At 40.4% G+C, this 72089-nt stretch overlaps 1 long non-coding RNA gene across 1 annotated transcript; it reads right to left on the reverse strand.

The window, feature by feature from the left end:
- Nucleotides 1–14656: 14656 nt before the first annotated feature.
- On the reverse strand, nucleotides 14657–59121 carry LOC127138978 (uncharacterized). Its single transcript, XR_007809436.1, has 4 exons — nucleotides 58969–59121; nucleotides 58636–58699; nucleotides 58263–58407; nucleotides 14657–15556 (listed from the first exon to the last, which is right to left on the reverse strand). It is a non-coding gene; the product is annotated as an uncharacterized LOC127138978 (long non-coding RNA).
- Nucleotides 59122–72089: the final 12968 nt, after the last annotated feature.

Raw genomic sequence — 72089 nt, forward strand, 5'->3', positions numbered from 1 at the left:
GGAGTTTCCTCTGGCTGATGTGGAAAATCCACGGAGTAGCTACTGGCACATGGCAGATGAAAGTGATGTCAATAAACACATACAAAGCGGTTAAGCAAAACTGTCTATCCTGCTGCTGCTACTTGCTGTTTCTCCTGGGCTATAATTTGTGCATTTAAAATGTTAATATCTAACAAAAAACACCACTTGGCAGTTGCAGGGGAACCTATTTAAAGTGTTTTCCATTCTGTAAAATGTTCCTTTTTTCCATTTTGGTGGCAGAGTACCCCTAACTCAGGAAATATTCAAACTCATAGGCCAACCCACCATTCACAGCTAGCTGGTGGCAGTGGCTCATAGATTGAGTAGGTTTTACCTGTCTGTAAAGTTCTGCAGAGCTTTTCAGCCTCTTTTAGCTCATTGCCTTGGTTTCATTTATTGCAAAGTTTAGTGTTATCGGCTCTCAACCTCATTTCCAGGAGGATAAATCTCTACAGTAGAGCTAGATGCTGAAGACAGAGGAGCATTTAGCAGCTGAGAGTTTGTGAAAACCCAACCAAAGGCCAAAGGGACAATGAATGTTGGACTTGTATTCACAGTGTGGACACAAACAAGATTCCTGTTTGCTAAGATATCAGGACTGCGAGTCAGTTTGCCGTGGACTTCCCATGCCCTCAAGTGGCTTAAAATATTCATGAAGCTTAAACAGTAACCATGTTGGGGTTCATAGTGTGTTGGCTTACAGATAATTCTGTAAGCCAACACACAATACAACAACAATACAGATTCTTGGTTATTTTCAATATATAACAAGCAAGGTGGGTTTCTGTCTCAAAGTCAGTTTTCATTTTAAATAAAGTCTAGCAAAGCCCATGTGTCACCACATGCCACCAAAAACAGAATTTCCAGAAAATGAACCATCCCAAAATAAGTCAGTGAGGTTGTCATATACTGTACATCCACTTATTGCCAGCTACCAGCACTGTTGTGTGAATGCTGTATTTCTCCAGAATGTTGACTTTTTATAAACTAAAATTGTTTAGGCTGAATCCACAACCCCTTCAGATACACTTAAGGACTGAGCGAATCTTTCTGCAACTGTCTTTATGCTAAAAGAACAATTTCCTAAAATCTGCCTTGTGTCAAGGTCTTTCCTTCTTCCTCACACTCCACTAACAAAATTTGTCACTGCAGATTTCTTCAGAGAAATAAAACAACTTTATTAAAATCTCTGACTGAGTCATGACAACCAATTCAAGGTGGCCCAATGTTGGCTTCACCAATTGAGCAGGTTTGACACCATGTGCTCATTAGCTTCTGTCAAAGTGTCCTTGAGTAAGATGCCAAACTGCAACTTGCATACTCATCATAATCTCCTACAATAACCTTCCAAAAAATAGACCCATCCATTCTAACAAAACAAACACAAAATCAAGATTTAATCCTTCAACAATACAGCCTGTCGTATTTAAGAATAGCTCCTCTGACTTGTTCCAGCCGTCAATCACTCCGGATCGGAGCATCAACTTAATGTGTACTATAAATATAAATGAGAAATCAACAGATGTAAGGGTAAGATACAACTATAATTTATTTCTTGAGATTGCCTGCAAACAGTGCGTGAACCTTCATTGGTTTCTGCTTGTCAATAATAAATAGAGATAAACTTTAGGAAAGGAAATAAAACATAATACGACAACATACATAATAAAAAAATATGCTCATCATATTGTTAATTAGTCGTAGTGTTGTGTTTCCTTGATGCACTTGTGATACGCTAAATGTCAGCACACATGCTCATTTCACATGTGCACACAAACATATACAGGCCCCGAGAGCATTCTGAGTAATTGCAATTAAATTTGGTTGGAGTTAATGAGATCTCGCCAACAGTCATTCAAAAAAAAAAAAAAAAGAGTCGCCGCAGATGTATTTATGAAACCAGATTGATTTGTTGAGCTCGGCGTGATAAAACTCTCCTGCCTTAGTTGGCTGCGGCCTGTATCCATCAGCTGCAACTTGCTGGCAAGCCAGAAAAATGGAGAGATGGGGGAACAACAGCAGGTAGCTGGAGAGAGCACGGAGCTGATGGAGGAAAAAAAAGAGGGAGGCTGAGCAAGAGAGACAGGGTATTAGAATAAAGAGAAAGAGTCTGGGAGGGAGGAGAGATACTGAATAGATGGAGGGCTGAGCGGGAGTCAAAGAGGTATTGACATGGTAGGAACTGGGGAGAACGGGGGATTTACATTTCATTTGAATGGGATGATGAGCGGCGCACAGAGGCAGGGAGATGGGACGGCGGAGCTCCTGAGGCCCTCCGGTGGAGCTGCGTTCAACATAAACACTTCGCCATTTCAAACCCATCAATTCAAGGGGACATGCTCATCATGTGCTTGTTTTTCACTCTATTCTGTCTCTCCTCAGCTCTCGATGCCGTAATTGCTTTGCTTATGCACGGGCACATGGGTGATATACAGAGTCTGCCTGTGCGCCAAAACATGCTCGCAGCACCACTCCTGTTTGTAAGTGTGCGCTTTAATGTGTGTGTTTGTGTGTTGCAGCTTAAGGGCAGCTTTAATTAAAAAACAACTTCTTATTGTAATAGCTTTCTTGTTGAAAGCTGCAGCCTTCTCGTGGTTGAGTCTTGATTAATGAGATTATCATACGGTCAACCCCTTGTTGGTGCCGCTCCCAAAATACTGACTGTAGATAAACCATAAGGCAGAGAGAAGAAGGAAAACAAAAGAACTTCATGCAGCCTTTGGATACAACACAACTTTGTATCTAACGGATTCCTGTCAGCTCTGAGCGAAGGGAAGATGAGATGGGAGGAGACCTTTAAAAAATTCAGCTGCAGAATCTAAATCACTTCTTTGACTCTGGCAAAGAAAGAAAAAAGGCTTGTACATATTTGTTTCAAATTGTGAATCTGAGCTTTGTAACCATTTTAAAGAAAGACTGAAAGAGAGAATTACTGTGTGTGTACACCCAAGCAAGGTCAAAACATTCACACATGATCTGATTTCTGAATAAAGAGCTGTAACTTAAGGAAGTTGTTTCTGTTTCCTATGAAAAGGTTAATCTTAATACAAGCTACTCTCAGGAATGTAGAAGTCGTGAAATTCTCTGAACTGAATCACATAGCGGTGAATAAAAAACTGAAAACATCTTTAGGACAAAAGCCTTCTCATTCATTCGATGGGCTCTTGTTGCAAGGTCATCTTGCGCTGCTTTCAGGGGATGCCAGACATTCAAGAAGGAAATCAACATCATTCTGACAGTTTGTTTCTTCTCTGGAACAGAAAGGGAGAGAGCCTGGACATGTGCTGAAAAGTCTGTTCCCAAATGTGAGAACCATAGTTACAAAAAAAAAAGTTGCTGCTAACTGTACAAAGTTGTAGACTCCCATTCAGCAATAGTAAAAGCCACAGTTATATTTTCAGTGGTTGCCAATTACGATAAAAAGGAATGAACTGGAATCTAACCAAATATCCCAAATCATGGTCAGACAATTTGGCAAATAGCTTCAGTTTGGTGCTTTGATGGTGAAGGACGAGCCTAAACAGCTAGTCATGGTAGCAAAAAAAAAAACATGGAGTGGTGTATTGAGCAAAGCAACATACAAGTGAGGCGCAACATTCAAGCTTTAGTACAGAAAGAGACCTTGGAGTAAGCACTAAGTACAAAATCTGTTCAATAAGACAAAGTGCAAGGAGTTCAAGTGCAAGATAGGCACGTTAGGGTGTTTGAGGTGTTAAAAGTGCAGGCACTATCAATGAATCTTCAAGAGATTCTTAAAGGTAGATAGGGACGCCCCTGCTTTGATAGCATTTAAGAGCTTGGGGAACCATAAACAAGAGCAATGCTAGATGATGATCCTTTGAGGAATGCAGCTGAGTTCAAGTGGATGGAGGTCAGTGAGCAACAGAGTGACATGTAACCTTTCAGGCTGATCAGAAACCAGACTTGGAGACCCTTAGATAATGATGGAAGTAACTAGACTGGATGATAGTTCTCAACTTGAGCAGGGTCGAGGGAAGGCTTTTTGAGCATTTATGTTACCCAAACCTTTTTGAATGCCATTGGAAAACTCCAAATCAAACTAAGATGTTGATAGAAAAAGTTCACACCTGTTGTTGTAGTCCAGACAATAATGACACAATGAGAAAGGCTGCAACATCAATAGTGACGGCCAACATCAGAACCCTGGATCATAAAAAATACTGAATTCATGCTTTGGAAATTAACTGTTAAATTTCGGCTACACATTATTCTCTGGAGGATACAAACAGAAAAAGAGACCCAGGATTGAGTTTCAACAGACTTTGTCCTGCGTGAGATTTCCCAGCACTGATACATTAGTGTTAAGAACAAGGGCTTTCAGCTAACAAGGTTTTTGGTAGGAACTCAATCATTGTCTGATTCCAATTTCTAGAGACTAAATTGCCTCTCTCTGCACATATTCAGCATTCATAAATGGATTGCTTTGTGTCCGTCACTCTTTCTTGGGTTAATGAAAAGGTACATTGTGTATCTTGTAAAAGGACATTTTCGAATTGGTAACTTTGTGATAGTGCAGACTTTTGACCATTTGAGGAGTGAAATGAAATGCTGCATAATAAATACAGGGACAGCTCTCGGCTATCCAAAGTTATCAGTTATATCACAAACATCTTTTCAGTTATTAAACAAGGAAACCAAAAAAAAATGTCAAATGAGGTATTTTCCTTTTAATATTTCTTCGTCTTTAAGTATCTCAGGACACCAGCTCGAGGTATTTTCATTGACTATAACTTCTATCTGACAAAGGAAATTAAAACCTGCCAGGATTAAGGAATGGTGTCTTTAGAAAAGCCTCCACCTCGTATGAGAAAGCAGCAATTTTTTTTCCTCACACTGAGCCACATGAATTAATTAGATCAATGGCTGGTCAGAAAGTACAAACGGAAAATGTCTTTGTATAAATGAGTTTATTGAAATGGAACGGGATCTCTTTTTTTCCCCGCTCCCCACACACTTAAGCTGAAGTCCTTTTTATGGTCGAAGGAAGAGAAGGAGCCAAGTCATATTCAGACTTTTTGTAATATACTTGAACCTCTGGGCAATGAAAAGCCACGGTCCTAATGAAAGACCAGCACACCAGGGTGCCCGACAGCATGAAATACAGAATATCTTTAAAACCACTCCTTTCTCTTTCCATAGCCCCCAAAACCTAAAAAGGTTTTGTCAGCGGACCACCTCAAGACCTGCTCCTATTACTCCTCTTAGACCTTGCAAACACTATGTCAAGATCTTTTAAACTACACTTACATTTTCATGACTCGTTTGTGTGCTCATGGAGTCCCAAAACCAGAAAACTGCCAGAGGAAATAATACTATTAATTAAAACTGTTGAAATGGAAGGTAGTTAAAAATATGAAGCTTTATACTTTTCCTCTCACCTCTAGTTGAAGATGAAAGGGAAATATATATATTTTTTATTTTACAAATCAGGTGATAAAAGTAATTAGTCACATCATTAAGTCACATTTTTAATTTAGTTTGACATTAAATTGCAGAGAGAGAGAGAGAGCCATGCACTTGAATATGAAGATAATGTCAAAATGATAGGAGGAACTAAACAAAGCTTCTAATTAGTGTTAGTCAGCAACCTTTTTATTGTTAGCTTATAAGCTAATATTGGCAATAAATGATTTAATGAGCACCAAAGCCAAAACAATGGGAAAACGAAGGAGATGAAATAAGCTAGTGAAAGAATAGAATCTAAGTATATCTGTTTTTGCACTTTGATTAAATTATTTAACCACTAAATTAATATAATTTATTGATGTATTCTGTTATATTTTCAATTGTCTGATACATTTTGTCAGTTTTGGGGGCTTCAGGCCAACTTGCTGCTTCAAATTAAAATAACAGAATAACAATAGATTCTACCAGTACTGACCATTTGTGAGCTCCTGAGGCTTGAGATGCTATTTCAGTTACCCTTCAGTGTTGGGGAAAAGGAGGGTCAAAGAAAAGGCCCGGTGAGTATACAGTACTGTTTAACACAGCCACAAGGCAAATCATAAATCCAGCATGAACTGTTAGCAGTAAATTTCATGTAGGCAGCATGAAACGTGATTGTTTGGTGACCGGAGCATGACATTTAGTGGTGAAAATGCTGGGGTTCATGGTGAGTAGGTTGGCTGGGCAAGGATCAACGGCATATACTGAAGTGTCTCACACTTATGTTGTGTTAGATAATAGCTTATCTAGTTGAAGCCCATGGGTTTTATTGTATATTGTAGCTTGGACTTGAGTTTCTCTTATTACATTCACATATGGAGACAGTGTAGGCAAGTTTAGCCTCCCTAACAGTTAACAGTTAAGGTTTTGTGGCTTTCAATTTATTAATTGATATGTGTTCCCACAGGTGAATGGGTTTTTCTGTGGCATTCATTAGGACAGTCCCTATCTTTGAGTCTTGATATTTTATGATATTTTTCTGGACTGGAAGTAAGAAACAAATTAGGAAAAGTTGAAGGAACAGAAATGAAACAAGTTATCTCACTCACCTTTTTCCATGATCAAAGCTAAGTGAAATTTAAAGACTTATTAAAATGAATCTTAAATGACGTCAGCTGTCTTCATCTGGTGTTACACAGCAGTTTACATTTATTTCACATTCTTTCTAGCCTCAGATTTAAAGCTCTCCTTTGCTTGCCCGTTCTCTCCCTGACATTTATTTTTCTGAGGCCACTTTCAGTATTTGCGATTTTTCTGCTTTTTTCGTCCTTTTGTCAAGTTTGGAGTCAAAGTTAACCAAAAGGAAACTGTAGTGAAATGTCGAGAGGTGAGAGGCTCAACCTTTAGACATTTGCAGAGGTAATCAATCAGGTTGACGGTTGTGCACAGAACGCCGCTCCGGTTGCCTGATGCTTGTAAAACACAACGACACTGTGCCATGCGAGGAAGCAGGAGCTCTTATAAAAGTAATTAATTTCAAAACATTGTCGTAGAAAAAGACCAATTAAGAAAAAGGGTTAGATCATGAGGTCAGCGTCTGGCCTCGCTGCTTGATTATGGGCTTCAGGAACAGAAGTGCAGCCACTTTTATGTGTTATTAGTTTAGCTGAGTAGGTCATAATGCTCATTATCAATGTGCTATAAATCAGTATGGGTTACATACAGGCAGGGTATAGACTCAGGAACAATTAAAATAACAAATGCATGATTATGGACATTTATAAAATGATGACTAATGTAACCACATGACAGCAGTGAGTGAGGAGGCTTTAGGATGTCCCCGAACTGCCCACTCTTATTAGAAAAGGGGGATATAAACACACGGTCCTCCTGGAGTTAAGACAGGAGCTTACAAGAGTTTGTCAAAACTGTCAGCCTCAGCTCAGGCATGTTTTCTATTAAATTTTCTTCTCAACTGGATGGTCTACAGGGAGCTGATTGGCAGGGAAAGTGACTGATGAGGATTTAAAGAGCTTCTTCAATCTCTGAATCTCATGTTCAGTTTGTTGAAATTGTCCTTACGAGCTGTTAACATGTTTTTAAGGGGCTGTCAACATTTTTTGGGGGGAGTTTGCTTATTCCCTTGCATGTTGAGGGTTAGATAAGAAGCTCAGTGTCAATGTCACATCTACTGAGCTGTAGCCATTAGCCTAGTGTAGCATATGTGGCATATTTCTTGCAGACAGCTGCAGTCTTGTTGCACAATGTCGCCTCTTTTCCATCACGTTAGCTCTTGGAACCTTGGTGCTATCAAACAAACCTGTTTCCACCAGTTTTTAGCAGAACCAACCACTAAATGAAGGCGTTGCACAGTGTACAATGGAAGTAAACAATAGTAGCAAGATGGCCGGTACAATATGATGCACACACTTGTCACAGTTTGGACTCAAGGGCATGAAAAACCTGCTATTTTTGAGTTCCAGCTGGGAACAAACTTTTCAGGTTCCAAACCATTATATTTTTGGTTGAAATGCTCCCGGACTTTTACTCGTAATGGAGTATTTTCACTATTGTGTTCAGAGGTTGATCGTTCTCAATGGTATTCTGAAATGTTATTTTCTTTTTTACTATTCTGGCCTAGGTGCCTTCCTTTGGATGTTTTCCCGGCATGTCCAACTGGGAGGAGACCTCGGGGTAGACCCAGAACTCACTTGAGGGATTATATATCTCATGTGGCCTGGGAACGCCTTGGGATCCCCCAGAAGGAGCTGGAAAATGGTGCTAAAGAGAGGGATGTCCAGAATATCCTGCTTGCCCTGTTGCCACTGTGACCCAACCCCAGATAAGTGGAAGAATATGAATGAATATTTCATTTTGGTGCTGTTGATATGTTCCCACACTAAAACTAGAAAAAGTAAGTATGAACATCAAATCCACTACCTCTACCTGTATAGCTGTACATTTCCTAACCCAGCACTGCTGAGGGATCCATATGAAAGGAGCTGTTGTTGTTGATTATGACATAATCTTTGAAGCCAAAGCTTATTATTTTTTGGTAGCATCTCAAAACTCACAAAAAACATGCGGGAACCTTCAAATCTCTTCCTCCCACTGCAACCACAATCCAGACATTCCCCTTACTGTTGTGTACTGATTGGTGGCTGATTATTTTGACTCAAAGTAAAACCTGAGACAAAAACAAATAAGGTTGCCCATAAAGCGCTTCAACCGTTTGTTGTCTGGGGAAACTAAACAAGGATTTCCTGGTAGCAGGCAGATCATGTCTGGGTTACAAGTCAGAGCTACTGAAGACAAAGCTGCATTGCTTGTGTGTATTGATTTAAGCAGGTAAATCTGAAGTCATCAGGATTTGATGTCTATATATAAATATAAATATATGAGGGATAGAAGGGAGAAACCTAAAGGAAAAGATACAAGTTTAATGCTTAAAGGAGTCAAAAACTCTGTGATCAGCGATATCAAAGGCTGCTTTGAGATTTCAAAGAACTAAACCTGCATAGGTTCTTCAAGGTGTGCCGCATCACTACTGGGTGGTCTGAAACCATTTTTCAAATGTTCCATTAATATTCAAAAATAACTTTGAAGAACTTCACATGTAAGGGAGGTTGGGGGAAAAATGTCTATTCCAATTTAAAATTGTGAGGGTTGAGGTTTGGTTTCTTTGAGTGTACATGTGCTTAAAACTAGCTTCCCGAGGTAAGAGAACTGCTCATGATAGATAAAGTAATAAAAATACAATAGGTCTTAATGGTATCTTTGTGTTTCTGCGAGGATCCAGGGACTGCAAAGAGATTTTCAAGACCCTGTTGTGAAGTAAAATATTGCCTCCTAAACAAATAACGCTGACGGCTTTGACGTGCATGAGTCTGTGGACCGAGGGAAAAAGATGAAAAAGATGGATGATATAAAGTTAATCCCTGAAGTGGGAAAGTACAGTGAGCCATGCAGCTTTTTGCATCCACTGTATGTCACGCAGCACATCTAAACATGAACTGTTCATTTGTTGCTTGAGTGGGGAAGCCATCAAGTCAGGCCAAAAAAGCATTTCCCTTTTTGAAATGGTTTTATTTATTTTTTGTATTTTTCTTCTTTTTTTTCTTGTGGGCTCCCAAGTTGCATGTGAGAGAAATTTGGCAGTTTGAAATGAGAACTCCGACAAAAGAGTAACAGCCCGGCGTTTGGAAGTTGTGAAGGACATCTGCTCGTGACCTCAGACCCCACCAGCTGCAGCTGCCCTCGTCCAAAGCACTCCTCCAAGGCCTCAGCCAAGCCCTCGCTCTTGGCATCGCACTGCAAACTTTCTGCAGAGCTTCTGCTTTGCCAGTTTTCCACTTTGAGTTTTAAAAGGGATGGTTCACCCCTAGAATCTGTTATTATATATTTGAACCCATGTTCCTCAAAACCTGTCAACAACTGATTTGAAGAAAAGCCACATTGCAGTTCCTTTCCTGTGAAACATTTTGTTGACACTGTTACTGGAGTTGTTCACACAACTTTTATATTTTTCATCTATTTTTATTGCTCTAAACAACCAGATTTTATTTACTTCAGTTTATTTGAGGACATGAAGGAGTAGGGAGTAAGCAGCACTGCAAAAATATCTCCTTATCAAGTCATTTTGAGATTAAGTGAGACTTTAAATTAATGTAGTTTGACATTTTGGATAATGTGCTATCTTGCTGAAAGTTAGATGAGGAGATTGATACCACTGTCATATCTGTTCAGTAGTTTTACGCTCGACACACTGGTAGAAATGCAGGTTGGTTCACTAGACGGCACCAAGGTTTAAAGAATCCTGAAGAAAACTGGTTCAAGAACCAGAGTTCAGAGTTCTTTGTGAGCTTTAGAGGTGTATTTGGTTACCATCACATTTTAAGTCACTTCCCAGACACATGAACACTTCTTTTAGTGCTGCAATGTTTGTATCTCTGCTGCTGTGATGACCTCTTCACATTATGAATATTTGCTATTTACCACTGAAAACTGCCTTGTGTTTAACCATGCTTGTGATTAAGTGAGAATAGAGAGTACAGAGAATAGTCAAAAGAATTGCTTAAAATGGTGGTTAAATAAAATGAGTAAACAGAAAATGAGTAAACAGAAATAAATAAATGAGATATTTTTATGATTTTTTTTGTTTTTTGTGACACACATTTCTGCTGCCTTGGCCGACAAATAGCACAAATAAGGACATGTTCTTATACACGTGACAGTCTGAGCTTGTAAGGCAACTTGTAATTGAGGGAATATTCCCAGCAGACGCCTCCTTTTTCTTCCTGTGGTTGTCAGGTGATTGACAGTGAGCAGAGTGTAAAGTAATGTGTGCAGTCATGTGAAAACACTCAACTAGGGCACAATGAAATAATGATCAAATGAAAAGTTCCAAACAAATTAGTGATTCATATTCACTGTTATGGATTATCTTGATCTATTGAAGTTGGTTTTCCATACAAGCTGAAGGATGAATAGGGGCAAATGGCTTTTTCTGAAGAGAGGGAAATGAGGCCTCATATCTCCGACAGTGCGGTGCAGACACCAGCATGGAGGAAGAATGTAAAGAAGAGGAGCAATCTTCTCCATTAATGGAGTTTTGGCTGAGATGGATGCGAGTCGATAATGACTAACTTTATTTACAATCAGGGAAGACACAACAAGTGAGCTGAACTGAGTGTTTAAATTGAATCAGTCAAACATATTTGGAATTGACCCCGTGATTAAAACCAATTAGGAGTATTTCTTTATGTTATATTGACAAAAAAAGAGTATTACGTCAAGACTGAAACCCAGTGTGATGAGTAAATTCTCATTATCATTATTCTTCCTGCTTGAACTTTAGGTTTGTGGTGAATTGCTCATTTATTCATTTGACTAACTTTCTGTTGGTCAACTAGATTGCAAAACCAAATATTCTTTAAAAAATTCCCTTTGTTTTTCACTCTACAAACTGCTAAAGACAAATATCTGTCTCTTTAGCTGCTAATTGTTCTGCTACGTTCATCAGCTAGCTGCTAACTTTGTATATTTGATGCTGAGCAGGTAACATACAGGGTTTTAGATTTTCCACCCAAACAACTGAGGATTAAACTACAAGCAACTTCTTTGACATGCACATATATTTAAAAAATAATTACAGCAGCATCAAATCGCTCAAGTCTCTAAGGGCAACTCATGTTTGGCCTGCTAGCTGCTTATGTTGAACAGCTAGCTTGCAAAAATATGTATTCTTCTGTTAAAACAAATTAGCATTTAGCATAATCCATACCAACTACTAATTCAAACTAGTTCAGATTCCTAAATCTGTTATCTGCCACCTGACCAGCACCAAACAATAATATAGCAATAATACATCAGAGCTCTGTGTCTGATTGGTGTGGCGTTCTTCTGCCCTCTAGTGGCAAGAAAAGTAAATAAATTCATCTTTAAGGTGGCAGAATAAGTCAGACAACATAGGTCATTAAAATTCCCCCTCCAGGTTAAACAGATGGTTTTTAACTCACTTTACTGCTTCTGTTTTGATGACTGGTCACAGATCAGTTTTCACTTATTTTTCTTTTTCATAAATACACTAGAACTTATTTTAGTGTCTGTTTATTTGTTGCAAGCCATCAAGAGCACCACAGATGTCAAGTGTAAATAACATCAACCCAACAAGTCACAAGGTCTCCAGTCTGAAATCAAAAGGTAGTACTTGAGACAGCGCGTATACTGTTCTACTTTTAACAAAGTAGGCTTCTCTTTCACAGTTCATCTAACTCTCTTCCCCTGCAGCGTTATTTATTTTTTTTCCAGAGGAATCCCATGACTTCCCACGAAGCAACACGACTGCACGGACGAGATAAACGCACAAAGAAGAAAAACCTGGAAAGACAAGCGAGGATTTTTCAAATGTGTAAAAAGAGCTCCAGAAGTCAGTCATTGATCACCACAAAAATAAGCAACACAAATGCAAGACTTTCTCTGCCCTGTTTTGATGTTTTCTCCTGGTATCAGTATCTTTCTACTGCTGTAAATAAATAGCTAGAGGCTAATGGGATCTGGTCAGGGCAGTGTGTGTGTGTACTGCAAGCAGCAAACACACACACACACAAAACACATCTGTCTTTTTACCTGCCGCAGTACAAATCAAATTCATGCGAAGCGGCAGAAAAAGCAGTAAATGCAAATCCTTGAAAGGATGAGAAGCTGACATCTAATCGCACATATTGAGCCATTAGGATGAATTATTGATGCGTGCTCATATTTATGCAGGTAATAATAGGAACAGTGTTAATCTTTTCACCCAACATGCAGCGCAAAGTGCTTCCATCACTGGTCCCTGCTCAGTGGCTTTATTTTAATCAGAAACAGACAGCAACGCCACGTTCACTATGTATCGAATTAACACTTCTGGCAGATTCCCAGGAAGTGCATTATGGGAAGACATCTCCAGCGCTCTCGCTCACCGCCTCACCTTTCCTCCCTCTGACAGAGGTTATAATATAGTTGGATGTCCTATACCTCTGGATATTGATGGTGGCTTTTCGCTCCAAGTGGGAACATGAAAGTCCATGGTGGACTTTAGCTGTGTCTCAGTTTAACACTACAAACTGAAATTTAAACTTTACATTATCAAGATTTAAAGAATGTTAATGCCAATTAACTGGAGGGTTAAATCAATTAAAAAAAGTTCATGTTTGGCCACTAGAAGAAAAGCATCAAGATAAGCTGACAGATAAATAAACTTGTGGCTAATACGCTAATATGTTAGCAAACATATGCGACTTTAAAGCTGCAAAACAGCAAACTATGTAATGTATGAAACATCAGGAATGATCCATATAAAGCTGCAGTGGCCAACTTCCAGCCACTAGGTGGCATAAAAACATAAAAGTTCTTATGGCTAATGTGGTAGCAAACATTTTCTACTTTGAATGTATTATATATCAATATATTTTTAGGCCACTAGAGGGCAGAAGAGCACCACAACGATCTGATAGAGACGCCTTATAAAGTTGTTATAGCTAGCGCTAATGATAGTTATAGTAGTAAGAAATTTAAGTGTGCCAATCAAACTAACTTTGGTCTGCAAATTAGCCTTAGAGCTGAACCAGTGGGCACAAAACCATTCAACTACACCATCTGTCTGCCTTTTGGTGCTGGGCAGGTAGCATACAGCGGGTTTATTTGAGCTGCCTGCCTATCCAGCTGCCTGCTGAATAAGAAAGTTGCTAGACTGGTTAGAATAATGAGCAGGGGCACATCCTTGGAAAGCTAATAAGGTCCTACTAGTAATGGGAAAAGAAAAAGTTTGAATTTCGGTTTGAATTTCATTCCAAAATAACATTTAACTTTTTTTTTTTTTAAGAGGCAATTTTTGTGGCTCTTGCTAGGATATGGTTTTTAAGGGACACTATGCAATTATGCACTTCAGGCAATAGCTTATTTCCCCACAATAGTGTGTTATATTTTACTGATTTGGACCGAAAACCACTCAGATTTTTAAAAAGAGGCACATCGGCTTATTGATTTATGCCCCCATGCATTCCAAAACTTGTTTTGATTCTGTCTGTGAGACACATATCACCACAGTTTACAGTAAACAACGTACTGATCTAACACAGGCAGCTTAAAATACTTTTGATAAGAGGCAGTGAAGAGAAAAATGAGGAGACTGATAAAAAAAAAAAAAAGAATAAGCAGAGTGTTTACTGTGCCGATCAAATAAAAGTTGTGTAATTTTACACACATGGAAGCAAAGTAATGCTTCTTGGTGGTAAAAAGCTGAGTGGGGAGCTGTATATGTTACCACAGCCCCCAAAATGTGGGCTTGATTCTCCAGGTTGTACACTGTCACCAGGATCACTGAGGCTAGAGTGTGTAGGTGGAGTTCTTGGCGGTTTTTAGCCTTTCTTATTCTGCTGCTCTCTCAATTGCTACTCTGAATTAAGTAACCTGCCACAAATGTACAGCTGGAATTTAAAAAGGGAAGAACTGCAGGCTTGCATGTGGTCTCCCAAGATAAAAGAGGGGGGGGGCAAGGGGGTAGAGTTTATTTTTAAATCTTCAGAGGGGAAAATTTCCTCCCCTTCACCCCCTCCCTCCCCCCCTTCCACACCCACTTGAATTAAAATAATCCACTTTTTCCTCCACCACAACTTGAACATTTCCAGAGGGTCTCAATGATACTTGACCACATGACGCACTAACAGATTTTTTTTCCCCCTCTGAGACACAGCTGTTTCAAGTCCCATTACGGTGTATATGAAAGCAAGACGATTAAAGCGTCAACATCCCTGCCTTTCCCACTGACATCTTTAATGAGAAACATATTTCAACCGAACAGAAATGCCTTTTTTTTTTTTTTTTTACTTTCCACTGATTGCATTTAAATGGATCCCATGAAGCGAGGGGTGGGAAAAAAAGAGATTCAAATTTGTTTTTTAGGACTGCTTTGTCACATGATGCAGGTTATTCAATTTCACACACACGCGGCGCCCATATTGAGCATATGTTTGATTTTATGACAACTTATGCCATTCTTCCTGCAAACATTATTGCATTAGGGTTTATGGGCTTTCCAAGGCAAATAGCACTGTCATTCCTGATCATATTCTCTGATTTATACCATTTTTAACTCCACTGTAGTGCATGAGCTGATGGTTGCCTCCCTGTGAAGACCTCATCTATCTCAAGGTTTCTCAATGACATCTTAAACCCTGGACAGAAGTGAAATAAAGAAGGGGAGAGAGAGAGACTAAGAATAAAAGACATTGAAGCAGAGAGACGGTGCAAAATAGAAGTTAAAAGAGGTAACTAGAGAGAGGCTGGCGGGTAGCGAGATGAAATTGAGAAGTAGGAGACCTATAGAGAGACTCAGCGAGGCTCACTTCATCATATTCAGTGTGTGAGTGACCTTCAGGCTTCTACACACATTTGTGCACCCACAATTGTTATTCTCGCACCGGGCAGCAAGGAGGGAGAACGATTTAAAGGAGCGTAGGTGGTCTGGAGGAATGATCCCACACTGACATGCTGTCAGGCTCGTGATCAATGTGGTCAGCCTCAACTTTCCCCACGGTTGATCAGATCAGCTGAGTTAACCCGAGACACCTCCATGCCACGCTCATATCTAGGAAGAAAAAAAAAATCGGCTTTATTAAGGCTGCTGTCTGTGCACATCAAAGAGGAAAAAAAAAACATTTTGGCAGGTTTGAACATGGAGCTCAACATAGTCATGCACAGAGAAAACAACTGCCAGAGGAGACCCCAGTCAGAGTTAACTCATAAAAATGAGGACTTGAAACCTGACTTGGAGTGGACTGAGATTTAACTCGACACAAGAGTTGAATGCTAAAACATTCTGCAGCATTAAGCCAATGCACTGAAATGATTTTGTCAGAGTTATGTAAAAAAAAAAAAAAAACTGCTAACATAGCATTGTACAAAAACCCTGTGAGGTGACTTTGACTCATCTTAACTGAACTAAGACAATGACTTGGGTCTTGCCTTCAAGGACTTTCGATTAGACTTGACTTGACGATTAGACTTGACTTGACAAGATTTAAAACTTAACTAAGACTTGCTTTCAAAGATTTGACAATTCATTGATTTTGAAAAGACTCGACTGACTTTAGACTTGAGTCTGTGGTGTCACAGAACAAGCTTGAGACTTGATTTTAAACATGCTTTGAAAAGACTTTGTTTAGAAAATGATGTAAGACTCGACAAAGACTTGTCTCTTGATTATGATGTGATACGAGACTACAAATTGGACTTGAGACTGGGCTCTCCCTGACAAGATCTAATACTTGACTTGAACTTGTCTTGATTATTTGAGACTTTAGTAGGGTTTGCCCTCAGAGACTTTAGACTTTCTTGAATATGACTTAATATAGATCCATCTTAACGGACTCAAGACTTTCGAATGATCTGAGTCTTGCACTCAGGGACACACTGATGTGACTTGAGATTTGACTTGGACCTGCTACGGCTGCTCATGTGCAGTCTAGTGGCTCCTTTGTGGCCCAGCAAATGGTTTAAAATGTTTCCTGACTGGTCATGTTGGTGTATTTAACACTGTCTCAGTTTCCTTTTCCAGCTCATTGCCTTTGTTTACTGCATTTACTAGATCCTCATATTCCCTCAGCTGCCTCACTTCTTTTGTTCTGTTGTTGTTCTTCTAAGTTTTTGTCGCTGCTGCTTGTGGTTTTCCCCTGTTACGGTTAACGCTCTAATCTTCACGCACCCCACCAACTGACATGGAAAATAAACAAACAAACAATGCAAAGCTTCACTGAGTAGCTGTGTTTCCTTTTGGTTAGGTTAATGTCAGCATGTATAGAGAAGGATTAACAGGCTGCAACTAGATCAAGGCCATCACAGAGGTTTTACACAGTGACTGAACAGAGAAGGGCTTCACTGTCTTGTCTCAAGGATACATGGCTTTTAAAATACACAATACTGTAGCTCTGCTTTAAACCTAAAGACCACCCAGCCAATGTTATTCCAGCACAGGTCCAGGACCTCCAACACTGACACACCCCACACATGTTGCTGACTCTCCAGAACAAACCAGGCCCTGCCTATCCTAAACATCTGGCCACTTTGATGTCAAGCAGCCTGCCCAGGAGAACGACAGAAATATATTTCCTTTTCATGAACATCAGCTTACTGGAACAGAGGATAGGATGTTCACAACACATTTACTCAAGTGCTTTACTTAGGTACAAGTTTGAGGTACTTATGCTTGAGTGTTTCCATATTCTGCAACCACTACCCTACTTTATTTCATCGGGAAATATTGGGCTTTTTCTCCAATACATTTATATAACAGCTTTGCAGTGTTATGTTTTAGTAAAAGCAGATAAAGCATACTGTACTGCTATGGTTTCAACATTTTAACGGCATGTGGAACAGATGTTAAAATGAGTTTAGCACTCTGAACTGAATGAATGAAATCCTAAAGAAAGTACTTAACGAATTTTCTGCAGGAGAAAACATTAGTCAGTCATGAGCTCAGGGTCAACTATTAGTTCACACTCAAAAATCTACACCAAAGTAGTCACAGTCACATTCCTGCAGCTGTCTATAATTTATTCTGTCACTTCGTCCTTTCAGTTACACTGGAGCAATTTGACATCAGCATGTGCTAAAACAAGCCGTGAAAATATATCCAGATTCCACTGGCAGTTCTGCTATAAACATAGAGGTATGAGACATGTTGACAGTGAGGAGTGAGGAGTATGAGTATACTCCTAAAAATATAGTTTTAGGGAATAAATAAATATATATATATATATATATATATATATGTATTAATGTGACATAGATCAGTCAGCATTCTTTGACTGTGTCTGAATGTGAGAGGAATTTTTAAACTTAGCAGGAAAACTGTGAAATCTTTCTATTTTACACTCGTCAGTGGCTGTCATTTATTTTCAATGTACATAGTCACATTTCACATCCATTGGTCTTTTCAGTTCCTATTCCAAGTGTAATTAAAAGGCAGAAATGAACAGCATGTTACATAAAATAAGCCCTGTGGCAATGTCTGTTTAAAACGACTGAATATTTGTCTAAAAATCTGTGACTTTAATTCTATTCTGCTCATATTCACAAAGTTTGGATATGCCGAACACATGTCACCCTGTTCCCTTCATCATGGCAGCACGTGGTAAATAAAAGGCTACAATTAAATTTGTCATTTTTGACACAGCTAATTGTTAACGTGGTTGGTGGCCTACCTGTGCGTAGGTGTGAGCAAGGAAACGGTCCGCTGGGCTCGCAGCAAATTCAGCACGCTACAGTAAAACACCCCTAACACAAAGTGACACCTTAATAGTCTTATTTCCTTTCAGCTCCATTTATGCACGAAGCCCCTGAGTTGTTGTTTATAAGACCTTCCAAAAATACGGATCAACCACATAGCCACAAGTTTTTCCTCTCGCCTGCATCTCCCCTGATTTTTTTTTCTCCTTTTCTCCTTTCAGAGAGTTGCAACATTTGAAATGTTGTTGCTGTCAAGTGTTTTAAATGTCACCCGGTGTCACTGCTTAGCTGGGTGTCAGGTGAGAAAGGGTGCAAGCAGTAAGAGCAGAGCTACCTGCCAGCGTTCAAGTCCTCTTCCATATACATCGCTCTACAGCAGAGCCCAAAATAAACTGATTAATCTTTGCTTCACCTCTCCAGGGATGTATTGTTTTGAAATACCTTTCATTTTAGTGCCTTTGTGTGTGTGTGTGTGCGACTTAAGTGCTCGCGTGCAGCTGTGCATTTGTTTAAGAGCAAAAACTAGCACTATTAAAGGTTTGAGAGTTTTACTGAAAAGGCCTACTGGGCATCCAACCCTCGGTGTGAAGTGACTGATCAAAATTCGACTACTAAGAGGCATAAAATGATTACACAGACACACAAAACAACCAAAAAGAGTCAAAATGACTACAAGGAAATGCAAAACAACTGCAAAGGGTTGGAAAACTACCACAAAGGATGCACAGCAACCTCAAAGAAGAGATTCACAATAACCTCAATGATGTTAAATGGCTCCAAAGAGATGATACGACCAAAAAGAGACGCAAAACTACCACAAAGGATGCGAAATGGCAAGAAAGGGAACCCAAAGAGATGTGGAACAACTACGAAGAGATGCAAAATTACCAAAAAGAGGAGCACAGCCACCAAGAAAAGACAGAAAATGACCACAGAGATGCCTTATGACTACAAAGAAACACAAAATGACAACAAAGAGAAGCAAAACAACCATCAAGAGATGTGAAACCACCACAAAATGACTGCAAAGAGATGTAAAGAGACCGCACTCATGAGCCAGCCATCTTTGAACAGCATGCAGAGGATGGGAGTCAGTTTCATTAAACACACTCCCATGCATGCATGCACGTGAAATAAAGAAATCTTTCTGTGCCTGCAGAGCTGCGAGCGGGCCTCAAGCTCTCACCTTGGCTGCTCGCTCTGCTTGCTTGTTAATACCACTCTTGGGATGCCACCTCCCCTTCCTCACCCCTCCCCCTATCCCTCCCTCTCCTTTTGGTCCAGGTGATTAGGAACCTACAGAAGTCCCTTGTTCTCTTTGCGATTTCTCTTCATTCCCTTACCTCTAGGCATCAAGGGAAATGAAGGTAATCCACTGACGGTTTGCCAGGTGAGGTGAACAATGGAAAAATGAAGAAACTGGAAGGTGGATGCGATTCATCATGAGGCTCCTTTCATTTTGCAGGAGTACGCCTGGCACAGCTGTTTGAAATGGCACCCCTCGCCTGCAGACTTTGGGGAAGGGCGCTTTATGAAGATGCATGAGTCGGAAAACAGACTATTAAAGTTAGTGAGAGTTCATTAACCTTGTAAAAGTAGGCTCTGGCTCCCATAAAGCTCCATATTTCAGGATTTTGCCCGTCATTTTTTATCATAAGTGCTCTTGGTAGCCTGATAGTTCATTTCACACGTGACAAGCATTAAATGAGACAAAGACAATAGGAGTTGGAGCTATGCACACGTGGTGGCTAATGACTGATTTTGTGGCCTGTTATCAAAGAGGAATTAAACTCAGCACTCTTGGCAGTTCATCTGGTTTTCAGCACTAACCTCTCAAAGTGTGCTTTTGCTCTTTCAAGCACTCAAACTTAGCAACACCACAAGCTGAGTCTAAATTAGAAAACACAGAAGGTAATCGCAATCAAGCACGTTGTTGCCAAGCTAACATGCCTAATCATGGACAACTCAGAGGGGGTCCTGCACTAAGCATTACGACGCTATTGCTCCACGAGGAAGGCGTTGCAGAGGAAATGGAAGCAATGAGTGAACCAAGATGGCAGCTTTGACTCTGAGACAGAGCGATTATAGTTTCCCTACCATCTGGGTGAGTCATCTGCTCTCTCCCATCACTGTATACCAGGTTCTCATAACCATCATCATTACCATTCACACTGCTGGATGCTCCCCTATGGGCTGACTCCACTTCTGATTTTTATCTCCAGAACATCACTGTCACTGCTGCAAAAAAATAGCACACTATGAAAATAAACATGGACGCTGCAGACAACAGAGCGTCTGGAGGGTCCCAGAGCTGAGCTTACGCATGTGTTCAGTTTTTGATGAAAGTATTCGGAGGCTTGATTTTTATTGAGCTGTTTGTGTGGATATTAGCCTTGTGGAGTTTACAGCCAGTTTGCGGCACATTAGGGCAACCCCTGCCAAATTATGGGAAGAACATAATGATTAATTCTGAGCAGATGTACAAGCATGCTTAGCAAAAAAGTTGATACACGCAAATCACTGCTAGGCTTCATTATTTGAATGCGGAGGGGAAAAAGAGGCAAGAGCTCTCTCCATATTGTTTTTGTTTTGGACGTGATCATCTCCCCTGGGTTCTCGTGACAAAAAAAAATCCACAGCCCACGGGCGAAGCAAGCCTGTAATTTAGCAGCAGAATGACGTCTCTTAGCAGCGGGTCCAGGCATTCAGAGAAGGCTTCCTCTCACCAGGCCCACATCAGTATCAACTACCAGGAGAGGCAAATGATGGTCAACGCAGCCGGAGAGAGAGGCTCGGCACATCCGCAGAGTGTTAATCGCTCAGCCCCGGCTTGACACCCCCGCCGCGCAGCTTCCTGGGGGAACTCCCACTGTGGCGCTCAGCAGCCGGCAGCTGCATCCGTCTGCGGGGTAGAGACAGAGGTTGGCCGTCCACAGCCAAGCTAAGTCAGCAGGCAGCAGGCTGATAAATACAGACAACACACACACTCCGGGAAGTCGTTATGATTGCTGCACGTTGTGCACATTGTGCATGTGCACGTTTGTGTGCGAGCATCTCGGTGTGCGCATGGGTGTTTGTTGATGTGCCCTCCGTATCAGCACAATCAATCTATCTTTCCATGAGCTTGTAGATCATTTCAACTCTAAAATGACAAATGTTATTGCTGCCATGACACCGTCAAAGGTGAGGGCCATCCCTGGCGGGCCTTCTTCTCTGACATCATAACCAAAAACAACAACAATGCATGTGCTTTGTTTGCTACCGTCGACACACTAACAAACCCTCCTGTGCCAGGAGCTCTGAACTTCTATCCACCAGCACCTGCAATGGATTTGCCTCCTTCCTAGACAAGCAGTCACTGCAATGTGTTGCCCCTGCGTCCCCTTACAATCAGTTAAAGTAGCATTATTCAGGGAAAAAAAACCCTGGAGGACATAGTACAACATCTGAAATCGTCCTCCTGCTGCCTTGATGCTCTGCCAACAAGATTTTTCAAAAATGTCTCTAATTGCATGGCCTCAGATCTTGTACAAATTGTGAACATGCTCGCTTCTCTCAGGTGTGTTCCTACAGGCCTTGAAGACTGCCATCATCCACGAAGCGACGCTTAAAAAAGAACAATCTAGACACATCACTAATGAACAATTACCAGGCCCATATCAAATCTCCAGTTTTTTTGTTGTTTTTTTTTAAAGTACTGTGAAGTACTGTTTTGATGTCTTCCAGTGAGGATTTTGACAACCCGCACTGACACATACTTTTATTAATAATAATGAAAAATCACTCATTTCTTCCACTGCCCTGTAACTTTTGGACTTGTATTTATTGTTTATCTTTTATTTTCCATTTAACTCTTGTACTTCAGTTTTATTTTCCATTTAATTCTTATATTTCTTACTTTTTATTTTCCATTTAACTCGTGTTTAGTTTCTATTTTCCATTTAGCTCTTTTTGAATTTCTACTTAAATGCTTTTTTATATTGTCTTATATTGCTTGATCCCTTTCATATCTTTTATTTCACGTTGAATTACCTTGAGAGCCACACTACGTCTGCTTTTATTCAAAGTTATAACACAATAAATTATGAAAACTTCCAAAGGGAAGGTGAGTATTTTCTTACAAGAATGTAATAAATAGTTTAGAAAACACATGACAAAATATTTTGACATCAATTGACAGACTTAATGGTGACAACATACTCTAGCATTATAATTATCCAGAGTGCCTCTATAAATATGAATGACTGCTTCAGGTTTAGCCACTTTCAACAGACCATTTGATCAGTCTTGAATTATTATCATTATTATGGTTATTATCTCCATATCATGGCACAAATGTAATTCCCAAGTATTGCAAAAAGCCAGTAATGCTGCTTAAAATGGGTGTATGATCTGATTCTTGGAAAGTGAAGCCTTGATGTCTGACTAAATGTTTCTTAATGGTTGACAAATGTCTGAGCAGCAGCTCTGAGGAATACAAAGTCAGCTCAGCTGCACCACTGCTTATAGTTTCCACTTACTTCCTTTTAATATGTGGACAACTTCTCATTATCCAGAATGAGACAATAAAGAGAGAATGAGAACTTTTCTTACGGGCTACTTTGTTGACAGAACAATAATTTCCAGACACACCGAGCAAACAACATCAAGACTGTGCGTAAGACTCTTGAAGTCCATTCTATTCCCTTAAATCATTTAAAGTTCCTTGTTGTTAATTGAGAGCTTCCGCATGAGAGGGAGCGATGTTTGTTTCAGTCCTCGGTGAACGCCTCAGTGGTGTTCATGACTCAGATCTCCGCTTACCTCGCCAAAGCTGGATGCCAGCTCGTTATGCACATCCCTTGCACTCATTTGCGTGAAATTGGAAGATGAGAGAAATTAGTTCCTGTCTCTTTTACCCCCACCCCATTCTCCTCTTCATCTTCCTGTAGGATTGCAGATGTGGTGGGTCCTTTGAGGGCCCATCTGTTGTGCTGTCGTAGCTTTGGCCCAGCCGGTGTCTGACTGGGGGCCAGATGATTAGGCTGCCATCCAAGGCAATCCACCCAGGTAAGCCGCGGCTCCATCGCCCTGACCGGCCGTATCAAGGAGAGACAGGGGACGGGGTGTTAGACCAAACACATCATGCAAAGCCCCAAGTCGAGCTAAAACCAGAAGACGTTTTACTCGGGTATATACAAGCCGATGACGTGAAAACCCTCGAGAGTGCAGCGTCTCTGCTCATTTCACTTCAGGTTCACAACAAAACAATGAGTTTTCCTGCATGTGCCAAAAAAGAAGATGTCTTAACAAGGGCGATGTGTGAAAACATGGCGAGGAAACAAAGCCACCAGAGCCCACAGGGACATAAACTGTACTCTTTGATCTGTGGCAGCAATCTGGGAACCACTTCTGAAGCTTTTCCACACCTGAGATGAAACTCTTCAGCCACATGAACAAATGAAATGAAAAACTTAAAGCAAAATTAATGCATTTTTTTATCGAGGTGCACAAGACTCATTTCCTTCCAGCTGTGACCAACAGAAATATTAGTAACCAAAAACCCATTATTCATCATCATAAGTGCTAAATAGCCAAATGACAGCCTGTTTAGAATAACAAATGAAGGGGCTGCACAGAGAATTACCAAGCTCTAGTGACCTTGTTGTGTTCATAGGAGACAATTCTCCTCAGATTATGGCTGATTTTGTTCTAAGAATCTTGACTTGAGGCATCCTGACATGCAACGTCTTGTGGTTGAGCAGATCGTGTCTGCAGTCTGTCCTGAATAAAGGCAGGAGTGCACAAGTTGTGTCTCACTTCAAAGGACTCTGCACAGAGGCTGAATTTTACATGAAACCATGAAAAAATAGCATGAAGGTAGTCCACCTCTCATTTTGTGAATTACAGTATCAGAGTCACTGCTACAGTCGAGGTCACCCACAATAATAAAATCTCCAAACAAAGGTAAATGATGAGAGCAGCAAAGAGCCTTCTTCTCACTCTTATACAACAAAGACTGAGACTGAGCCCAACATCATAGAGGTGGCAGACCTACAGTCGTATTAATCATTTTTGTAACTATGACTTCTAACAGGTGCGGTGTAGTCCTGCCGACGTGGGTGTCAAATCAGAAACTCATTGCAATCAATGACAAACCACCTATCCTATTTTGTTGGCCTTAGTGTACAGCCACATCAGTGTACTTGTAGCCTTCTGAAAACATTTACAACATTAAATCCATGTATTTCCTCTTGGGGATCCCTATCTGCTCTCATGCCAGCTGGGACAGTCTGCCCTCATGTCTCCACCAAGTCAGTCCTAACCAGGTGCCTGATCCACTTCAACGTGCTCCTTGACGTGGAGTCTGAGGTCCTTTCAGATCACTGAGCTCCTCAAAGAGTCGAGGAGAGAGAGGAGCCAGCTACCCTGCAGAGAAACCTCATTTCAGCTGATTGTGCCATCAATTCCATTCCAGCATTCAGTACTCAGAGCTGGTGACCACTGGAGAGGGTCACGATGAAGATCGGCTAATCAAGAGCAGCGTTATTTTTACAGCTCACCTCGCTCATTAGTGAGGCACAACAGCTACAAAAACCCAGTGATTAATCTCACAATCCCCTGACTTAATGTGAATTGTGAATAAGACCGTGAAATATCTAAACTCCACATGGAGTGTTTAGTTACACAGCAGATTTTGACTCTCATCTAAACTACCTTATATTTTAAGAGGCTAAAAATCTAGACTTAAGACAGATTTGATGGAACTGGACATTAAACTTTAATTAGTAACGTTTTTAAAGTATTTTAAGAACCTTTGAAGATGTTTGTCAGTTAATTTTTCTCACAAAATTTTTTATATGTAAGTTTTTGCTATCACTATATAGCCAACATTAGCATTAACACTTGTTTATGTGCCAGTGTAGAGGAAATGTTGCAAGTTCAGCGGCAGACTTCATTCCTTAATTCGCCAAGAAAACAATGCCAAAGTTAACTAGTTTGGGTTTTTTCACTATCACTTATTTTCTTCTACTGAAGTTAGCATGCTAACAAGCTAGCCCTGTCTTGTAATAGGAGTAGTGCTCCTCTCCTTGACCCCCATATTCAACCAAACCATTGGTGGGCTACATTTGTATGAATGTCTTCTTGAACTGGACTCTTCACTAATGTTTTATCTTGCAGCTTTTATGGAGGTAGTACACCAAAAAACATCCACTAGAACACACTACTGTGATCGCCTCCTGCAGTCAGTTATCAATACTACATAGGGATGATGCCTCATTGATTCAGTAATCTTCACAGTTTTATGTTCAATTGAAATCAGCCTTTTCACTCCGTGTATGAGAGAGCACTTTATTGGTGAGCTTTTGAACCTCTTTCTCAGCCAGTGCATAAAATACTCTGGTCTCAGTCAACACAGATTCACCATCGCATCATCTTCATCTGTTTGTGAGAGACTTTAGAAAGCTGGTGTTCAAAGGTTTTCAGCTATGAAGACAGAGGTTAGCATTTTCAAAATGTTTTCTTTTTAATTCCCGTTTTGAATAAAGTCTAGACTCTCAGACCGAGGCTGGACAGAGAGTGAATTGCTTTGTGGTAAACCATTTCATTTTAATTTTCAATGAGGACTGACAGACCACTTTCATGGTGAGTGGGATGGCGGAGGAGGGGAAAAAAGTTAAAACAAGCAAACTATGACCTCAACAGGGGATGCAAATGGTATGACTAAAATAGTCTTGGGTGTCTCCCGAGATGCTGCTGACCTCAGGCAGTCAAGTGTGTTAATTCTATATTTTACACAGGGCCACACAAACAGTCAACATTGGTTTTAAATGGGCTGAGAAAAAAGATCATGCATTTTTAGGAAAGATATTAGTCCTTCAGATCACAAGGTCAACTTTAATTGGATATTACATTCTATTCACCTGGGCTAAAAGTGCGATTTCAGAGGTGCACACCAGCATTATTAAAATTCACTAAATACTCTAAATTGGGGAATCACATGTCAAAACATGGTGATACATTAATTAAAGATTGGCTGAAGAGGAGGCATGCAAACTAATTAACATGTTTACTGCTGACTTTTGGGTTGCCAGTAATGTTTCTTCTTTCTTATTTTTATGAGAAGAAAAAGATAAACAACAACAAAAAGCCAAAACCAAAAGTTTAATATTCCAAATTCTTGAAATTCAAGTGAAATTCATGGACGGCTGAACCCTTATTTGATATGTGTCTTAATGTCAACAAATCTTATCTCACTAAAATCTCAATGCTTTCTAGCTTCAAGCTAATTTGTTCCTATAGAAAATATAAAAAACATCTCATAAATATTATTATATAACACATTTAAGAAAAGCAGGAGACTGTGTTTATTTTTGTTTAGCACAAGTTACTCAAACACAAATAGAAAGCAAATTTGTAGGGGACTATTTTCGCTGGAGGACTCATCCATATTTGGTGCTCTACTGAGTATTTGGGGCAGAAGGACAGTGTGTGTGGGACTGAGTAAAAATAAATGAAAAAATAAATAAAAAACATAAAACAAAGGATTAGAATTCTAGTATATAGACACAATAAATGACGAAAGCATCAACAAAGACTGGGGAAGAAAAGAGAAAAACAAAGACGCCTCCTGCTGTCCCCCCCGGCAACTCTACAACCAAATCCGCCACAGTCAAACTGATCAATATCAGGAACCTGTTGATTGATAACTAGATGATACTGTGGTGAAAATGGGGTTTAGGCGTTCATCTCATCTCACAACTTTTCATAGCAACGCGACTGTTTACCTTCCAGCTGACAGCGGTTGTTTATAACAAGCAGTTTCTGAGAGAAGATTTAAGCAGCATAAATGCATTTGTGTTAATACCCTGAAACATTATATTCTCCATGCTCTCCTTTAGATGAGAGGTGCATGTGGTGCACAGCCACAGAGGCACAGATTATGCATGAATCAGAGATTGTCACCTTAGTCATCTTTCCGTAGCTCAGGCACATATTTACCGTCAGATAATGCAAACAATAATTCACGGGTAAACATCTCGGTTTACAGTGATTTCTGGAGCATTTTATCCTTTCTTATCTGAATACGGAGGGGGTGGAATATTTTTTCCGGCTTTTGTCGGCGGGTTGCTGTGCGCGTAGAAAGTGCGATCATTTCCATTATTCCCGCTGAATGCACCGTCTTTCCTCTGTGACCTGATTTGGCACCACCCCTATCGAATAGGGGCCTTGAACACAAAGGTGGCGATGCTCGTGCTTCGGAGAGGTCTCTTTGTTAAACCAGTGGGAGTCTGATTTGCCTTGGGGGGAGGAGGGAGGGAGGGGGAGAAAAAGGAAGAATTCCACAGGGAGTGAAGCCCTGTTTTTTGATTTTCCCTTATTGCAAAGCATAAGCTGCAAACAGAGCCCTGGGGGGAATTGAGGAGGTCAGGCCGCATGATCAATACACAGATTTCCACACTAAACATGTTGAATATGTATGGGGGTGTTCTCCCATGCAGCATCAATTCCCTCTTTATTTCCTTGTTGAATGACACATTTGATGCTGTGCCCTGGCACAAGTCCCACATCCTTCGTAAATGACTCGATTTGGAAAAGAGATATGTGCGCTACAGTAAGAAAAGCTCAGATTTGAACACCCACATCACCGCCACATCCCTTTACAATACAGTAGCTGGAGCATTTCTACCGGTGATGCAACTGAGACAGCTTTCCCTGCCTACCAAACTAATCAACACTTTACTTTCCTCATAACAAGTCAAGTTTATTTTTATACGATGTCACAGAGCTCAACAACAGAAGATAAAAGTGACAGGGGAAGCACAAAAACAATATAGGAGGAAAAAAAAGAGTCAAGATCGTGAATCGTGAAGAGAGAGAGCTCCAAAGTTCAGGAGCCACAACCTCAAGAACACAGTTTCCTTTAGTTTTAGGCCTGGATCCAGGGTCAGATTAACCCACAAGAGAGGCCCTGGGGCAAGCTTATAGAGGTTTCCACAGCCTGACCATGCAGAGGTGGTCTTGGTCATCTATCACACAATAGAACTAGAATAACATCAGATACCACCTGATGATATATAACAAGACATGGATGTCTGACGTGCACCTCTCCATCAGCCAATCATGGACAAGTATAGGAAGATGCAGCAGACGTAGGTGATGACGTATAGGAATATGTAAGTATGGTGTGCATTGTTCTTTAGGGTGCTTGCAAAATTGCAATTTGAAACCAAAACTGATCACATCACATGTATACAATGTCACAAAAACATGCACATTGGTTTGGACCTTGGTCCACAATTTCAGGTGTGAGAAAACCTTAGGTATCATGGAGAGTTAATCTCTAAAATATGAAGTAACCAGATGCCAATTTTTGGTAGAATCCATTGGAAACTTGCATTGAAAACCTGACAAACAAAGATGCTACATTAAACACAAGACTCCTTTGAAAAAGGGTGTAAATCCAATATCTTGCCATAAAGCGGCCTTGCTCATTGTTATGCAACATTGCCCACAATGCAACAATATAAACAGAGATAATAAAACAAATGCCAGGTATAAACTGTACAGCAAAAGCTCTGAGATGTGACAAGGGAGATGTATCTATAATGTAGGAGTCTTTGCAGGAAATGCTTTGGGTTATGTAAGAAAGCCAGTGAATAGAGGTAGTTCAGCATAAAAAATACTTGCACAGGCCTTCAAAAAAGCCATGCCATCAAAACCCAAGTGCACACTCGTGTAATTATGAATTCAAAGTGAAAACTCCTCCTTGGCTGTCTGGTCCCCTGAGACTGCTTCTTTCTTGGCATTTAAAAAACAATCAACCTGTGGGAAACTTTCAAAATATCACCGGATTTAAAAAGAAAACACCCTCGAGCTCTCGCGGTTCTGCAAGTCTTTGTCATTTTCATATCCTTTCCCACTGCGCCTCGGGGTTTTTAATAATTGAATTAATTATATTGACATTGTTGAGTATCCTCCTCTAATTGTAATAGGATTGCAGGGACGATAAGAGCGTCTGTCATCTCCTGAGTCAGAGCTGCTCACCTAGAACCCATCTGGTCTCTTTCTGGCATGTATGAATGTGACAGAGGGGCTGCAGATGAGTCCAGCAGCGTCATTTGAAATTGAATTGTGCCAAAAGAAAAGAGATTCCTGCTGTGTGCTTTGGTTTTGAAGTACAAGCGTCTGATGGCCTGTTTGTACGAACTCGCCGTGACCCATGTGTAGATATAAACAACAATATCCCACTTATTATTCCTATATTCCTTCCTTATAGAAAGCCACCGCCATCTGCTGTATAATACCTCCATACTGGAAACAACAAAACCAACAGTCAGACAATCTGTCTCTGCAAATGACCCACCAACTGTTTTCCCAGTTTCATGAGATGCTGTACGAGGTATGTCGAAATAAAAGGAACATGACATATGATAGGTTTGTTCATGAATTTCAGTGTTTTTACACTTCTAACCTTTACATATCTCAACTTTACTGCTGAATATCATGTTCCCTGAGTCTATTTCCATCTGATATTCAGTTTTCTTACCATTTTTAAGATTTCAAGTTGGAAAAAGAAGAATCTATGCTGTCCTTTACCTTCCACAGTGCAAAATGATGTAGACCATGGATGTTTCTATAAAGTTCCATGGCAATCCATCCAATAGTTGTTGATATTTCAGTCCAAGTGATGGAGTAATGGATCATTTACAATGTGCTCCCTTTATGTAAGAAAATAGCTACATCCATTCCAAGCGACGTAACCATTACTGCCCACATACTCCCATAACCGTGCTGTACATTGGCGTGGGTGTTAAGCATCACATCCACTAGAGGGCAGCTTAGAGTCCGAAGTTGTAAAGTACTAAAGAGAAACTAATGTTTTGTACCAGCTATGCAGTAAACTCCTTTTTGAATATCCAACAAATATCAAAACTCATCATGGTGGATATCTGGATAGCAGGAGAAGCATCACTACACCTACACTGCATTTACTTTTACCTAAATCACAGTGGAAAGTTTTAAATTCAGCTTCAAGCTGCTGTTAGGACTTCTGAACAAAAGTTCAGAAACAGCCAGGCTCCCAAGAAACTCTTTAATTAGAGTTTGATCACCTGTCACCCCCACCAGGTTAGAGATTTTGCCAGCAGGGGGTAGCCAAAAGGAATCCGATTAATTCCTCTCCTAGTAACTTTAGTTAAGTATGATGGACTTATCTGCACTCCTTTACGTAACTTTCAAACTTTGATAATTATACCAGTTAGTAGGTGCTGTCAATCTTCCACTCTGGCACCTTCAAATCTACAAATCCGCTGCAGTGATGACATCTTCATTGATCAAGGTATAACTCTAATAAATGTGCATGGTTATAATTTATAACCGCTGGATACAGTCTGGATATTAGTAGAGAAAGAAATTAAACATCAGAGAAGGTGATAAGAATATCTTTGGATAAAAGTCACCTGTAAGAAGAGATTTAAACGATGATAGTCTGGTGAGTTTTTCTAAAGCCTTCTTGCCTCCTTATACCCATAATTCCTTGCATTTTGGTTGTCTTATATTACGTTATGGCGCTGTGCACATTCTTTCTAAGGCACTGGCTCTATAAGGCCACAGGAAGACAGATCTTCAAGGGGTATTTCAGGGCCACTTTGTGGGACTACAGGGGTACTTGAAGGATCCTTGGACTAATCACAGGGACACTTTGGGAATTAGTGCAAAACAAAGAGGCCTCTGTGCCAACAGTTGCCCCTTTTAGTGTGGCATTTGGGCAGAAATGATACGGTGAAGTGTCCCTAAAGGTACTTGCTATGCATTCCACAACTGCTTTCCATTCACTCTGGAATTATGGTTCATCCAAATCTCAACAATGATTGGCCGATCAAATTCTTCTCAGGTGGCAGGTTTGAAACGGAAAAGAACAAAGCTCAATCATCAATAAACTCTCAATCAATCCATATAAGTGATGTAAATAAAGCTGACCAACATGCACATTTGTTTCTGTCCAGGTTTGGAAGAACATGTTACAAGCACTGTATATGTCACAGAATATTGATCACTACGAGATTGTGGATGTCTGTATCATGCTTTCAGTCTTGGTTTAAGGTTCGTTAGACCCTTTGGTACCACTTTAGAGCAGACTTCACAAAAAAAGACAGATAAATTACATCTTGAAGTTCAAAACTGCACAGCACAATAAGCGACAAAAAAATCTAAACCCAAGGTCCAATTCTGAGTTTTTTTCAGAGATTTCAAGCACTGAGATTTGATTTATTAGATTAGAGTTAAGCTTCAAGCTGATCCAAGGGCCAAGAATGAAACTCTGTGCTCAATACATATTTTGTATGTAGTAAATGGGCTAGAACATGCAACGCCACTAAAACCAGGTTTCCAAAAAAGGCCAATTCAACACTTCATGCACCACTGTGTTCTTTCTTCCCAGTAAACACTTCCTCAATCCGCCTGAAAGAGGACTGAGACTTGCATTTTCAGGTACCTACTGTGGTTATTTTACTTCCAAGTTTGAATTGAAAGCTCTGTATTGATCCAACGGATCCTTTCTATAAAAAGAAACAAGAACAACAAAACAAAAAGTACTCAAAACATGGTTGTTGTGAAAACACACTGAGATTCATTTGTCTGAAAACAGATTTCATCCAGAGGTTAACGCCTCCGACGTTCAGCCACAGGGCAGCTGCTTGTTTGTGGGAGACAAAGTGTCAGAGTGCATCATGTCCAAGGTCCTGGGGAGAGGAGATACATCAGACACCCAGCTGTAATGGCCTGTAATTAGAGAGCTGATTAGTAGAACTAATGACCCAATAAATGATCCCACTCTCATATCTCAATGTCTTTGGGAACGAGACTGGAGCGGGAGATAGGGGACAAACGGCGTAGCTGGACAATGACGAGGACAGCCCCGCTCTCGTTAACCTAATTAACATCTATACAGGTGAATAAGTGATGATGGAAGATGATGAGGCCGTCCGGAGGTGTTTGGGAGACTTTGGGTGGCAGCTGGGGGCAGCTCCTGTTGTCATTTTTAATATTATATTTTGTGCAAGGAGGAAGCTCTCGTGACAAAGATCCTCACGGGCAACAAACACATTTGTCTTTTTCCTTCTTTGGCATTAAAATCTCTCCACCCCCCCTCGTCAAGCCAAGATTTTTGCCACAAACAGAGCCCCCTCTCTGTATTCAGCAAGAGAGAGCTGCAGGCCATCGGGTAATAGGTGGCTAGGGGCACATCAGACGGGGAATAACAGTGGTGATTATCTTCTCTACCTCCTTGAAGTAACAGATGAAAGCCTCACCATCATGTAATAGGCTACTTAAGTCTGTCAAGGCGGGAGAAATTTTTTACCCCGTCCATATTTGCCTGGCTCCTCTCTCCCCTCTTTTGTGGTTAAATATGCTTTGTCTGAATGCCCCTGATGAATAGCAGAGGGCCTTTCTTCCTCCCTCTTCCCTGACATGATAATAAAAAACCACACAGGCGATGTGCTTTTAGTTCCCTTCAGGCTAAATCCCTGCAATCAAGAGTCATTTAAGATATGACACATCCAGGCGCTAAAGAGCAGTCTGGCCGGGCAGGAATAATCACACTGTTATCCATACTTTGACATCACTAATGAGGCGGAAGAGAGGGAAGAGAGGGGACAAACCCCGAGGTGAGGAGGAGTAGAACGAGGCAGATAAATGGGTTTGTTTTTCAGGGCGATCATATAGCTGATGTTTTTTGCGTGATCATATCACTTAGCCCTCTGCGGCTGCCTCAGCAGGAAGTGTTGTTTTTAGGAAGAGACAGGACTAGTTGTTAGCAGCAAGCAATGACACCCTCGGTATCTTTGCAGCATTGATCTGAGAGCGCGTGTTATCTTGTTAAAAGCTCACCTCTAATGGCTGCTGATGCCTCTGAGTTGGGTTTTTAATTTGCATCAAGCACCACGCACTCGTATGGTAATCCTACAGCACCTGCTATATCTTTGTATAATTCTGCATAAAATCCTTATCTTAGCCGTTTTCATGAGATGTGGAAATGTCCTTTAATGTTCTTATTGGGAAGACAAGCCGAACACATCGGAATCAACTTTGCAGAGCAGATAAAACTATCTAAATGCAAATAAACAGCATAATCGTGTCACAATCGATTCAGAGTTTATCATGCCACGGCTGCTGCAGAGCGCGCTGTTTTAAATCAGACATCCTCCTCTGCTTGTATGATCACATCCCATTCCTCCATCATTCTTTTTTTTAACAGAGAGCCACGCTCGGCCAGACATAACTCGTTATGTCTTTATCGTCTCAGGCAGTGCTGTAAGCCAAGGCAAATTCTAAACCAAGGGGGAACATGTTACAAGTCCAGAGCAGAGGTTTCCATCTGTTCTTAAATGCACATTTAGTCTGTCTGATTCTCTGCAACCTCTCCTCTTGATTTTTTTACTGTTCAAGCTGAGCTCTTTGGGCAGAGATGGTGGTTTTTCTTTGGTTGTATTAGGTGAGCAACAGTTTCAGACTGAAAACATTATATAAGAAGATTAGAAGTATTGTTCTCAAAGCTGAATTCTACAATGAATTTACAGACAGGAAAGAGAGACATGAGGCAAAGATACTGCGTGAGCTGAAGGATACAGGTGCCAAGGTTAAAATCGCACTCCATCTCGGAGCTATACCACAGTCAATTCTGCCTGAACAGGTAAGAAACACATATTTTTAGATTCAGTGTGAGTTATGCTTTCTGGGGATATCATTATCTCCCATGTCAATCACAAATAAACGTCCACAAGTCCAATTAAAAATCACAGGAAAAAGATGCACCTTGCAAATCCTTGAATCTCCCTGTTTTTAAGTTTTATTGAGACTCAAAGTAAAACATTAATAGCTGTCTGTACATCTATGTGAAGACTGCAATCAGGAGATGCTAATAGCTAATTTGGCTAGCTTTAATTGTGCTTATTTACCAAAATGTAAACAAAGACAGGCTAAAAGAAGCTATAGCCTATAGCATAACTCCATAGCATCCATAGCCACATTACATTTCTCTACTATAAACTTTTTTCATGTTGCACAACATTTTTTTGCTTTACTGAGGCTCAGGGTGTCCCACACTGTCAGACTTTAACAATCCAGACAGGTGCACATCTTTACCAGGAGATATATCAAACTCTAGATGCATTTGACACAAAACAAAAACTGTAGCTTGCTGTCTCAGGTCCACTGTTCTTCTGTTTCAACACTTTACTGGCTGTTTTTTTCTCATGTGTCGCTGCGACTAAGATGTCAAACAAACGCTAAAACAATTTTCTGGCCAAACTTTTGTTGTGTCTTGCAGTAATGACAGCACTGTATGCCTGACTCTTCTCCGCTGCCTTTTCTCAGGATTAGGTCAGACCCTCGGTTGCACCATCTGATTTGGTAACTGATCTAAAGGCAGTATTTTCTGGGCACTGTGTTAGCCGTGTTAGAGCTCAGCTGGTGCTCATTTGATAAACAATATTTGTTTATATATTTATTCATTCGGTGTATCTCTGTAGAGAAAGAGAAAAAAAGGTTTAAAAAAAACATTTTTCACACACATTCAGACAGCAGGGAGAGAAAAATGAAGGCACGGATCTAAAATGGGAGAGAAACTAATGTAACTGGCAGCCTGTTTTGTTTTTGTGCACAGAGCGCTCTCCCTCACAATGGCCTCCCGTGTGTGACCGAGGGACCTCATCAGCAAAAAGTGAAAGCATTAATTACCTAAATAAAGGCAGCTGGCATGGCACGTTTTAAAAAAATTCAACCTGCGTGTGAGAGGAGAGATTTCAAAGCGTATTGGGGAGGGAGCAATTTTATGTAGCCTATAAAAACCATTATTCTCTACATAGTTGACAGAACTGCGAGATGATATGATTGAAAGGATTTAATGGTGCCTCTTTCTACAATAACAGTTCCCAGTTTATTTCAGTGAAATTACCTTTCAGCAACGCAACAAAGAAATCTTCCCTTGTTGCGCTGCTGAGGGGCAATTTTCAGTTGTTGCAGATCATATTTATGCATTTTGACTTTATCTCTTGTTCATAAGAGTTTATGATTACTACTTCTTGCTTCCGCCAGCTTATTATTTCTAGTTAAATTGGTTTTGCAGGGTCGTATCTGGCTTTCACTCCAAAATGATCTTCTTTTTTAAGAGAATTCATCATCTCTTAATTCAGGATTTCATCAATGAAATTTGGTTGGGAAAAAAATCTAAAAATACTGGAGGTAATAACTATGTTTTCCACTAAAATTGGTTGTCTCAGATGGTGGATGTTTCATCTGCAGAAACAAACAGAGGAGAAAGGACAATGGCATCAACCTCCCACTACAATTGCTGTGTGAAATAAAGCGTGCATCTCAAGCTGCCATGCTACTCTGGTCCTACTGTGTTGTGTAACCTCTCATTACGTGGCCTGGGTTTCAACAGGCACCTGTAGACAAATCACGCTGCTGCAGGTATACAGGGAAAAAGTCAGAGGCTTGTAATGGTGACAAAGATGACAGCTGCGTGCTATTTTGGCTTAACTTTTATTTTATATCATAATATTCTGAGTTATGTTGGTATATACTGATGCTTTTTGGCTATGACTTAATATTTTTGTACAAAATAATACCTCAATATTTTGCTTTTGTCTCAAAAGAGGAGAAAAAACATGTAATCTCTGGTAATAAAGTGGCAATAAAGTGGCTAGCAGGTGACAGCTGCCTCGTAAACTTTCCCACCTTTTCACAATAAAAGCCTCCACACTTAAAATTACCTCTGAACTTAAAGCCTATTTTATATGGGGTCTAGGTCTCCAAGAGCAACCACAACCAAGTCTATTATCCATCTCCTTTGAAGCTCATCAATAATTCAGGCAGGGGAAGAGATGTCCATTAACCAAGCACATAGGAGGACGCTATTATAAAACTCATGGCTTCCTTGTCATTTTCCCTTTTCATGTACAAGATACACCATAATCAACAGGCACTGAAATGAGGAGGAGAAAAACCCTGCACTGAGAGCATAAATCACCCCAACTTACTGTCACAAGCAGACTGGGCTAGCACTAAAGCCTTGTTAGCATCTGTGCCAGTGCCCATTAAGCTACATTATTCTGTGAGTGCAATTAGGAGCGTTAAATTCAGTTAGCACAGGGATTGTTATCTTACACGATGTCTGTGATATTTCCCTGCCTCAGAGTGTTAGGGATCACACAAAACCTGTGTCACCTTTCCACGGCATCAGAAGTGTTAGCAAATGCAACTAAAGATGTAAAAACTGAAATATAATGAAGTCCGGCTGCCAGAAAGGTAGCTCTGATTGAAACTTATGCTCAGGCAGATATCAATAATGGTATGTGGGGAGTGGGCAGCTGGAGGGTTTGGACACGGCTGAGGGACGTAATGAAACAAACGGACCAGTGGAGCGTGGACGTGACAAGCAACAGCGGGTAACCGGCGAGCAGGAGTCGAGGCGGCCGCGGCGAGGTGACGATGAGGACCGGGCGAGTTAAAAACAGATCAATCTCACAGCCCACTGAGAATCGAGACTTCACTGACGAGATGTGACAGAGCGGAGGGTGGAGAGAAACGCCACGGGTTCACAGCGGAGAAGATATCAAGTTCAACACCCTGAAATCTCAAATACACAACGGCCAGGCCTCTGTGGACAAAGAAAGGCAGAGTTCATGGTAAATGTAGTCCTAGTCAGTCAGTCCTAGTTTGGCTACTCTACTCTCCTATAAACTAAACACTTACTGGAGACGTTTGGCTTTAAAAGCATGTATTTAGTATCTTTGAAGTGCAGCAATATCAGAAAACATGACTAAAATAAGACAAAAATCTATCAATAAAACATGTCAAATTAGGAATAAAGGCTTCTCTCTGCTTCAAGTATTCAGTTTCACAGTGCAGCAATAACAAGAACAGAAACCAGAAGTGTGACTAAGTTAAAGAAAAAGGAAAATGAATGCTAATAAAGTTGCTCTGTAAACCGTGAGAGACTCTCTGATGAGCCAGTCACCTTCAGATAAGGCTGCACAGTAAAAAGAGCCAAGAATCAAATGAGCATTCAGAGCAGGTGAAAGTCTAACTCGGTCTCAAGTGAGTTGGGGGAGGCAGAGATCAGGCTTTAGTGGCAAGCCTGTGTCCTCCCAATTCCAGTAATCAAAGCTCTGTAAATTACAATGACTTGGGAGATAAGCTGTTTTGAAACCGTGCCATGGATCAAATGGGCAATCTTGATTCAAGCCAACTACCAAATTAGCCAACCAGTTTCAGTTGTTTTTTTTTTTCTTTTTTTCTTCCCCCCCTCCTCCTCCTTTCTTTTCTTTTCTCCTTGCAGAGAGAGGCCCAATTTAATTTCACCCCACGTGTGCGGAGAGGTTGCTCAGACAGTGTGATCAATTGATAATAGGAATATGGGCCAAGCAGGATAGAAGTTTCATTATTTTAATTCCTTCATAGCTGCCCTAGAGTTTAAAGTCACATGAATTTATTTGTAGCCAGATGAGAGGATTAATGTATTGATTACATACATGATTAAATGTTACAACACTTTAAAATGAGGGCTTCTGGGAATTAAAAAAAATAATTGGGATCATATTTCATGATGTCATCTGGGTTTGATATGATTTTAATAGTTTGTACTTTGTTTTTTTCTGTTTTACTGCGATTGTTGTATATGAGTGCAATAAAAAAAAAGGCTGTGAGAAAGCATAAGCATACTGTAAGTTAGTTATTTCATGCCGTATAATACTGGAGACTGTGGTAATGATAACAAAGCAGCAGTAAACATTTTATCTCCCAGTTCCCACATGAGCTCAGAGGATGAATCACAAACTTTGTTTGAATGTTTAGTGGCTCCCTACAGGCTAATCTGTAATTTTAAACATGGTAAAACGTACTGAGGAGCCGCATTATTCCCCCCTGTTTCCTCAAAATCTGATCAGCGGTGTGATGAACATCAGGAAAGAAAACAATCCACCGGACTGAGACCAGTTTCCCCCCATTTATGTCTAAAATGAAAAGTTAACATTGGCAAAAGATTGCATCAGCGAAAATGTTGTTCTGCTCCACTTATGCTCGCTTGTATCTCTGTCATGATATCCCTGTTGTTTTTTCTACTTTAACTTGTTTGGATAGAACAAGTTTAAAAGTCAGTACAGACACATATCAGTGTTGTGCTTCACATCCAGTGGATGCAGCCCAGTTTTAGCATTCGTTTGGAGATTTTATCTGGTTCTCTGGGTTCATCACTATGAAGTTCCTCTTTTGTATTACAGAGTCATCTGAACCAGTGTTAATGCATCGGTCAGGAAGGCCCTGATTCGACCCAAAAATGTCAGTCAATGAGTCCTTTACACTTTTTTTGCTGCCTCACAGTTCAAACACAGAGCACTGCAGGAGCAACAGAGCGACAGGCTGCTGTGAAGAGGGCTTTTAATTTGAAACGGCAGTCACAGGAAGCGGAGACAGTGGCAATACCTGATTGCGGTGATATGGGGGCAGAGAAAGACGATTTGTATTAACAATTAATTCCCACTCTACTGGGACATATCCCAAATTCTGTAAAGTATTTACTGTATCTGTCTCTCCTCCAAGTCTACACCAAGGTGATGGATACTGGTTATTGCTGCTGTAACAGCCCAGGCTCCTCTGGTTTCAGGCTTTCCACCAGATTTTGGAGCCTGGATTCTGCAAGGAAGGTTTCAGCTCAGGTGGTGTCGGCAGGGTCAGCCATTAATTGCAGGATCACAGTATCCTTGAGTATGACATTGACCCCCAAATTGCTCCCAGTGGGAGTGTATAGGGGCTAAACAATATACGTTTCTGGTGACAAAAGAGCCTGCCAGCCACACAAGTCCCAACACTGATGTTTCGGTGATAAGCTCCGGCTCGTAGACGGCGTTCCCGCTCATTCCAAAGGCGTCGGATGGGATTTAGCTCAGGGCTCTGGGAAGGCCAGTTGAGTTCTTCCAGAAAAAACTGGAAAACCAATTCCTCCTCTTTTACCATATGACACAAGGCCATATAGTAGAGTGTGATGCATGCTACAGATGCTATGCCACGCTGCCATGCAGAAAATAAAAACTGTATATTGTTAGCCCTCAGGGTAAGAGCAAGGACTTAGCAGTCTTTAACTGTTACGCCATTAAACCTTTGAAAGCGGCAGCTCGAAATCCATTGCTCTGGTCAACCTACGGTACAATTTCTGCATTTTGAATGACACATAACACACCTCCACTTCCCTCAGATCACGCCGCAACGTGTCACACATCAACATCAGATAACAGGCTCTAAAAAGTTCACTAAAAAAGGACTCCATGACAGGCAATTTTCAACTGTTAAATCATAAATATTAAGTGGAGCATGCCTTTTGAAGTCAGTTTAAAAACTGTCAGAGCAAGTCTGACAAAGACTGATATTCGCTGTTTGACTATTCATGTGTATTCACCTTTAATAGCTTAAATTGGGAGGTTAGAGCACACAGCCGCTCACATACACATTAGTTTTTGCATATCAAACCGTCAGCACCGGCAGCAGCACTGCAGGTTAGGGCTGTATTGTTTTTAAAATGATTTTTTTGTACGTATTTATTTTCAGTAGAGTACGTCTCTGATGTGCTTGTGAGTGGCACATATCTCTGATAATGAGGAAATCGATTGAAGACCGTTCTACCGACAGGAAAACAAAATGAAAATGATTATAAAAACATTTCAAAACTTCTGTGCTTCAGCTGCAAGTCTCAAAAACACTCCACATATTTTAGTAGCATCTCTCTTGGCCAGACTCTTTAGCTGTGCAGTCCAGACTACTTTAAGGACACAGAGTTATTTTTATAAGGCTACAACGATAATTAATATTCCTATGGAATGGGCCCAAGTGTCTCTATAACCTGTGCATTAAATAACATAAAGTCCCTAGGACAAAAATAGAACCACAGTGAATAAATCATTCAAATATTCTCTGTATACTCTCAGATTCATTCTCCTGTTATTGTATTATTACCCACTTATTATCAAAATAAGTTTGCAATGATCACCAAACTCTAATGATGCTGCAAGCACTCTGTCTTTTGTAATCTTACAGAGAGACAACCGTTGACTCCGTACTTTATTGAACAGAAGATTGCCATAACACTTTCAAAAAAACGACGAGACAAGAAGGATGCGGAAGAAAATGAAGACCACACATCATTTTTTAAAGTCAGCTGAAATTACTCTCACTTAGCAAAATGACTTTGTCACCCAATTTCACCCTGCTGGGAAACAGCCAGGGAACAAGAACAAGGTGGAGGGAGGGGGGAGTAGAGAAAGAATTAATGAAAGATAGTTGTCATTTTATAACAAATGTCACAAATGAATAAATTTGCCACAGGAACAAAAAAAAAAGCAAATTCAGGATGGGGAGAAGAAGACCAGATGTGTCAGAAGACATTATGTCTGCAAGTCAAAAATGTATAGGAAATGAATGCCTCACGGCGTATTCTTTTCTAGGTCTAGATCCTGCTGCCTTCAAGCAGTAGATTCAAACTGTCATGTCAAAAGCCAGGTCGCTGTACTTTGTAGAAAATTGCCCTGAATTGTCCCGAAATCACAGTCTTTCTGATACGAGTGAAGTTCATCTTTACAGGAAAATAAGACTCAATCTTTGCATCAGACGACGACAGGATGCAACACGGCCTCTGTGATCCTCACAGTAACCAGCTTGGCATCGATTCTGGCTTTGCATCACGCTGTAATGCATCAAAAATATGCTTTAGGATTGACATTTCTTCAAACAATAAGTCCTCAGTAGCACGGAGTTCTTAAGTGAGTTAGTGGTGGAGCCATGCTCAATTGAGTTCTTGTTTGGAAGTTCAGACAGAGGCTGCAGAGGCTTCAGGCTGTGTGCGAGCATGACGTCATGCATTACATACTGTGTGGGGGGGTTTAATTGTGTTGTTGTAAAGTAACATAGCAGCTCATTGAAAATTTCCAGCGCTAAGAAGTAGTTACTGCACTTAAATACTGTTTTCTTTTCAATTTCATGATACTTTCTTCTCTCTATACATGCTGCACAGCCATCTAGTGGTCATACTTGTGGTCGTACACCTGTTGTCTTCCTGCTCAGGTGTTTGCAATTATCTTGTTTGTGCCGCTACATGTGGGTTGTTACTAAGCTTTTTGACATGTATGTGTCCATGATTTTATGAATTTCATCATGAAATAGCCACCTGAATGAAGGACTTTTTCTGCCAGATGAGCGCCATGGATTTTTTTTTGGAAAGTTTGGGTGCCTCACAGTTTACAGAGCAATGCAGGAGCGGAGACTTCCATCAAAGGAAAACGAAAAGCTCCAGTGTTTGCATGTCAAGAGCTACATGCCCGTCATGGGAAAACGCACAGCTAAAGTGGAAACTACTGGTGTTATGGCGAGTTGACACCGGATGATGACACTGTCAGCAGAGACACTCCACAGTGCTATGAGCTATGACCAAGACACCAACTTGAAGACTGTACAAAAAACAAGAACAAACTGTCAAAACTTTGAATTTGAGACATTCAGGTTGAATGCAGTCGTTTGATACTTAAAAGTTATGTAAACTTTTTGACCGCACTTCTGTACTGCTACTTTAAAGGGTATGAATACTTCCTTCATCTCAGTAATGTTTGTAATGTTATTTTCCATTTTATATGGAAACACATGAACTTCCCACACATGATGCATTTTAGTGGATTAAAACTACCCAACAGTGAATAAAGAAAACACCTCATTTTGAAATTTAAGTACATTTTGCTGATTTTATCTTTCTTTCTCAGGTATAAACCTGGATGTGTTAAAAAGGATCTGAGTTCTTCTTCCATGGACAATTTCTGATGAAAAACAAAGAGTGAAGAGTTTTACCGTAAATTGGTGCTAATTTCCACAATAAATGTGTGATTACTCCACACATACCGTTAATGAAATCTGGGACACTGAAAGGCAAGCGTGACAAATATAACCGTTGTGCGATCTTCAGGAGCTCTTACATCTTTCCACATTAGAGAACAGAAAAAAAAAAAATCAGACCCTGATAAGTACTTTCCAACACCTCAGTGCCACCGTGTGACCCTCTCAACTCCAATTACACGCAGAGCCCCCTTGTTCTGAGAATCACGCCCAGCCCACCTAAGACGTCTTGATGTTCACTGGCTATGCAAGAGGTGTTTGTCCCCCTGCTTCCACCATCCTTGTTAATTACCCCTTGTCTTCCTTTTTACCGTTTGAGATGGCTCCCATTTTCTCAAGACAAGGAGAGATGAGAAAGTGTGTGCCTTGAAGTGGGCAATTATTCCTCACATTGTTCAAGTTTCAATTGCAGTCGACTCAGGAGGAGAAAAGAGTGAACTTAGATCGATTATACTAGAGTTGGTTGATTAATCTGTATTGGTTTTACACTCCTCAGGGTGGACAAGAGCTAAATGCATCTCAAAATTTCACTGATATATCAATAAAAACTGGAAATTTGAAAAACAAACTCCTAACATTCGCATGACAGCAGAGGATGGAAACTGACAGAAACAATAACCCGAGAGTGTATAAATACGAATGCTCACGTTTATGACGCAAGCAACATCTGAACTTTAACATCAGGCATAAAAGCAATTATCCTGATTTCAGAACATTAAATGCATGTTACAGAAAAGCAGCAAGGATCAATGCAAAAGCCATCAGGGCTGTTATTAGCTTGAAGGTATTGTTTGCCTTTAGCAATGGTGCCTGATTGCATTTTTATTATTTTTACACTGAACCTTCACATGTCCATCAATTCCTAATAACTTCATATTGGAAAGGGCAGTAAAATATTGAAATATAACCTGGATGATTAATCAGTAAAATAACATTTCACATTAACGTATTATCTACTACAAAGCTAAACCAAGTAGTTCTCTTATGTGGTTTGTTAATTTTTAATAGCATGAGTTAACTTTTAAGCATTTAGGTAATCATTTTAATGAAAAAGAAAGTTTCTTGGACTGTCAATTTTTGAGTTCTAGATAGTTATAGAAAGTTATTTAAGCTCTGCTAATTAGACAACTTGAAATGTGTCATATTCATTCATTTGATTTAATAATGCCATTATATCAAAGTGTTAAGTTGCATAGAAACAGTAGAACCACTTGGAGTGCTGCAGAAAGTTGTAGAAAAGCAGCTTTTTTTGTTTACTGGCACAATTTTTTTGTGTATTTTACCATAATTTCTAAAGCCTAAACTGGCTGACATTTCTAGCGCACCTGCCTTTTATAAACCACTAATTGAGACTTCCAAAAGGATCTGATGCCGAACCAGTGAATACACACTTAAAGACAAAGATTCAGGTCTTTGCTGGAACACACTAAGAAACTCAGCAGCCACCGTGCGGGGCAAATGTCAGCTAAAGACACAAAAAAGGCTTTTATTACTATGAGGAACAAAAGACTTTCTTACAGGGAAATCGCCAATGGAAAAAAAACTTAAAGTGTCTTTGAATACTTTGTCTCGCTATTAAAAGGTGAAGAAAAAAAATTCAGCAGACCTTTAAAAACATGGAGAATTGCTGTCATCAGCTGTACCTTATTAATGATTTTTGAGTACTCACAAAAAAATTCTTTGCTTAAACTTTAACAAAAAGGAAAAAAGTTATGAAAGTATGACTTGTTGATGAGATTGACCTGTGGAGTCACCTTGAGTTTCTTCAATTTCCATTTTAGTGAATGAAGAAATTTTGATTTTATGGTTGATTTGACATTTTTTGTTGCCAGTTTTTCATGCTAAAATTGTCCAAAAATGTTCTGTTGCTCTCAAATTACCCCCCTGAAATAAGTTTCTGTGTATATGTGCAAAAAAAAAAAAAACATTTTCACCTGCCCATCACAGGTTGGATCTGCTCTGCTTACTGTGCTCACTGAGCCTCTGCGTTTTAAACATGATGGTTTTATTATGAAAATGTCCTTTCATCTCGGTTAAGAGAAGTAATTTTACTAATGAGCCTCTGGCTGAATTATAATTGACAACTGCCAAAGACCAGGTGTTTTCGTGCATTTGAATTTCAAAATTTGTGCTGGATAGATGTTTGCTTAAAGCATGTATTCAAATGCTGAGTGTGTCGAGATGAAGGACCAGCTTTGGCACCAGCTGCCTGGCACTTCGGAGCCCCTGATTACGGCACCGGGGGCCGACGTGTCAGCCTGAAATACTATGCCCTGGGTTAGCATGTTTTGAGGCCAACAGCTCCAGTAAAAACCCCATCTGGTTCATGACTTTACTCAGTGATCGAGAGTAGGCGAGAGAGGGCTGCAAAAGAAGCAATCCCAGGCAAGGGCATCTGCAAGGCCATAAATAATGGGGTGTGTAAGGAGCCGGGGTGATGGCTAGCTGTATTTACTCTCTGCTCTTCTTGACAGCTCAGTGAATGTGGTGTTTTTCCTCTTCTTTTTAAACTCTCTTGCCTGCAGAGGGACAATTAAAGAAGCCAGTGCTTGGTTCTAGACTCAGTGAATGATTATGGAATACTGATGAGAGGTGATGCCCAGCCAATCCTAACAGAGTTTCACTGCTCAGGCCTGCATTGATTTGTTTCTGCTCTGCTTTTTTCTTTTTTTCCCCCTTTGCCCTGTAGATGAAAAAGGCTTCCATCAGCAGACAGACTGATAGAAAAAATAACAAATTTGGTTGGGTCTGATGAGGTGGCAGGGTAAGAAATATACACAGATAAAGCCCTGGGCCGAGGAAGTTTTTGCACGGGAGACAGAATACGAGAGATTTACATTTCACATTATGGTTTGTACTGATAGCTCTGGCTCAAGCTTACAATGCCAGTGGTGGAAAGTAACTAAGTACAGTTACTCAAGTACTGAATTCATGGATGGATTAGTGCACACGCCTACAGGGCAGAGGCCCAGGGACACAGGGAGTCAGAGGGTATCTGGACCAGGGCCTCAAGAGACACAACTACAGTGACTACAAAGAGAGACATGACAAAATGACCATAAAAAGACACAAAATGACACAAAATTATCCTGAAAGAGATACAAAACAACAACAAACACACAGAAAATGACTGTATTTCCATTTTAAACTATTTTATTCATCTCCACTACATTTCAATTGCTATCATTTGTATATTTGCACTTTGAATCGTCACAAATTTTCATCTGTTATGTCTATTACTATCTGTTAACTAACGTTCTGTACTATAGTGTGCCCTTGTGCAATAAGATGTGGAGGTCAGGATGGTAGCTGTAACTGAGTTTTCATTCTCATTATCTATTTCACATTTCATTAGATTTAGACATTGAAACATATCTTCTCCGATCATAATTCAGGGTTTTGCAGAACTGACAAATATCAGTGTAATTTTCCTGCACAGAAATGGCTTGTTTTTACTCATTTATGCTGTAATTTATGTGATAAAAAAGGTAAATAAATGAAGGAAATTAGGGTGAAATAGTGAATGGAGGAACTTGCCTAACAAGAAGTGCAGAGAGTTGAAGGTGAGTTTCTTACTCATACCATAGTGCAATATTTTTATGCTTGCTTTCTATTTCCAGACAGATTTTATCATCATTAGTAGTAGTATTTCTCCCATGCACACTTTTAATGTCGACTGTCATAACTTTGTTTGATCTCAAAGAGGACAACTGCAGCGAAAAGATAAAGACAGGAGATCAGAATCTTTATGATTTTATCTCGACTGTCACGAATGAACCGGACTCAGATCGGCCCGGTTTGATTAGTGGCAACATCCAGTTATAACACGAGCTTGTGACATTAAGACCTTCCATTGAAGTCCAACACAAAAAGACCGGTTCGTGAGCAGTGCTGCCTCCTCCTGCTCTTTTAACAGCGGGGACACCTCTGAGCTGCAGACTAAACCTGGGAATCAAACAACAGGAGTTCTCAAATCTTGCCTGCAAAGGGCAGTACAGACTAAGCTGTTCACAGTACGTGATAGGGCAACGACGGCTGTCACACACATGAAGGGAAGAGATCACACACACCACCTGGTCTCATTCATTCACATTTTCAGTTTTTAAGGTTAGGGATTTGTTTTTTGTAATCAATGTAAGAAAATTGTTTAAAATGCCCAACACACACAGTAGAAACCAAAAAAAAATTTCAATTTACAATGATGTAAAACATCTGCGAGGCTGTAGCTGCCAGCAGTTTGCCATTTCTGCTGACTTAAAAGATAAATTGACCATTGGGGGCAATTCGTTTTCTGACAATAACCTCCATATAGTTCCATATTTTGGGAAATAAGTTTATTTGCATTCTTGCCAGGCAACAGGCGAAGACTCCAGGAAGTTATTGGTCCCTGCCAAGAAATAGTTTGGCACATAAACCCCTTGTAAATGGCAAATTATCGTTTTTACACTTTGGTTTTTGTGCAGATTAAACTGATAAAGTATTTAATGTGTTAATTAGTGAGCTTTTTTATTTTTCTACTTTCTTTCCAGTCTTTATGCTGGAAAGAAAGTAGGAAAAGCTCACTCCTTTAACAACCAGCTGCTAGCTCCACCTAGACATTTACTGCGCAGACATGAAAGTGGTTTGATTTCCTCATCTAAGTGGAAGAAAGCAAATAGACATATTTCCCAAAATGTTGAATTACTCCTTTAACATTGAAGCACTGAGTTTGCAACTAATTAATAGAAGTTGATGGTAGAAGTGACTTCCCTTCCAGTTCAGTTTCTCTGTTTTTCCTCCTAATCTCCCATCAGCATTTGCCAGCATCACTCTCAGAACTTGGTGAGCCTTGGACCGTTTCACTCCGCATGAGCCCGGACAGCCTGGGCTTGTCAAAATCAAACAAAATTACTGTTGGATTTCAGCTGCTCTGGACTTGTAATAACCCAATCTCCCAGTTACAAAGCCGTTAGTGCCGCAGGAAAACCTTCCAGACCGGGCTTGATAGTCCAGGTGGGCTCTGAAAAAACTTTCAGCGTGACCTCGACTTTAGTTTATTAAAAAAGAACAATCCTCCAGGAGAGACAATCCTGATTTGGCCATTCGGCCAGCCTCTCTATTGTCTTGTTTAATGATACGCTTCTCATCTAATCTACACAATAGCACAAGAGTGTTGTGCTGATTACAGTTGACCCTAAAAGTAATTGGCAGGCTGCTTGCCAAAGCAGGGAATTAATCTAATGTTTTGGAGCAATGATGAATCAAAAGCATTCAGAGGAGATAAATCACAAGAGGCCCCAACAAACAAATGACAGTGACTGTAATTATCAAGAGGACTTTGTTTTGCAGCTCCACAGAAGAACCCAGTGTACTGAGAGAAAGGCAATAAACCTCTCTGAGACTGAGGACGCAGTCTCAGCAGACTGCCGGGGCTATTGTGGGAGTTGATGCCCGGCAATTACTTTTTTCTGAGTCGACCACAATTGGCACAACACTTCAGGGGGAGGCAGCTGCCAAGAGGTTGTCGGTTCAAAATGCTGAGGATGAATCATCTGTGGGCTCTTGAGCAAGGCACTAAAGAGACCAGTGCTTAGTCTTGTGCATCTTCAACAAAGACAATCTGAAGGGAATGATAGATGAAGTACAACAGAGGCTTGACTGGGAATACAAGAGCTCTAAGTACAAAAAATAATCAACTGGGCTTGAAAATGTTTGTTTTTTCGATTTAAAAAGTAGAGGGTAAACAACACCTCCTAAAGAACCTTTCTGTGCAAAACATCCAGTCACAGATTTTTCTGCAGTTTGCTGTGAACATTACTGGCAAAGAATGGAAGGAAATTTTTCCTTGCTAGATTTTAATTAGACTTTAATTCTCTTTTCTTAAGAAGAGTCACTAATATGAGGGAGGGCAGCAACATGTCTAGTCCATGGAGAAGAAGCATGAACGACCTATAAATATGCTCCAGTGTTTGTCTGAGCAAACTATTTCCCATTTGTTTATGTTTCAGTATAATTTTACTTCTTGTTTTCGTAAAAGGTTTACTAGACAGAGTTTTTCCAGTGTTTGGATCCTGTCTATTCATGATGCTGGTTTTTGAAATTAGAGGTAGATTTAGGATTATACCAATGCGACGATAGCAATTCGAGCTAATGATATAGCTAGTTGCTAGCGACTTAAGCTTGCCTTGGCCTAGCCTGGTTCGAGACCTCTTACTGATTAGAGGATGTTCCACTAGTTGGAGGAACAATGGACCAATCAGAGCTTTGTAGGTGGGATTATGAATGTTGGTGTTATTGTTCCTCATAGCTGCTAGCTGCAAAAGCAGCAAAAAAAAACCTAGCAGTTGTACGGGTTGTTGTGAGTCGACTTACTAAAATAAGTTGAAAAACATGAGGATATCATTTTGAAGATAACACATCACTTCTGAATTTACAGTGGGGAGAATCAGCAGCTTCTCCATCATCTATTTCTCAGATAAATAAAGGTTAAGAACAACACACTGAATGATTCTGCCTCTATGTTTGCTATTTTGTTTATAATCAGCATCTATTCTTTTGTATTTTGTCACAGAGTGTCATCAATTGGTGAATGCAAATCAGATTTCAAATGGGTGGTTGTACAATCAAACAACAATGATTTGTTTCCAAATTGAACAATAAAAATCATTTTGAATCCAATTACCAATCATGACTGATGAATTATGAAAATGTGTCAGCAGGCAAACGTAAAAAAAAAAAAAAAAAAAAAAAACAAGCCCGTCAGTCAGCGTACTGCGATGTTTTTGTTTGATGTGTTTGCTCTCCGGGACACTTTGCTCCGCCGACAAGAGGACCGCCTTCTCCGCAAGACGATGCGCTGAAGGTGCTGCTTTGCTTGTGGGTCTTTTTTTAAAGAGCATAAACACAGGTATTCATGGGATTCTGGAGAGCTTTCCTGAAACGGCGCAGAGCTGTCCCTCACCACGGCTGAGACAGTCACAGAATACCTCAAATTAAAGGATGTTGGGCAAACACTCGAGTGGAAAGAGAGACTGGAGGAGGGAGGAAGGGGGGGGGTAGATAGGAGAAGGCGAGAAGGAGGGAGAGAGGCAAGCAAGGATGCAAGCCAGTGCTTTCATGTCCTTCCAGTCCTCCCTCTCACATAAGGGTTTACTTGGAGAAATCTGCCGCCTGTGATTCTTCATAGAGTTCTGAATTGGCCCTATCGGTAGGATTTGTTTGCACAAAAGGGAGACATTTGGACTGGGATTATCACAGGCCCAGACCTCCATGTCTCAGCTCAGTGCAGCAGCCTGCCAGAGATGCTCCTTCTTGCCAAACTCATGCGACTCTGAACCGAATCATTGTGGATGGGGCTGTAATAAGAGCACTACTTGGTGTTTCTACATATCATTCCAAATAACAAGAGCAATCCTGTGTCTGCATCTACGTCGAAGTTATTAACAGATGAAAATGCCATGTGAGACCGTAATTGAGTAACCATAATTTCAAGTTTCCCACTTGTAAATAGTGGTGAACATCCAAGTTGTAAATACAACTGGGAAAGTCCACGTTGGTGTTAAAAAACGCTTAAATCCTGGCAAAATCTGTCCCATATGTTAAGCATTTATCATGTTTTCTAGCAAATAATTTGCTTGTAATATAGTGTGACAGTCTTTGAAGGAATGTAGCTAACCTTTGCATCTTGTTTAGTAGCGCAAAAAGACTAACTGCTGCCATCTTAAGCTGTCTGAAGACATGCCCCACAACTCGTAAATACAAGAACCTTTCCCTTCATTACCTTCTCTACCTCCACAGGACTTGAACGTGGCATTAGCTTCAGTATTTTAGCATGATATCACGTATCCAGCAAACTTGATTCCCTCAATCACCATGAGCTGCATCCAGCAGTGGATAGTGAAGTTAGCATGCAGACCAGCTAGCTTAGCCTCAGTCTTGTTACTTTCCAATAGTGATTCACTGTGGCCTCCAAACTGCCCTTAAAGAAGTAATGCTGCTCAGAGGTTGTATTTTAACCTCTTGTATTAAAAACGCAATGATGGCTGAAGCTCTTAGGTCCTTTAAGACCCCTTTTATGATATTTTTAATTTGAAATGAGTGTGCTATAACCACTAAAAAGTCAGCCAGAGAGGGCTAACTCATGTAGCTAAATACAGCTAATAACATTAACCACATTTCCGCCCAAAAAATCTAATTTTGTCAACTGCAGCTAGTCCTTGTCAATTTGTGTGTATAAATAAAGGACCTGGTGTATAAATAATGAAGAAAATTTCAAGCACAAAATCTGCCACTGAACTGTACGGGAACAAGCATAGCAACAGCACTAAACGTGGGCATGTTTTAGCCAACACTCAATTCGGTTCCTCAAATCATGGATGGAATTAATTAAAAGAATCTGAGGTAAATAATGCAGTTGTGACTGTTGTTTTGATATTTCTAACAATGAAATCTACTGTAGCTGCTGCTCAGGGACTGCAGATGGAAATTTGCAATCTGATGCAGATCATTTATTGTTCTCCACTCCCTGCTGAGTGAATAAATAAATAAAAGTATCGGTAAAGGGATGTGCCCAGGAGCCCTTCTGAATGCCCATTTCTATTTGTTCATTACCATCCTTTCCTCTGGGTTTTTCCACCCTTAAATTAATTATCAGTGTTCACACTATTTCTTTATTACTAACTGGAGTACAGAATGAATATTTAGCAAAAAGGAAGTTGAAAACATCAGTGTTTTCATTAGATAACTGGTGCCATTAATCGCAAGATTACAGTGTCAACATCTTCTTTTGCAGTTGAGCTTCAACCATCTGCTGCGTATCGTGAAGCACGCTGTGTACAAGAAAACAAGCAAGGAAAGGCACTGATTAAAGGAAATTTGGTTTAAAAAAAGGTTCTCATTAATTTGAAGCAGTAGCACAGAACTCTTAGTGTTTCTCCATTGAACATGAAAATGGTGCAGCTGCTTATCCAGCTTCCAAAAAAAAGATAAAAAAGAGAGATTAGTCTTCTGAGATCATTTCAATCAGATTTCCCTTCAAAAAAGATAAAATAGCATTGCATCATATCTCTTAGAGAGGCATGAAAATGTTTTCTCTCTCTCTGTTGGTGTGTATTCTGGGCCAGGGTTTGTCTCTTAGCCACAACAAGGAAAAAATTAACAAATAGATAAAATGCTGGGATGTTCATGGGAAGAGGGAGACAAAAGTGAGTCAAGGTGGATTTGCAAAGTGACGGGGGGGAAAAAAACTAACATTTACAGCAGGTTTTGAGGCGCAGCTGCTGCATCTCATCTGCGCAGCTCGAACCCTGAAGGCTTTTCGCTGCCCTTTTCCACGCAGATGCAACTTCTACACCTCTCGCCCCCTTCCTCCTTAGCGTCAAATAATCTTCTCTTCATCTTCATCGCCCTCTCCACTTCTTAGCTCCTGCCATTGTGAGCATAATGGCCTCAGATGCACAAAAACAGAGATTTAAGAACACATAAGAGGCAGGGTGGAGACAGAGAGAAGCTCCAGAGGCGGCGGCAGAAGTAGCGGTGGCGTTGAGTATATTTTTGTTAAGCTTCTTTACTGCATGCCCCACAGATGTACAAGAGGAGATGCAGCTACCATGGAGCAAAGACCTGGAGAGTATCATGTTTGCCTCATTAAAAACGACACTCTCAGTGAGGTGAGCGCGAACAAACAGACAAAAGGAATAATAAGAAGCCCTGCAGCCCTTCACATATTCAAATGAGTGGGATACATGCAGATTTGCGCTTCATTATTTTAAAATGTTCTGTCCATGCTCACTAAATACGACCAACCATCAGGATAAAACATGCAGAGGGATTCTTTAAAAAAAAAGAATCAGTTCCAGAGCACTTCATAGCTGTGAAACCCATTAGTCTCCAGACAATTAGGGCACATGTACTCTGCATTGTGTCGTGTGCAATATGAAGCAGAGCCCCGCGAATGTAGCAGCTAAAAGGTGAATTAATCAGTTAATTAATCAGGGGCTTTTCACTGAATTACACTCACAAGTTTCAGCAACTGGAAAGCGATGAAAGACGATTAGAGGAGAAGAGTTTGAGTCCCTTGATATCATTACATATGCATGTTCATCTACATTAAGAGCAGTTCATTGTTCTATGGCAAAGACAGACGCAACAAACGCGCTTTCATTAAAACTTTACTCCCTAAACTACTACTTAAAATTCAAGATTGTTCTGGAGCCTGTGAGTTATTTGGTGTTATTCCATTGTGACCGAAAATGCATTTATCATCACAAAGATAAACACAGAGATAATTCTCTACTCATAGTGTTAAGTAAGCGATAAAGAAATAAAGGGTTCAAATGAGGAAAAGATTTTAACCACTACTGCTCTTTGTCTTTTAATTCAAACAAGATTTTTTTAACTAATAACATATTCAACGGGTGGCATCAAAAAACAGACGTTAACTGTTCAAAGTGCAACAAGCTATTTCAAAATATACACATATTACATATAAACGTGATAAAGGCAGATTGTTTGTTTTCTCCTGGAGGGAATCATGATGAGAAGCTGGTGCTTTTCACGTCCCGTCACTAGGACACACGGTATGCAGTAATGGTGGCATCTGTCTGAGCTCGCACACGCACACATTTTTGTTAATATTATAACTTAGCAACACACGAGAGGAACACCACAATCATCCTCAAGAGAAAAAAACCTGTGATTTCTCCAAAACATCTTAAAAGTACATTTTTCATATTGACAAAAGGTGTCATGACTTCTGAAATACGGGCTAAGAGCAGCCAGAAAACATAGATTTTTAATGTGAAACTACTTTATTCAGTGCTTTTTCCAGTGTTAATTGTTGAGTCTCTTTATTTTGAAGAGGAGGAAACCTCTGAGGATAATCTGGCTTCTGGTAAAAGCCTCCTGAGCGAATCTTAACCTATAAAGAACACGCAATGACTTGTTTGAGTTGTTTAAAAATTCATTATATCTTCAAACCCTGTGTGTCAGGTACCCGAGTGGATCCATATGTGCCTGTCTGGTCCGCCACCACCTCGTGATCCACCAGCATCTCTGCAGGGGGGAATCTATCGTTCTCTTTTGTCGACCTTTTGCCCAGCTGGCTGCAGAATGTTTTATTGTTGAGGTGTAGTGCTAAAATCCACCGGCTTACAATAAATAACGCACAGCACAGGAGCATCAAGGCCAAAATAGGCAACCAAACAATAAAAAACTGCGTGGGAGGCAAAAATTTCAAAATGCACATTCATGTATTTAATGATAATTAACCTGATTTCACTTCAAATTGAAAGTACAGCATGGTAACAGGTTGCTAAAACCCTCACTATCCACCCAAAATACTGCTCTCAGTGGTGGCTAAAAAAACAAAGTTCACTCTGTTGTTTGTTTCAGGCGCAGGTTTGTAGTATGTCTTTACTTTTAAAGGCCTCATTTTGTCAAGGGAATGCCAAAAAAAAACACAAGGCAATAAAGTAAAATGTATGTTTGAATTATGCATATGTGAGGGAAGTGCTGTGAGTACAAAGCACTAGAAACAGGTCCTCAAATACTGGATGTTATAATAGATTTCCACTCAATATGCAAATTCTCCCCCATTTTTTAAGGCAATCACAAGCATGCTCAGCCACTGCTCTTTGCTTTCCTGGACATGCTCTATTTTTGTATTGAATGGAAATGTTTATTTTCTGAATATGTTTTTTTTACCACCCCTACTCACAGTTTACAGTACCCAGGCAGAGGAAATGGATGCATTTTTTTCATGGCACTAATAGGTCTTTAAGGAAATAAAAGTTGTCACATTATAAATAGATTATGTCTCTGTTAAATTTCACTCTAACCCGGTTTTCCGTCCTCCCAGCCCTGTGTTTTGTTGTCGATTGAGGGGTTGCAGGCCGCCTGCACTGACAGCACGGCGAAACCAAACCAGACCCTGCGCTCTCCAAAAGCAGAGGGAGTAACGTGTACATTTGTCGAACTGACGTTTTATCAGGCAGCTTTTCTGAACTTATGACAGTCCTCTGAACACCCCGGCGGGGACGGAGGAAGCTCGCCGAAGGGTGTCATTAAGACTGACGAGAGAAATGAACGGTCAGATTCAAAGCTTCCTTTGTGTGTAATTAAGGGAAATTATCCTTCACAGTTTTGGCAGGGCAACGGGGCTGATGAAAATCCGCCTCAGACTGACTGCAAAGAGGATAGTAAAAAGCTTCTCTGCTTAAAGACGTGTCAGGATGACTTCTCAGACCACCTCCTGCTTGAAATTGAGGCCCTCCTTTCAGTTAAGGTGACATTAAAGTGACTTTGAATCATGAGGCGCAAATGGACTGTCCAACATTTACTCCGAGACGTTTTGAGCAACTTCTCCTACAGAATGAATTGAATTAAACCTTAAATTACCTTTTTTTTAAATAGCTTACTCTGGTATAAACATATGGAAACAGCTTGTTTTCTTTGGCACAAGAGGAAATTAATAAAACTTAATTGGACAACATAAGTCTAATTTAATGAATTGTTAAGCTGTATGTGCAACCACCAACCATCTGTCCCAATGTAATGATAAATATATTTAGCTTATTGTCTTCAAATGGCTGTTGCTCAATTTAAAGCTTCAGTATGGGAAACACAGAGTCAGAACTCTTACTTAATGTTACTCCAACAACCCCTGGGAGAAGTCATTACTGCACGAGGTGGGGTGCTGTGCTCTGCTGGCCAGAGTGAAACACAATGGAAATACCACTTTACTTTCTTTAAATAACCTTTTGATAAAATAATAATAATAATTTTAATGTTTCTGCATCAATTCAGATCTTGTGAGTCTCCAGGATTACTTACAGCCTACATAGTTAAAGGAATATTTGCTGTTTTGGAACAGAAAATAAACAAAAACAGTTTTTCCTTCTGTTCCAGTTCCTTCCAGTTGTTTTAGCACTTTTTTATAAACAAAACTGTATATTTGTACGCTATACTGCCTTTCCAAAACAAACAGATAAGAGCCTTCCACTGGATAATTACTGGAGTGATTAACGACTAAAACTGTCCAATGCATTATTAAAACCTGGAAGGATGGAGGCGAACCATCATCTTGGAGGAAGAAATGTGGTCAGAAAAAATTCCTGAGTGATCGTAATCGAAGAAAATGAAAATAACAGTGGAAGTAAAAAGCGTTTTTCTACAAAGAGAACTCAAGAGATTGGGGCTAAACGGCTGTGTAGCCTTAAGAAAACCAGGGGGAAAAAAAGGCTTCAGTTTGCTAGGGAGCATAAAGACTGGACTCAGTTTGGATCAGTGGAAAAAGGTCATGTGACCTGATGAGTCCAGGGTCAACACCATGGTCTCTCCATCGTTAGCCTGCATGCTAAATGCTAGCAGCTGCTCTCAGTGGAAAAAATCCACATCTTGCTTTCTTTATTGTCTCACTCTAAGGGAAAAGGTATGCAGAGGTGTGTTTTTTCTCTCTTCATTGCTTAATTTTTTTTAATGAACACACAGTTTTGCCGGATCCCCCCACCCCACCCCCCATACCTCCTCTGCTACACTCCTCTTTCCTCCACTATTCCTTTTGTCCTCCCAACAATACCGCCTCTGGCATTTTGATCACAGCTTCAAGGTCCGTGACGCCTGAGCTTAAGTTGAAAGTGGCAACTGAAAGGAACTCCAATTAGGGTTGGTTTTTTTTTTTTCCTCCTCTCATAATTTATTTTCAGTCAAACAAAAGAGTTACAGTGACTTTAAAAGAAAAAAAGGGACAACATCTGTGCTGGCTTGTAAGTATGGAGGTAAGTGATTTGACACGAGTTTGACAATTTCATCCCACTCCGCAGGGATTATAATGACAGGACACTGACAGAGCATTGTGCTGCCGCTGTGAGCAGCTCTCTGCTGGAATTATTTTTGCCCCCTTTCTATTAGTTGTGATTCATAACGCACCATCCCGCTGTTTAGCAGGGGGCCTTGCCTGGGGATTCCCAAAGTGAACCACATTATAGTAAAGTGTTGATTACTGTGGGCTAATGCTTTTTAAAGAGGAAAAAATGTGCAATAAAGTACAGCACGGGCCTGAAATTTTGGGCAGAGCCTAACACGGACAGAAGTTGTGTTAGGACGAATAAAAACAACATAAGTCAAAATCAAGCGCACTGTAAGTAGTGTTTTGCCGTAGTATTAGTGTCGACAGGTAACACCACAAATATATACGACCATCTTAAACGCAGCTACTAGGAGCGTAACAATACATCAATCTACATCAATTACTGCAGCCAACGCCAACAAAATAACAAAAACCCTTAACTTTCTCTCTCTCTCCCCTTTTCCTGTGGAGAAACCCAAAGCTACCTACTCGCTACCAGCACCTCTTCTTTTCCTTTTCACCCACAAATTCAAAATAATGTGAATACTTCCACTGATCTGTCTCACTCTTAAGAGGTGGTGGAGACCAAACCAGAGCATAAAAAGTTGATTTAATTACTCCAACTCAGTGTAAATTTTCCAATATATTCACCTTCATCAATTCAGTTTTGTGTTTACAACCGGTTGGTCCCAAATTGCCAAAAAAAAAAAATCAATTAATGCAGCTTTAATATCTCCGCAATAGTACAATAACTTTCAAAACTGGCACCAAGACACACACCGTGAAGAAGAGAAATCACCTTATGATACCCTCAATGCTACTTACATCCCTGGAAAATCTCTGGAGAAAACTTATTTTATGGAGTGAGCCTCTAGTGGCCAATAGAGGAACTGCATTTGAGGGCAATTCAACATTTAGATAGCAAAATGAGTTATATTTATGTGTTTTTATTCTACTTATGTAATTGTTCATTAGGAACAATACTCAGTGTGCATTTTCACGTCCTTGTGGAGGTAAAGCACCTTCCTCTTTTCCACTTAGCGAAGCATTTTGCAGCTTTTTCTTTCACTTACTGTACAACAAACATCATCCTCTACAATCTTCACAAACGCACCCCAAGTCTATTTTCTTATAGAGCTTGGAGAAGGGGAGAGATAGCAGGCTGGAAAGTCTGAGTTAATCAGCGTTAGCTTTAGCCAAAAGCCAAAAGACCCCCACACACACCCTCCCAAACCTCCTCCTCCTCTCCATGCACGTCTTTACATGCATCCCATCAACCTGGAGTCTAGCTTCATCTGAAGAGAGCTCATCACACTGAAACTCTTCAACACCCGAGGCAAACACTGTATCTCTCAATTACTTTGTAAGACTGCTACAAAGCAGGCAATGTCACTCCTGAGATCTGCTAACAAGTCTTTCATGCTATCACTTTGCTTGCTATTTGAATTTACAGTCCCAACATGACAATTTTTAACATAAATTTGAAGAGTATTCAACCACAAATTTATTTAAGAGCTTGAGTCACAGATGGAAAAGCACCCATTTTTGTTTACATGTGGATTTATTGTGCCTTTAATGGCACTGCAACAGGGTTTTTCCTTCTGTGAAGACAGTGGAAAAGCTGCTTTAGAAATAGAGTGAGGGTTTATTGATCTTCATGGGCAGATTAGCTGTAACAGCATGAGTAGAATGAGTTCTGCAGGGAATGGAGAAGCCTCTCAACAAAAGAGGTGTGAGGCTGTGCTCAGACTTTGCACCATCATCCCACAATTAAACAGTCACTTTGTAACTTGAATTAAGCTGAAATAGTTATTTGATTTATCAGTCAGTTGATAGAAAATTAATAAGCAAATATTATAATAAATTATATTTAAATTCTTTTTTAAAATAAAAAAGCCAAATATTCTGTGGGGTCACACAAAGAGCACACATTTTTCTTTCTTAAACTTTGTTCATGTCCGACACTGTTTAAATTTCACCGCAGGCTATTTCTGGTTGGCAAAAGGTCCAAACTGTGCATCAGTGGATGTGTCTCACAGTGAGACGTAACCCTGGTTACACTTTGTTACTACAAATAAGGAGATATATGTGGACGATTATCAGAAAGACCAGAAACAACAGAGGCCCGAGGCTCAACACACGAATGCATGAATGTGTAGTGAACACACTGACTGCAGTTCAGATGGTCACCACTTTAACACAACATAAAATCGTTTTAAAAAGCATTTAAACAATCCTTTAAGGTCTGGGAGAGTGTTCTTTAAATGTCAAATTGGTGGACTGACTGCAGCCCAATCTGTGTTGTGTGCGTAGTTGTTCGTCCTACCGCATCATGAAGTGGAGGATGAATCAGTCTGCACGATCTCTCTCAGGGTAGCAGGTTGGTAAACTGGTAAACTGGAATCTACTCTTCAACTGATGTTTTCCTTCGCAGCAGACTTGTCCAAAATCGGCCACGTACAACTCCTGACCTGTGGACAGGTCACACACCTTAAGCTCAAAGTCAGTGTTAAATGGACCTGAGTTTACAACCACAAATTACCACTTTCACTTAACACACACTATGAATCTCTGAGTCCTTACTAAGACCATGACCATAGATGATACACTGGCTTCCTCTCTGCCAGAGAACTGATTTCAAAATACTGCTGTTGGTTTATACAGCACTGAATGGTTTAGGGCTAAAATACATTTCTGACCTGTTGCTCCATTATGAAACATCCAGACCCCTCAGGTCGTCCGAGACAGGTCTGCTTTCTGCATCTAAACACGGAGAAGCAGCGTTTAGTTTTTAGGCTCCACACATCTGGAATAAACTAATAAATCAATATAAGCTATTAATAATTAATAGCCTTATATTGCTTTTACATCTTGTCTTTTTATACTCTTCAAAGAAATTGTCTATGCTAGTAATGCTACAGTACTAGCATAGTGTATAGCATTTTACATTCTAAACGTTAGCATAGCGGCTAGCGGACTTTTCAGCTCCATTTGTGCTACTAGCAACAGCTAACGGATTTCTCCTCACTCACCACTTGACAGTTTGAATCCCTGCACCTTTCGACGTGACCGCAGAGTTTATTTAACCTCTATGTACAATTTCAGGCCACAACAGAGTCCGAGTAGAACAAGTTATATCGCCGAGGACGATAAACCGTTAGGTGACAGGTTCGCGTCCCAATCCTGTTTGGATGAAACCACGCCCACTTCCGTATGACGAAAGCTTCGACGGTTACGTTCCCATAGAAACTGCGGAGCCAGCTCCAGCTGCAATAGCTTGAAAAATTACTTTGGTTGATCAAAACAAGACATTTGAAGGCGTTTTGTTGTATAAAACTGAAGAATTAAATTAACTATTTTCCCACAATTTTATGGCATTTTATAGTTCAAAGAATAAATAATCAGCATATTAATCAATTAAAACAGTATTCTACACTCGAACTGTATAATTCTACTGTTTAACTCATAATAAAGCAGGAAAGGAAAATGATTGCCTCTAAAATCCTACTTCAAAATATTAAGTGTTTTGAACACCAAAATACCGCACAGCCTTCAAACTCATGAACATTTTTACTCAAATGTATTTCATCTTTTTACTGCTACCTGAAGCAATACACCCCCACCAAAACACAGCCCTGAGTGTTTTGTTGTTTTTTTTTTTTTGTTTGTTTTTTTTTTGTTTTTTTTTTTGCTTTACCTTTTCAGTCTGAACACCCGGTAAGTGGTGATGTGACTTCACCAGGAGAAGGAACACATGTATACAGGCGCGCTAAGAACAAGCTGACCCTTTTTGCTGCACTTACGTCAAACTGACGGTAGAAATGGGAGATATTTTTTATGTTTATGACTTATAAGTGCAGCCTGTTTGCGCCCACACAGTCCTGAGCAGAGGTCTGAGCAGCCAACTTATGTAAAGAACACCTGTGTGGGTGGACTATGGATATGAAGGGATTTTAAATTTGGTTTTAGTTGCTTTGAACGACGGACAATGGCTGACCTCAAGCATCGACATTTGGTTTGTTTTCAGGCACTTATATATACGCACAAACTAAGACATAGCAGAGTTCAGAAACAAGTCAAGAGTAAAAGAGTAAAAAAAAAAAATTAAAAATGACACAATTCCATTTGGAAAACTCAAATATATTTATTTTTTTAGGAAGAGCAACTTTTTTTAAAGGGGTTACTTGTTTCCTCTGCTGTCAAACACGGTTTCTTGCTGGGGACGAGTGATGGTTCAGCTATCGTTTCATTAACAATACAAGAAGTTAGAATATGCCCTCTGAGCAGTGCTACTTCTTCAGGGGCAGTCTGAATGCAACAGGGGGTTGCTATCGGAAAGTACTGAGACAGGCTGAACTAGCTGGTTGGCATGCTAACTTCAGCAGAAGAAAGGAAGTGATAGAAATGGAAGGTCTTCACGAGTAAAGGAATGAAGTTTGACGCTGAATTCACAGCATTTTTTAAACAGCTGTTAATGCTAACATTAGCTATGTAGCAATAACAAGAAAGAACAAATAGCTCCTTTAAATAAATACTGTTAAACAGTCTGTGTTCTGGTGATTTTTTATCAGCTGTGTGATTCTTTTTGAATCCCAAAAGAAGAGTTATGTTTCTCAGACAAAAGTTTCCTTCTCAGGGAGTCTCTTTGAAATTGGTTTCGCAAGTCGAAGGTTGCTTTTCCCCCGAATCTACAGTTTCCACAATGAACTTCAAAAAGAACCAGCTTCTTGTGAGAGTGTGTGTGTGGTGTACTTCAATATTGAGGATTGACTGTTCAGCAAGGGCTACTTAAGGGTCAAGGTTAGAATTAGTTTTGGCTAATGTTTGCATCGGGTTGAGGACTGTCCAGATATTGATCTTGTCACTATAAACAGACATTTAACATGCAAAACGCATCATAATGGTTACCTTCTGCTTGTTATAAGGTGAAAATATTTCTTATTTGGGTATGTTATGTAGGTAAAAAGAGCCTGACCACACCTAGACTAAATCACCTTTACTTTCTGCTGGACTATTTTATGTTTCCTTCAGTGGAAAACTCCTTTTTCTCACTTGTTTCACAGAACACAGGGAGACAAGGCCCCAAAAAGGAGGTGTTTATCTAGCTCTGTAAACATCTAACACAAATACATGTTTGTTATTTTTCCTCATTTTCCTCTTTCTGCAGAGACTTGAAGTATGTGTTAACACATAAGACAAGCGACTGGGTACCAGAAACTGTTTCTGTTTCTTCTTTTGTTTGTTTTACAGAAACATTATTATGATGTCTCTGCGGTGAATTGCAAATAGTCTGCAGAAGACAGGTCACAGCTCTCCTTGTATTTGTACATTAAAAAAGCCTCACCGTTTTCTCTGCTTATTAATATTCTTTTTATTTCTCTCCCCCCTCTACAAGAGTGAAAAAGGTCCCTGCAGATGTTCCCTTGGCTTTTATGTCAAAAGCTATCTGACTGATAGTAGGAAATGTCAGCCGAATCCAAAAGTAAAAAAACAACCTGATTATTCCTTGCCGTGAAAGGTCAACTGTGACACAGTATCTTGACAATGTAAGATAAATTTGTACAACATTAGGTGTGCCCGGCCATATTCCAAGTCACATGCGTCCGTCTGCGCTGGGCCTAAAAAAAGAAACAATTGGCAGGAGACACGCTCAGCTAAAGCCGCCCGGTTTTTCATCGGTGTTTCCGATTAACTCCACGCGACTGCGGCTCATCACAGGACCTTCTGTTATTCCTCCACAGTGAGCGTGCAGTTTGCAGCAGCCGACAATGCACGTGTTTTCGCACCATGAAATCTGATGTCTCCATCAGGCTGATTGTGCGCATGCAGTCATTTTGTTTCCCTTCCACAGGTGACCGCTTGTTCACTCATACAAGCAATGGAAGATGTAAGAAGATTGCTTTTTATGGACTGCATTCTTAACAGTTGGGAGTGATGCTTTTTATTTTCCTCTGAGGCTGGCACTGTGGTGCTCTGTACAAAAACATAGTGGGTGACGGAGGCGCTTTGTATTGTGTGTCGGTGCAGCACCTCCTGAAAAGGTTTGTCCTCTGATATCCATGGCAATTTTCAAGTTGGAGGCACATTTATCTTTGTGGGAACATTGCAAAACTGACGTAATACTGTGCTTTTGATGATTTCCTGAGTATTGTAGGTAACATAAAGTTCAGTGTAAGACCTGGCTGAGCACAATATATACACTGGTGGTGTTTCATGTGGCTCCCTGCTGAGGAGGGCACAAATTTCCATTGGAACTCTGACAGTGAACGCAGCACAGCACGCCTTTCCTCTTGCCTAATGATGCAAATTATTAAAATGATTTCCCTCCACAACCTGTTTCATGTGTTTCCTTCCAGAAATAATTGAGGAATCTTTTTATGTTTTCAATTAGCTGCCTTTCTCTCGCTCTCTCTCTTCCTCCTCCCTAGTTGACATTCATTCTAATTGCTAAAGATTCAGGCTTCGCTTGGAAATGTTGCGGGGCATCACAATAAGAGGCGCTTTATTTTTCCCTGTCAATCTCCTACAATGGAGAGGAGAAGTGAGAAGGAGTTTACAAATAATTACTGGAAGAAAAACATTCATTTTTTTGCCTTTCTCAGAAAAATAATACGTATTTCTCTCAGGGAGTAATTACAGTGAATACTGGCACAGTACAATTAGAATTTCTGTTGTTTTCAGGACATTTGCTGCACTCACACCACCTTTAATTTACAATTATTACATTTTTTTCTTTTTCCTATAAACTAAACCAAAGCTCCTTGCATCAGGATCTCTCCTGCTCTAATGTTCCTTAGCTCAAGCAGAAGATTCAGACTGAATAATGTCCCGTCCTCTGACCTAAAACATCACTTAAATTTCTTCTGAGTTTCAAACTCTCAACCCCTGCAGCCTTGAAAGGCAGTTATTAAGAGTTCGCAGTTTTGTCCTTCATGGACAACAGCTGCTGTAGTTGGAATTCATGTTGGTTACAATAGACTCAGTTTCACAAAAGGAAAAAAACCTGCTCAGACTGCTTCTACAGTGCAATTCACTTCTCCACTGCAAGCTCAATATGTTGCATGACATATTTAATTAACCCAAACTAACCCCTGACTGATCAGTAGACATATAAAAAATGTGAAATTGTGAAAGTCTTGTTTTTTCTAAAAAACTATTCTAATCTCAAATATATTAAATAATACAAAGATCTTAAAGAGAGAAAAGTAGGAACTTGCATGTGAGAAGCTGAAACCAGTGAATGTTTGCATGGGTAGCATTTTAGATTGAAAAATGGTTCAAACATTTGATTAATTATCAACATAGCCTCCTCTGAGGTCTGCAGGGACTAAAACCTTAGTTATACTTGTTTGAGGATGTGTACAAGGACAGCTGCAGACACAACGGACACACTGGCATGTTCATTTATACTCCACTTGAAGGGCGCTTTCCATACACGAGCAGTAGAGCGTCATCTACATATTCTGTGTATGTACTCTATGAATCAAATCAAAATGTCCCAAAAAATCTACGCAAGAAGAAGAAGAGCTGCGTTGTCTACTACACTGATAGTGTGTTCCAGCCCCTGAAGTCGGAAAGTCTGAAACAACCCCACCAAACGAGATCAAGGTGGTCCATGTTTTTTGCAACTTCTAAACTGGAATGCTATCACCTCGGAGGTGACGTCACTCCCAGTTCTGACTTCCAACCTCCGATGTAAATGGAACGCAACATAAGCACAAAAACATTAAAAAAAGAAAAGAAAAGCAGCAAGAGCAAGAAACTGTTGTGTGTACGGCCTCTCAATTACAACAGATTGCAACAAATTGCCTCGTGTACATCCTCTGATGGCGAAATTTATTGAAATTGACCTTATGAGAGCCGTGAGAGTCAATCAAAACAGCAAATTCCTGGACCTGACAGATCAACAAGGAGCTGAAACGCGATAGAAGTCTCTGTATGAGCGACCCCTTTCACATTGCCATAGAAACACTGATTACAGGCGCTTTAAATTTAGATAGAGAACAAGCACAAAGAAAAAACTGTATGTGGGGCTGTAATTAATAAGAGAGCACATATGGAACTCCGATGGGACTGAAAATCACTATTAGAATCAACCTCTAGAGAAATACACCACATCTGAATGGGGTTTTTTTGACTGTAGATCATCTCCAGAGGAATAAACTCATCCTCCTGACTCCGGCAGTGTCCTGATGGGGGTGAAAACTAGGCTAACCTTCCTGGCTGTTTCCCCTTGGGATCAAGTGGCAGATGTACAGAGCCATACTTGCCCTCCCCAGTACATTCACACTCACTCAGAAACGCACACACACACATACACAACCCAAAAAGCTCTCCAGGGTTCTGTCTCAAGCCAAGCCAAAAACCCAAGCTGGGGTAATCCCAAGGGAGCTCAACTCTACCACCGGCTCTCCCCCTCAAATCCTGTTGGGTCAGAAAATCCAGAGAGAAGCTGCTGCACCACTGGAGGGAGGGAGGAGGAGGTGGAGGGGCGCTTGTTTTGTTCACAGTCCTGTACAGTAGTGTTGTGTCTCCTGTGGAGAAAGTGAGGATGGCAGAAGGACCAACTCGGATACAGGGGCGTTGCATGACTTTGGTCGCGATGAGGCCCCAGCTGAGCCTGGCCAGCTGCGAGCACACACTCTATACCACCGTAAAAACACACTCTCTGGGATTGCATTTCCAGCAGCACACTTAACTGTTGAGTTTCATCAGCTGTGATTACGTCAAAGAAGGAGAAGAAACACTGCTTTTACATCACTCAAAGCATCCTGGAAGCACAACAGTCAATTTCAGGACTAATCCAGCAACAACAAAAAAAAATCAACTAATCAGGAGCGTAGCCTGCAAGGTTTGCCTCGAATCATGGCACAGCGGCGGCATGGACACGGATGCCCGGCATCAGCTGGCGTGTGTGGAAGATCAGAAAATACATCCCAAGAGCCAAAATGTGGTGAAGAAGAAGAGGAGGAGGCTGTAGAGCAAGGAGCGGTGGAAGAAATCAGTGGAAAAACACATCAACTGTAGAGTAAAGATAACACATGGAGATATGTAAGAACTGATCTGTAGAGCTATTTGGAAAATCAGCGAGGGCTGTAACAGCAGTCGTGAAATATTGATAGGAGGCTAACACATGTGTGTGGTTATTGATGTTTCTGTGTAAACTGTGACATTTCTGAGCATATAGAAAAAGAAATGCAGAACAAACAGTAGCTCAATGGATGTGGTACAAGAGCATCAGAAGGCCACTGAACGTACAGTAAGCTGAAACACAATGGTAGCGGTGGTTAGGAGGTACAGGAAGTACGATAGTACCAATAACACAAAGCAAAGTGGTTGTCCTCGAGAAATTACGCCATGTAACACTTTGATAAACAAACCCATAAGTGCTTCTGACCTCACTCAAAGGTTATTTATGAAGATGAATGTTTCGCTGGTAGCGCAAAGAATATCGCATGAGCTCAAACCTACAGATAGAGTCCAAGAAGGAAACACTAATACTACAAATACTGGATGAAAAGATGACTCCCAGTCTCCAGAAGCAGTTTTCCAACGTGACAATGATCCCAAACACACTGCAAAATGACCTGAGCAGAAGGTAGAGAACCGTCCAGGAGGCTCAAATCTGCCATCAAAAATAAAGGTGGGCGTATAAAATATTCAAAAGATAAAAGCACTAATGAAGAGTGTACCGACTTTTGTTGCAGCTGGTTCTTCAATATGGAACTTTCATTATAGTTTAATTAATCAAAGATTTCTGTTTTGCAAATTAATTGGCTTCATTCTTCTCGGGGCTTCGGCTGAAAACAAATAAAATCATGTTAAATGAACAGGATTTGTAATTACTTAACATTTTTAGTGATACTGACTGTCTCTGTACTTGGTTTTGCTGTATATATTATTTGCAAATTTTTAATTACAATGAGTATTCATGTGAGAATAAGGAGAGCTCATAAGGCATTATCCCTGAAATGACCAGCTACACAGCACAGGTGATTAAAATGTACCTGACAATGATCCTCATACAACTAATCTGTCGGTCGATCTAATGTGCAGGTATGATTTCATGAAATATTTACAGCTAATATCCACATACAATCTGTGAACGGATGGAGTGGCCTAATAACACTGCATTTCGCATCCCCCCTGTGCAAAGCAACCAAAGGTCAACATCTGCTCTCGCCAGTTTGGAAAACACTGGGAGGCGGAGGATGACTGAAAGGGGGTGGGGGGTCATTAATTGGCAATCAGAATCAGAATCTGGAGGATAATAAAAGAGGCAGTTACAGTGCTGTAGGATGAACCCTGATATGTGTAATTTTTAACTTTATCTCCTCCTGCTTTGCCTTTAACGTCGAACTTCACCCCCCAAAAAATCAATGTAATACTTTCCCAGATAGTGGTGAGTTTTCATGGTGGGGAAAAAAACATTGACAAACAACTTCAATAGCTGCAGTCAAATCCATTTCTCCACTCTCTATATCAATGCTCAGTATTATAGTTACTTAAGAGGCTGGATTGGCTGAGCATGCATGGTCCCCTTTTTTGTGCACAAAGAAATAAAATAAATGGAACAGATAGAAGTGGGGTTCAATTAGAGCAGCTACAGGCAGGTAGAGGATGATTATTAAGGAGTTATTTTGGGCATCTACTCCTGGTTAAATTTCTCCATAGACAATGACGGGTGATTGGCAGGGGGAGCACTTCCAAAGCTTGGATGGAAATTAAATTCTCCCCCCATTGAGTCGGTGCAAAAATGAGCAACTGTGATAGAAAAATATGTGGTTCAGGGGATAAGAAGTCAAAGGTATAAGACTGTGTACATGAAAAAATAAATAAGATGACTAGGATCAGTAGAGCGCATACCTCCACCAACGCAATCTCACAATGTGAGAAAAGGGAAAATGGGTTCTTCCCCCAGCGTTCTGCCAAATTTGAAGCAAATCGGTTCAGTGGTTTTTGCGTAATCCTGCCGACCAATGAACAAACAAACAAACAAACAAACAGACATGGGTGAAAATATCACGTCCTTTGCTGGAGGTAACTGCAGCCTCCAAGGCACGTTTAAAATCCTCAAGTCTAGTCAACTTTGCTGATTCCATAATCGGCAGTTTAAATCAACTTTTAGATTCACTGACACTTTTTTGTGCGATTTGGTGTCAACAAAACCACAGTGTTTGTAAAAAAAAAAAAAAACTACTTCCTCTTTAGTTTTTATATTAATCAGGTTCCTACTGAGCCCAAAAAGGTAGGAGAAATTAAAAATGCTGACAAAATCAGTCAGACGGTTGCACGATTAAATATTGTGCACTGTAGATGACAACACTATATCCATTAAATATGGATTTAATTACCTTAAATTACCAGCCTTTAGCCATATTTGAGTTAATGACACAGAGTTTGGGAACTTTCTCTTTTTCCTTCTCTTTCTATAACCTTCAAGTCTCTATTTTCATAATTAAAAAAGTAGATTTCTGGTTGAATATCGATTGAAATCTTCCACCACAGCGAACTCTGACAACAAACTCTGAAGGCGTGAACAGGTTAACGTGGGTGAAATGACGACTCTAGCTGAAGCAGATGCATTTGCATGTTCACAGGCCTGGATGGAAAGTAAACTCACACCAGAGTTTCCTGTGAATTAGACTAATGAGATAAAGGTTTGTTTCATAGGAAAATCTATCTGCTGCTACATTCAGGATATCTGCTCCACCGTGCAGCATTTATTCCAATAAAATTTCAGATATTGGATTTGATTTGCATCCTCGTGTGCACAGCATGTATAGATCACTCTGCGTGGCATCTCGCATTTCACACATCTCATCACTGCAGAGGAGAGAGACGGTCCCTGCGGTGAGACACAGCAGCTTCTGCCAGGGGTCCAACACGCTGGTGTCGTCGTATAAATAAATACAAAACACGCTGAACACACAAGCACACATTCGCTCATGTCAAGCTGAGATACTTGGAAAAGACTGACAGAATTTAGCTGGAGAGAAAAAAAAGGCAATCCAGCTTATTTGCTTGTTGACTGACAGGTTATTGAATATCAGGTTTTTGCGAGACAGCAGGCTGCACATCAGCTGACTAACTGTAGATGCAAACTTCAGCTCGCGTCAAGTTGGATTTTTCTCTGATGCTCCTCCAGAGTCGTCCAGAGTCGTCGTCACCTCTGGGGGAACGGCGCAGAACTCCTCTCCAACAATACCTGTCCGCTGTTTTCTCGGCGTACACGCGAGCAGCTCTCCAACCAAATTATTCATCGAGTCGAGGCCAGGAACTGAGAGAATGGTAACTAACTGTCGAGACAGTACCCGGTCGACCCCCACCACCCCTCTCTTCTTTTTTTTTCTTCCCTCCTCTGCTGGTTCGAGATGCCAAGAAAACACATCAATCTTGCACGTGCTGTTGACAGATTTCGGACACCTGTTCCACCAGATATGGTTTGTCATTTGAATAATTCGTTTTCATTGCTGTTTTCACAGCCGGACCCGTATCAACAATTTACAGCGGCGGGCGGCACCGCCTTGTTTGGTGTTTCAAACTATGACAAACTTTATGTGACAGTTGTGTTTGCAGCGTAACACTGATCCAGTACTGAGAGGCTGCGAGTTCTCCCAAACCTAATTTGCCACATACGATCCCCCGGTGGCTCGGTTGTTTCTTGCGCCACACAACTATTTGTGATATATCTTCAGAGTTCATGGCCTTGACTCTCACTTCACCTCTCTAACTTCAAATTTCCCTTTAGATTTGCACAAAAAATTGGATAAATAAGAGGTTTAGCTTGTAAATTTTATAAGATAATTAACATTCTAGAGGAGGAATATTCAGAGGAATATTTTTACTGTAGCACTGACCCTTGCACTTTTTTTAACTTTTCTACTTTTGCTCTCATTATTCTTATGAGTACCTTTACACTCATTATTGCACTGTGCAGGGCATGGGATCATTTGCAAAATGCTCGAGCTGCGATTGGCGTTTTAAACTTTCAGAGTGTATAGTTTTTGTCTGCCTCTCGCAGCCAGTGAAGAGCCCTGGTTTGACAGGTCCAGAGTAAAGATGCTTCTTACAGTAACAAGGAGCTGAATCATGAATCAAGACAGCCAGGGCCTCTGCACATGTCCATCACGAGGCAGACAGCAGTTTGCATGACCGCGGTCCAAAGGCTGCTGTCAAGCCGCCAGCTTGTCACAAAACAGGCGACTGTCATGAGGAAGAGATACAGCTGACAATTAGGAAGCTGTCTCTGTCATTCACTCCCAGTCAGAAATTGACCAGCGGTCCAGAAAAGAGAGGATAGGCTTCAACCACTATTTTTCTTTTCACTGTTTTCTCTCATTATCTGTGGTTGATGCTTCACAGAGACTGTCAGTTCTCACTAGCGATTTGGCCATCAATCGCAACAACACAGAGGGCATCGCCATGACTTCCAGGAAACTGCTGTGTCTGCGCGCAGTGGATGAAACAAAAATGAAAAAAATAAAGGGGGGAGCGTGCTGGGATGTGCTTTAATAGCCCATCTGCTCGTTGCACATCTGCATTGAATCAAACAAAAAGAGGGAATATGAATAAACAGCTCTGAGGATTTGTGATCTCGCTGGTCGTGCATCTTAGTCGGCCGCTTTTAAACATGAATGAGCTGAGAGCTGGACTGAAACTGCACCTTAAAGGGAAGTTTTGTCTTTGTTTTTCTTTCAATGGGGAAAACTTTACAATGAAATCAATCACAAACAAGGCCAGAGGAGCCTCAGATAGTTTACTTAATGGTTTTCACGTCAGTCAAAGAAATGCCGTTGCAGAATACAGTTGCTATTTCTGCGAGTCGATTTAGAACAATCTGTATTGCCGCGTCTGTCTCATCCATGCTTATATCCACTGTCCTCCATTTCTGGAACGGCGTCAGGCTCTGGCACGGGACGCTGACATTCCAATGCTTAATACCTAAAAGCTCTGATTGGCTCGCTGCTCTTTGAGGGAGCAGCCATCAGTTGATCGCTGGACTCTAGATCTGTAAGTAAGACCATACAAGTGGAAAACAAATCGCCGGTTTAACCCCAAAATGTTCATATTTGAACATAAAACTGAACATGGACGCAGCTATTATAAGTGTAAATTACATAATAAAACTGTGTGGCGCAAGTATGGCATCAGTTTTCCTTCATTCAAGTGGTTTAGATAAATGGAGACTTTAAGTAAAATATAAAGTACTATTAAAGCAAATCAGATATTTAAGGCAGCGAGTAAGCCTTAAAATACTTAAATAAAACAAACCAAACTGAAGTTATATAAGATTATCTTTTAAAAAAGATGTAAAAATAGACTCTACAGGTCAAATTAAGGAGGTTAAGGTCACCATAAAGTGTTGTTAACGGTGTGGGAAAGATATATGTGAGACTAACATACCCTGCCCTATATTTCATGATTTCTTCCCCTGACACACTCTGTTTCCGCTCCTTTGACAAGTTTATACCAGCATCATCCTCATTTTCCATTCTTCCTTTTTGCCTTCATTTTTTATTGCCTACCTATCTATCTATCTATCTATCTATCTAGGTCTTACTTTTGTTTCATCTCTGTCTCTGTCTCTGTGTCGGTGCTGGGTTTACCACGCTGCTCTAATTGTTTTCTCATCTCACTCTCCGGGGATGTGTAGGCATGGCCTTATTATCCCCCCGGCTGATCGATGTGATTTATAGGTTTAGGGAGCGAGACATGCAAACTTTCTCATCTCCTGGGGATAAACCGAAGAAATCAATCACACACACTCGCTCTGTGTGTGTGTGAGCATGTGTGTGTGTGTGTGGGCCAATCCAGACCTGAAAACTACTTTCTCCAAAGACCATCATGGAAGCAGTATCACTCTCAACTCAAATCGAGCTACAGAGTCTAAGTCGTTCTTTTTTCTCTTTTAAACTCAATTTACTTCAGGATTTTCTCGGAGTACTTCATGTGTATATGCTAAAAATATACAGTATCTTGATCAGCGGAAACACCTGGAAACACTTTTTATTTTTATGTTTTTAACACGAGCTACCACTTTGTGTCTCTCGCCACAGTTACGCTGATTACTTTGTTTATGCCGTTGCACTGTGCAGTAATTTGCCATGATGCAGATGGCCTCCTTGTTAACATAATCACGTTGGTCCCCACGAGGACAGCAGGAAATCATATAGCTGTGGAGATAATTCCCACCAAGACTTGATGGTAATTGCTCTGTCTCTTCCCTCTTTTTTTTCGTATATGCATGTTTTTTAGTGGCATTCAACTTCATTAGAGAAGGAACAGCAAGTAACATCACACTTGATTCAGACATAGATTGACTGCGGTCCTCTGCAACTCGTTTTTTTATTGATCTCATATATGACTCAGGCTTAAAGGGGGACAATCAAAGCCTTTAAAAGACCGTATTGGATTAAAGTTGCACTTCTCCCTTTACCTTCATGATGCATCACACTGTGCACCTGCCAGACAGGTGTCCGATCAACATACAGCAAGCTTTGCTGCCTTCAATGCGATCGATACCCATACAGTTCAGCATTCAGAATCAGGCTTCGAGCCTAAACGGAAGAAGTGTGATGTGTGTTGCATGTTAAAGACTCATCTCCATGCAACTCACCAACCAAAGTACACCCAGAAAGGTCAGGTTTCTTCTTAGCTACCTTTAAGCTAATGCCACCAGTATTTGATACCAGACTTAAGTTCTAGCCTTAATGCCACTAATGTTTGACAACTGGTATTTGCGAACTTGTGAGACGAGTTGCTGCTGGTTAATCTGACCTCCTGTGCTTTGAAGTCATATATTTGTTCATTTTAAACTTTAAAGCTGCTATATCAATATTTTATGGACACGACTACAGCTGCAGCACCCCTCGGCTTTCAACTTTTTCCGACTGACAACTTTTACTGTTTTGGTTCATGCTGTCATTTTTGGTCGACAGACAAAGATAGCAACAAGCTTAATGGGCCAATTAGCAACGACAGAGCCAAATATCTCTCTGAGGAGTTAGCAGAGACCACAATACAGCTTAATTGAGAACAAATACTGGATTTACATATGTGAAGTTGCAAAAAACACGACTCCAAATTAACTTTGCAACATAATAATATGTAAATGTTGTGTTTGCAGCCTGTTTTGCTGCCTCAAATTAAG

This window comes from Lates calcarifer, linkage group LG24 (assembly GCF_001640805.2).
Source record: "Lates calcarifer isolate ASB-BC8 linkage group LG24, TLL_Latcal_v3, whole genome shotgun sequence".
In the NCBI taxonomy this organism is placed as follows: domain Eukaryota; kingdom Metazoa; phylum Chordata; class Actinopteri; family Centropomidae; genus Lates; species Lates calcarifer.